We start from the raw sequence: 72,089 nt of genomic DNA, 5'->3' as shown, positions 1-72,089 counted from the left end.
AAGTAAAACACTTGATTTCATAAGTTCTCAGCTTTATGTAGACTTTTCTTCCACTCGATACACGCATATCACGTTAGTGAGAACAGCACTCTTGTGGACTATCTGGAGCCGCTGTCTGTTTCTGATACTTCCACATTTGCCATTACTAATGAGAATATCATAGCAGCAATGTTAGCCTTTAATAGACTGTGTGAATCAACCACATAGCTGTTCTTGTCTTGGTTTAAGCAGTGTGTGTGTGTGTGTGTGTGTGTGTGTGTGTGTGTGTGTGTGTGTGTGTGTTTGCACGTGTGATGGAGCACAGTCGTCTGAGGGAAGTTATTGGTTATTGAAGCTTCTCCATGTGGCCCTCAGGAACAAACACAGTGAAAACACAGCTGTGGATGTCCAGTCCTCTGACAGGCCAGAACTCTACCGTGGAGGCCAGAGCATCCGTCTGCCTGAGGGGTCCAAACCCCATGCTACATTCCCGCCACATGCCGTTCGCTTTATTTACTCTCTGGTCACATGTTACCCGCTTGGTCGCAGCGGCTCTGGCAGAAGCAGTTAACTTCACCAAGCCTCCCCTCTCTCTTTCTGCAGATGTTAAAGAGGTTTATTTGTATTTAGAAGGCCTTTGTTTTCTTCAGTTGCATCAGTAAGCTGTTTCCCCACCGGTGGGGTCACATGCCTTTGTGTCAGGCTGTTTCTAGCAGTTGGACAGCTGAATCTTCTGGGGCCAGAGTGCTCATGTGCTCCAGCCGATCCTCCAGAGGGGTCTTACTGCCTGTGATGCTCTTATTCAAGATCTGATGGTGAACTTGGAGTTACACATAAATAATTTCTCCACCTGGGGAATGTTGTTTTTAATGTCTGCACTTTGAATGGAGTCAAAGAAGTGAAACATATTTGCTTTTGTCCTTGCGTCCAGAAGTGATTCTTTGGATAGTTTTTGTGCTTTATTGTAAATTTAACTTAATTTCCGAATATCAACAGGAACCTTCAAAGACACTTTTTGGTCCTTGGATCTCCTTTTGGAAACAGTCACCCTTTGGTGAACAGTAGCCTACTGCTTCATTTCCTTATTTATTTTTAATATACCTGTGGAGGCCACTTAGATTATCATCCTCCATTCAAAGGGGATATATGATGAAAAACGTGCTTATACATTTGGGTTTCTGTAGTGACTACTAACCAACTGTGAAATAAGACAACCCAGACTTCGGGGCTGTGTAGATCAGAAGATGTGCGATTCAACAAGCCCTTTTTGTAGTGAAGATCAACTCTGTCATCAATAAGATCAGTTTCTCTCCTTTACAGCCCTTTGTAACTCTAAAATAAAGGAATCTCTGTCTGTCTGTCAGAGTGGTCTTTACATATCTCGAGAATTATTAGTTTGGGGGTAGTTTGTGCTACAAAATATTGTAAAACATTCATTATTCTCAAATACATTTTTGGACTTTGTATATTCAAATTATTGCACATTTATTTTACATTAATAAAAAATATTTTTTTGTTCTTTGTCTTTAAAAAGTTATAGCCTGCATGTGATTAAGTAAATAACCATGGAAAGCAATATGTGAGTACATAAGCTTATAAGCTTTTTATTTTAAAAAGTAAAAAGTTGCAGTGGGAGGACGTGTTTGCTGATGATTGACCGGTGCAGGACATCATCAGCAAACAGGTCAGCGTTGCATGGGAAGGTGACCAGCATCGGTCTAAACATCGGGACTGGTGCTGCCTTTAACTCTAAAGGTGACTTATTTACATGTTGTGTCTTGTTGGCTGGCTAACTAACTAGTCCTTACTATACTGAAAAAAGGGGGTTTCTCCATAGAGTGAGCCCCAAGGGGGATCTGGCCATACGGCATACGTGGCACATGTGGCGTCTTTTTTTTTTTTGTCTGACCGGCCCATAAAACAGGTAGGCTAGATTGAACTGGAATTGGAGATTACAGCTGTTTCTCCTGAACAAGGAATTTCCGGTCGGCATGGATTGTACACTCATGCTGAGTAAATCTCCGCCATTTGTACACACCACCTGCTGCAATGACTATTGGGATGGTTTAATGGGGTCCTTGAATTAGTCCAAGCACAGTCTGTCACAATTCTGGTGGAGCGCAAAGAAGAGGCGCAATGCCAAAGAACACATTGTCCTCCTTATACACATCCATCAGACATGCAGATGGCTCTTCTTGTCGGGAAGAAGCACATGATCGGTGACTGCCTCTCCCCTTTCTTTTTGTCATGCTCTTCAAAGTCTGTGGCCATTGGATAAAGGCTTCTGCCTGTAATTGGATGCTGCAGTGAGCCTTATCCCTTTTCAGTAATTTGGAACTTTCGCAGTGGTCTACGTGGAGCAGGGTTGCTGCTTTGTTTTCAGACTTCCCTATAAATCAAGAGAGAAGGTCTTTATTTGTCAGAAAAAATAAATCAGTAGAGGTAGTAACTATTCTTGGTTAAGGCCTGCGCTGGTCAAATGCTGGGCTGTGCTTTGTTGCTTAACCCTCTTGCAACGTCAGGATGAAGCTTGAGTTTACTGTGCTTTGCATTGCTTCTGTTGTCTTGCACTGATTAAACAGGAGGAATATTACCACCTTGTTCATTTTTAATAAATCAGCTTTTTTAAGATTTAAAATATGTGCTCTGAATGCATGCATGTGTTTTAAAGTGGGCAAGCGTAATCTGTCACACCAGAAGGCAATCTCCCATGAATAAGTCTAACTCTATTGTCTTCTTTTAATCCATTGTGGTAGTACTCTCTCTCTCTGCCTTCTTTGTTCTGTCTCAAAAACAGCAGAGATGTCTTATGCCACGTCTTTTTGGGCCCTCAAAAAAATCTGCATGCTGAAGGTAAAAGCGATGCCGTTGCTGAGTGCAAGCATTCCCAAGCGCTTCATATTTCAGGGTGCGATGGCTTCGTCCCCAGAAAAAAACAAAGCGATGTATGGAATTGGCTTAATACTCTAATGCATGTGCAGTAATATAAATACAGCAAAGCCTTCATCTAATGACAATCACGTTTGTACATCATCAAAGACAGAGACGACAGTGTAGGTTAACCGACTACAAAAAGGGAGTCATGGTTAACAGAGAGTGTACACACACACACACACACACTCAAGTCTCCCAAACCCCCCTTCCCCCGTCCCTCTGTGGGGCATCATGTCACTTCCTCCTGGGAGCTGAAAGTCATAGCATCTTCTTAAGTTTTTCCACCTGCTCATCTGCCTCTGGTGTGAGGCCCGCAAGAGCAAACTGACAGGAGTCAAAGCCTCCATGTTGATTCAGCTTCCTCGCATCCAAAGCATTCCCTGAGGAACAGATCCTGTGTGTGGGACAGGGGGCGGGTAGGGGGTGGTTGTGGCCTGCAGCAATCCATATGACGTTTAAATTCATGAAGAAGTGATTCAAGTATTAACGTTTGTAAATTCAAAGTCGCTAGACTGGTAAAGCCTTGTCATCTTGAGTTAAACAGAAAGCTGGATAGAGAAAGGGTTAAGAAAGCATTCACTCAAAAGAAGACATTCATACTCACTTTGGTGTTCACTGTTCACTCACCTATCTATCGCCCCAAGAACAGCTACAAACAAAAAACCTTTTGTGTTTTTGTGTTGGTGTAGTTTTTGTGTTGTACTTCCTGTCCCTTACAAGCAGAACCAGGTTCACCCATTTCCGCCCACCAAGACTTTATTATAACCTACTGCCCTTGCTTTCTTTATGACTTTTATAATGAAATGACAGCTTGTACTTTTTATTATTCTGGAATAACACCTGCTACTATTACTGTTGGAGGTGATGCTTCCATGCAAGGTGCCACCTGCTCATCGGGACAATCCAACCATTCAAACAAACGTTCAAACACCGATGGGACAGCATTCAGGAGCAATTTTGAGGTTAAGTGTCTTGGCCAAGGACACATCGACGTGGACTGGAGGAGCCGGGGATCGAAACGCTGATCCTGTGAATGAAGGACAACCCGCTCTGAGCCACAGACTCCCACAGAGCCATATATCTCCAACTAGCTTTTCTCCGGCACCGCCCGAGCAGCTGTGAGGCTCGGTAACTGTCCAAAGAAAGTATAGTGCTAAGCAACAGCCCACTCAGCGACACGTGAAGTTAGTGACAGCAGAGACCTAGTCACATGCATTATATTACCACGCTTCAGCTCCGTATTGTGAATAACTTTTGAATTCTTACTAACGGAGTGTATGCCATTAGGCAAAGGTTGCTACACTAAATGTCTATCTGATAGTGCTGTAGCTAAATTTAAAGAAGTGATTCCATCTGTATTTAACTCAATACCATGTCTCAATATATCAGAGGACTCCTGTGCTAACTTTGGTCCGTCCCAGGTTGATCATCTTGTTGATAGTGCTACAGGCTCACTGAGAATGACACTAGACTCTATGGTCCCTTTAAAAAGAATAATAAATAAGAATAACTGAATAATAAAACAAAGGAAGTTCGCTCCATGGTATTACCCTCAAACCAGTAAATTAAAGCAAACATGATGAAAACCTGAAAGAATATGGCGTTCCACCAATTTGGAAGAAATCTCAGTTAGTCTGGCGAGTCAGTCTTAAAACATATAAGAAGGCCCTCTGTGATGTTTCCTTATCTGATGCTAGGGTCTACAGTCAGATGTTGTGTGCTGTAAAGATTGTAAAGCCCTATGAGGCAAATGTTTTGATTCGTAATATTGGGCTATTCAGATCAAATGTAGTTGAATTGCATTCGACAGCTAATACATGTGATATATGCTGATACATTTGGAAACGATGACGTAGTCACCCGCGTTCGCTACTTGATTGGTTCTTAGCAGTCATGACGTGTCCTTCCCTGATTCGTCACACCCCTATCCCGTGACCGTTTCCCGGAAATCATAAACAGCAACATTGATGACGATCGTCTACCAGGTTAATTTAACATGGACAACTGATTACAGGTGTTGTTAACCTTGTTGTCTTTACTAGCAGCTGTTGTCTAGTTAAAGTCTGCATTTTTGCGGATGAAGCAGCTTTTATTGGAGCGATTAGCAAGCGACGTGACCAGCGGTCACGGTTAGCAGCTTTAGCTTTCCTGTCCTTAATAATGCTTATTTTGTTCTGCACAACTATTGTGAAGTCCACACATGAACTATAAAGGAACAAAAGCAATAAATGCTCTCCAGTACGACAGAGACTTCAGACACCAGCAGAGCTACAAGTGAGAACAAACAACAATGAAACCGAGGAAACGAGTGAGAGACGTCTGTTGACCACATTAATGGACCCATAATCTAGTAAACTATGTGTAAGTGTTAATCTTAAAGTAAATTTGATGTGAGAGAGAGATGGACCAGCAGTGTTGTAACTAAGTCTGAAAAATAAAACTTGTAAAACTTTTCACTGTTTGAGTTTATAGAGGAAGATCTTAAGTATCAAACACAACCTTACTCTCTCGTATTTTTTTAACTAAGCAACCAATCTACTTCCTGTTTACACCGGCACCCACCGGCATGCCCAGTGTACTTGAAGAGTCATGTGATATTTGTTTTCACGCGTTTTAGTCTGGACGCATTTCGAAAACGATGCTGAAAAGCTGTGTGGACGGAGATCATTTTTGTTTCACAACCACACAGAAGCAAATTGATATAAAGATAGAAAAAAGCTGTGTGTGCAATACATGCAAGATGTGGCACTGTTTCAGACTTTACAAAACGATGGGATTGGACAGGCTTCAATAGTATATGTCATGCAGCTGAGTCAAATGGCCTACCTCAAAATGTACATTTCTTTTCACCACAGTGATTTATCCTGATTCATAATCCTGATTTCCCATGTGTAGCTAACTATACAATTTTTTTCGCTTTGAGCCTCAATGTACCAGCCTCCTCTGGTTTAGCATTCACACTAATTCTGGGCTTGAAATGTATCCTTGACCTGGTAATCCTAAATATACTTGTGACGACCCTCCTCCTCCCATACACTAGGTGTCCCTGTTGTGTTAGGTTATCTGTTGCAGGTGCTGATTGGAGGGTCGTCAGCTGGATGAGCCTCACCTGAGCCGGTGCGGCTGTGCCTTTAACACCATCTTCATTTGACAGCCTCGTTCTCTGGGAGAGGAGATCCTTTCAGCCACCAGCATTACACTGTTTTTTGGGATGATATTGTGTTGATCACTATACACTGTCACACGCATCCATACATGCACTTCAGAACTGACAACTGATACCTACCTGTTGCTTTTGTTTAATTTGTTAATGGGAAAATAAAATGCTTTTCTTATTAGAAATAAGTTTGAAAACTCCGGGGTTACCTCCTAGAGTGGAGCGTAAACGCATAAGTTTGGAAACGATGACGTAGGCTACATACCAAGTCTCTTAATTGTCATTTCCTCGCTCCTCGCTTGAACCGGAAGTATTGACGGCCGTCCCAAAGCTCTTATTTAGCTCGGAGGAGTGAGGATCTAGGAGAGAGGAGGGATCTCTGAGGAGCCATGAGAACAGGCTTCCAGAAAGTGATTTAACGGCAGACACGTTCATCAGTTATGTGATTGGACGCTGCAGCCGATCAGACTTTTTTTCAACATGTAAACATTGAAGACGGTTCGCAGATTAAACTCAAGCTTTATATTTGATATGTTTTCTGATTCACCATCTGGTTTAAATATCTGTTCATTGTAGAATGAAGAACAAAAGGACCACAAACAACTTTCTTCATTCATTAGAAAGATTTGTCTTTTCATGATCTGACATTTCCCTCAATAACTTTTATTATGGAAACCATTTTCAATTTTATTAACAGTCACAATTTCAAAACGTACAGACGCAAATAAATCATAAATATGACAAACGCATTCTGCCGTAGAAATCGATCCTGTGCTTATAAACAGGAAACAGTTTATTAAAGCGGTAACATACTACAGAGAGAAAACACCTGAACAGTGATGATTACTGTGTGTCTTTATTAGTTATTAGCATTATTAGTTACTATTATTAAGTACAGTGATGATTACTGTGTGTCCTTCCCTGATTCGTCACGCCCCTATCACATGACCCTTTCCTGGAAGATCACAAACAGCCTTGATGATCGATCAACTACCAGGTTAATTCAACATGGACAACTCATTACAGGCGTTTCTGGGATTGTTGTCTATACTAGCAGCTGGTGTCCAGTTAAATTATACTTTTTTTTTTTTATTCTACTACTGCCAACAAATGAAAACAAAGCTGCCATATTTACGCCTAGATGACGTTATTTTGAGTGTTGATGGAGCTGCTACAATGTTAGCATAGAATAGCACCGATCGATTCGTGTTCCATTGAGAAAACAAGTATTTTAAAAGGTATTTGCTTGTCGTCGCATGAATTCTAACCTTTTATAAATCAGCATCATTACGTAGTTATTTCGGCATTCTTTTTGTCCATTTATTGCAGTGAAATCAGCAAAATCTGTTTATTTTGGGTTGGTACAGCTGTAGTAAACAGCCGGCATGTGGCTTGCTAGACACAGTGAATACACCTCGATGAAATCCACGGAGCTCCTCGGGATGATGTCATGAACCCAGAGAAGACGATGTTTAGTTTCCTGGGATATCTGATACTTCCACAACTAGTAATAAGCAGAAATAGAGGTTATTTCTTCCATGGCTGATGGCGGAAATAAATGGCGTTGATAACGGCTTCCAGGGCGATAAGCCACGCCCCCTCTCCGGCGTGTCTAGCGCAAATCACGCGAATGACCACAAATGGTCACCCGCAAATAATTCGCGCCACGTCAATCGCGTCATTGCGTTTGGTGTGAACACAGCATGACAGGACCAACAAAAAATTTGCCTGGCGGGGATATATTTCACCATAATTTCTCATGAAAAGTTATTTAATGTGTAAAAAGCATCTTTTGGATTTGTGTTTCAAGTAATTTAAATTTTACCCATAAATCACTAACTGTATTTTGTGAGGTGTCCACACTCCATATAACTCTCCCATTGTGTCACCCTCTACTTGTTTCTTACATCAGATAGTAAATGCAAACGCCTGGCATGGTAACATGGGAAACAACGGTGAGGAAATGGTGCGTTCTAGCTCTACTAGACTTAAGCAGACCTCCATCTGAGAATCAGATAGGACTTATCAGTCAGAAATTACTTAAGTGGCTCCTTCTAAAGTGTTTTCTTCTACATGAATGCTTGTCTGCAAAACAGGCACTGTAGACCTTCAAAGATAATTGGTAGATTGACAAATTAAAAATGCTATCAGTATAAGGCTTTGTATACAGCATGAAACTCCTAAATGTCTGCTAGAACCCCAGAGTGGTTCTAACGTTCATGACTTTTTGACTTTGGAGTTTGATAAACTTTTTAAGTTTAAATTGAATTTTTTTAGACTTTTAGCCACATCTAACAGTCTTCATCAGTGGAGAGAAAAGTATGGGACGATTACATTTATGGTAAATGGTGAATACTGAGAGCACTTTTTTAGTTTTTCTATGTTTTGGTCCAACATGTATTTTTAAAAGCCCAAATCTTCTGAGGAGTATGATTATGCTCAACAAATCTCATGACAATTGAGCTGCAACAATTAGTCAATTAATCAATGGACAGAAAATCAATCTTCCAACTAGTTATAGTAATTTTGTTAAGCAATAGTGCCAAAGATTTTCATAATTTTGATTTGATGCTTTTCTTTGTCGTACATGACAGAAACCAGAATGTGTTCGGGTTTTTGACTGTTCAGACAAACCAAGACATTTTCCCAACTTGGGCTTTGGGATATTACAGCAGGGTTTACGTTTATTTCATACACATGTAGTGTGTAAGCGCGGCCTCCATTGTGTTTTACTCCCCGTTAAATAATCGTGGCCTCGCTGCCATTGTGGAGTATTTCATGTGACTTTATGTGACTTTATGTGACTATGTCCGCCTTGTTGCTCCTCCCTCTCTTTTTCCTCTCTACTCCGCCATTGTTAAAGTCTTTTTAAGTAACACTATACATTTTACTCAAGCAAGACTAATGGAATGAAGAATCATCTGAATTTATTTACCTGAAATCTCTTGAATTTGCATTCGTTCTGTCATCAGTATAGTTAGATAAATATGGTCCATTTGTGTGTCTTATAAGGGTCAGCTGAGAGCAATATGATTGGGACCTTCAAGAGCTGAAGATGTCACCGGTGCATGCTGCATTCTCGGATTGGAGGTTTAACGGTATAACGTTGAACAATCTGGCCTCTGACAAGATATTTTATAGGAATACTGAAAGGATCTGCTGTATCTTTCCCAAAATCCTTGGCTCCACAAGGATTTTGATTGTGATTGGATAGTCAATAAATTTGTTTAAAATCAAAGCCCAAAGATTATACAGCATCTATTCTGTGCACTTGTACGATTGTATTAGATTTGTTTAATCCTAAAGAGAATCTGTCAGGAATAGCTCCACGTTATGATTCTGACTAGATTCTAGTCAATTTTCTGACTTGTGTTGTTGACAAAATCTTCTTATCTTCTCTTCATACCATTTATACACTTAAGCCTGACAGGGAAAACAAACAGCAGTCGAGTCAGCCAATCCTCTTTGGCAAGACAAGGCAAAGCAACTATATTTCAATCAGGAGGGACACACTGAATATGATGACTGGAGGTGAGTCGGGTGAAGGAAGAAGCTACAATTTTGCCAAAAATGACAGCTGACAGCAACAAAGGAGGAGATTTTAAGTTTAACAACAGCAATATAATTGGCTGATGGAGATTATGGCTAGATCTGGTAGATGTGACTCAAATTGTGAACGCCCGTAATCTGCTGATTAATAAGAACGTTTTATGCAATGGCATTGAGCAGATTGCCTGCATACATTGCCACACAGTTTATCCAAATTATTTCAAGCACCTTATTTGGAAAGTGAGTACCCCTGAAATGTTAATAATTAGAGGTGTAAATCACAAGTTTCATCATGACGCAGTATTATATTTATCCTGGATACCGATACGACACAAGGTCTGCCACAATACAATTTGTATTCAATTCAAGCCAGTCAGCCAACCTCGCGGCGTCTGGTCCTGAACTCCAGTTGCTAGAGTTCGATTCTGACTTCCATTTGCTTAAATCTGATCTGGTCTTTCAATTGCCTTAAACCGGTCCTGTACTCCTCAAACCCGGTCCACCATCCTGCTAAATGCTAGAGATTAATCTTCTGGTACCAGCCAATTATCCTCATATCAAGTCTCAATGCTGGCCTCCAGAGTGGTTTTACCTTCAACACAGGCCTCCAGATGCCGCCCCCCCCCCCCAGGTTTTGCCTGTGACGCCGGCCAGGCCGCCTGTCTGGTTGTTCTCCAGGATGCCCTATGGAGAGGTTCTGCCCATCTGCCCTGCCATCCGTCCAAGGTTCTATGATCCAAACCCTGTCCAGCCCCTCATTCTTCAGTTCCCTGGCCACTTTATCCCAGAAATGTGAGTCCTCCTTTGAACTGACATCCTTGACAGATCCATAACAATAATAATATTGATTTGGTATTATTATTATTAATATTGTTATTGTTTTTCAGAGGTTTTTGAAACACTGCAGTAAAACTGCAGAACCTCGGATCGCAATATCAAGAATTTAGTAATTTTGTCCATTCTTATGGCTTGAAGACGTATACTTCCTCTGAATTAAAAAGATACAAATCTTCTGACATTTGGCCTATAGATTAAAGAGTTAAACTCTCCCACCCACCATCCTCTTTCTTGTAGAAAACATGTTGAATTTGGAGTTAGTTGGAATATGACTTAACATTTTCAAACACATTGGTTTCCATACCAACATCATTTTGGACAACAAAGGTTTATTCTGGAGCTGTTCGGAGCTTTCAAATGTATGATCATGAATCGTAGAATTGCCATGGAATTGATCTATTTTCCTCTGAAGAGTCATGTCATGGATCATTTTCACCACATACATGCAAAAACACGGCACAGAAATAGTGTCGGTGTCAAAGGTCTGATTCTCATTGGAGATCTATACTAAAAATATGTCTGCTCATTATACTAAGATGTGCTTTGAATAACATTACTTTAGCAATCTGTGGTCATCAGCCACCTGGGAACTCAGAGGTATTAAGTACCGCTTGGCAGCAGTGGATGTATCTCACTGCTCTGTGTTGCTCTCCTGGCTGGAGAACAAGGCTTTTTAGCCTGAAAAGTGTTCCAACTCAGCTCCCTCACTCATTACACTGTCCTCCATGGCTGAGCAGCTGAAAATACCGGGAGGTCGAAGGGAACTGGGAGTTGAAATTCCGATGAGTGGGGAGTTTCAGCGCCTGGCCAAGAAATCAATGACTCATTGCTATTGATTAACAACCCTATCAACCTCGGCAGATATATGATACACATTTAGCGCTGAGGGACAATAAAAACTTTACTAAATGTATCTTTAAAAGAATTAGTAGAAATCATAACAATACCGACAACTAACTGTGGGAAACGAATACAGCCATACCCAACTATATCGATGTGACAATTTAAGTTCACTTAGCAGAGTAGGCACATTATATGAGCTTTCCGTTAAAATAACACCTCCATATTTTGTACTACACAGCCTTAAATACGTCACCATGACATCATGCTACACTTGTAATTTTACTGTTGCTCTTCATTCCAAGATCATCATCTCATGTTTTTGCAGCTTGACTTAATTTGATAGATGATATGCCAGTGGAGCAGGCTGGTTCACTTTACATGGAAGTAAACACCTCTTTTACCCTTTACCATCACAGTGGTTTCAAATGAGCATGACATAAGGTAATGACAGAGCAAGCAGTCGATCATTTATTGTGGCGCACTATAAGATGACAAAACGTGGAGGATGGCCATTGAGACAGGACCCCTCTGAAACACAACCACAGAGATTTGAGGCCATGGAGGGAAGCCGGCAGCTCATGACCCAGCTGTGGGATGGACCAATTGAGAGCAGAACGGGAACTTATGACTGCTGCAGCTCAGCAGGAGGAGCAGACTCGAAGCTAGCGGGCTGGATGAGAGCAGGCTGAAGAGAGACTGACAGGAGGGGCTCTGAAACAGCCTGGCATGGTGTTAACAATGCCTAGAGAAATCCTGGGTTTCTTCTCATTAAGCCTGGGAATAGGGCACAAACTTCAAAGACCTCCCAGGGCCAGGTGGGTAGGAGGTGACTGTGGAGGGGGCGACTGTCAAAGGAAGAGCGGGTCATCATTCAATCAGAAGATCGACGGTTCCATCCCCGGCTCCTCCCAGTCCATGTCGATGTTTCGTTAGGCAAGAACCTGAACCTCAAATTGCTCCAGTAGGTTTTGCCTTTGAGGTATGAATTGATGTGAATGGGTGAATGATGACATGTAGTGTTAAAGCACTTTAACTGGTTGGAGGACTAGTGAGATGCTATACAAGTACAGTTAATTTACTATTTATCAGAGACGTGTTTAGGGCGGGAGTTAGCTCAGGACAGGTGGGCTGCAGACTTGGGAACCCAAGGCTAATGGACTGGTGTGGAGGCTCGTAGCTATCAGTCTGGGGGTTAGCAACTGAGAAACAGGCTGGTGGCTAGGCTAGGTAGGAGAACTGAGAGGTTTGCAGGACAGGTTGAGCCTGTCACGGACGACATCCATGCGGGGAACAAAGTGACACACCCACAACGTCTCGTTGAAGTACTGATGCTGTATTGTCTTCTCCAGGAGCAGAGCACTGACGTGAGTTGGCAGTAATGAGATTAGCCAAAGTTCGATCAAATTCATAGACCGTTTGTGAAAAAAGTCCATATATGGTCAGGTCGACCTATTGAGGTTTCACAGTTCAAAGAGCACTGAAAGGCAGAACAACAGGCAGGTAGGTTGAGTAGAGCAAAAGGCTCTTTATTATGTAACAAAGCTGTTACCAAAAACAGGCAAGCAACAAAACTGAAGGAGGGAAAGCATACCGACTAAATACACGTTAATTAAATATATAAACACAGGTGAGATAGAAATCAGGCAAGAAAAAGTAAAAAGTTGGAAAGTAAACCAAACATGACACACAGAGAGAGTGAATTTTCAAAATAAAACAGTAAACAAATTACAACCAAATCCCAGGGGGTTAACACAAACTTGTTGGGAGTTTTGGACTGATTAGATCAGATCAGATGAGTAGCCTACCAGGAATGCTTATAGTAATGCGATAAGATAATCTGGCACATGACTGTTGAAATCATGGAAATGGGAAGCAGGTGAGAGCTAGTGGGAGAAGCAGATCAGGCAGTGGAACTGGTGAACTTGTGCCTTGTCCTCCATCTCATCATCAACAGATGTTATAACTGTGCCATTACAGCTGCACTGCACTCACTTTTTACAGCTGCAGCACGTCTGACACCACATGGGGTTGTGCATTAAGGATGCACTGCAACATTTGATAGTGTCTCGTGACCTGCAGGGAAAATGCCTGCTTAAGACCTCTGCTCTGACTTGCTTCCATCTCTTTACCATAAATATCCACTAACTGACATTTGTTCTGCACTAACCTTGCTTAATGACACCAATGACAGATTTGGGCTGGAAATGGCTAATGGTCTGAGACGTAAGATGTCCCAAGGCTCTTCTAAAGACGCTGCTAACAAAGACAACGAGCTGGCCGCCACGATCAACTGCTTTTATCAAGAAGCAGTTCTCAAAGTTTGTGAACCAATTGGACAAGATAAACAAGGAAGTCTCAGCTGACTCAAAAGCTACAGACCATAAGGACCTCACAATGCGGATGTCATAAGCTTGAGGAAACCACACCGGAAAAGTGAAATGGCATGGAAACTACACTGGCTCAGCATAAGGATGCCGTGACAATATACACATCATAAACTTGCCAGAGAAATTTGAGAAAAATGACTATCTCAGCATCTCTGCTGAAAGTGGTTCCCCACCCTTGCTGAGGAGAAACTCAAGTAAATGCTAAATGGTACTTTGCATGGTATCCTCCCCATCAGGACTAACTCAGTCATAAACCGCAGGCACAGTCTAAGGGAGCAATTTGGGGTTAAGTGTCTTGATCAAGGACACATCAACCTGGACTGGAGGAGCCGGGGATTGAATCTGTTTGAAGGACGACCCACTCTATCTCTGAGCCACAGTCGCCCCAAGGTGATGAGAGCACATCCAATCGGTCCAGAACGCAAACGCATTCTAAAGGAATCCAGAATCACTCCTGAAATTTGTTTTGCTTCAGATTATCGCAATTTTACCGATAAATGACGACATGAATATGCCCAGGTTATGGAAACATTGAGGAAAGAGGGCTTCAGTGCCTTTCTGTTTTATCCTGCAAAACTCAAGCAGAGGTTCACATGTTCCAGACCCACACTAGAGAGGAACTCTCGACAAGGTCCTTAATTCAGATCGGCCTACATGGATCTTAAGACCAGCATGAAGGAATTCATACAATATAAAGTAAGGCTTTCTCTACATGATAGATCAGTCCTTATTTTCTTTTATTGATCCAGTTTGATAGCTAGTTGAGAAGTGGTTGTTTCTATATAGCCCATTAGTAAAGTCTGTTACAGTTATCCAAGTAGTATGTTATGGAATTTCTCATTTCTGATTTAGACCTCATTGATCTTTATTGCGTTATCAACCCAACCTCCATACAATACAATTTTCACTCAAACGGACCAAATTCATTATGTTAACATTCTCTCCTATCCGTTATCAGATCACAGCATCTAAATTCTTCTAAATGAACTCTGACCCATGCACACACAAAAGCCACAAGATGATGCTTTTATACAATCTTACTCAGAAACAATGAGTTTTGCACTTACCTCAGAGAAGCCTTCACTGTGCATATTTCTGAAAATGCTCTGACCAATTTAATGGGATGCCATTGAAGGTTGTATAAGAAAGACAGCAATTTCCTGTTGTTAAACATTTCAAATAACTTGGAGTTGAAATGCTCTCTTCGTTAAATACAATCATTTGAAAGCATCAGTATGTTGGAAACCCATTAAGAAAACCTTGCCTCTCTGCGCTGATTAGAGGACCAGGTTATTCTATTCCAGTTTAATATTCCTTTTAAACAATCTAAACTCTATCCCGCCCCAATAATATTGATTTTTATCGATATGGCGCCATTACAGAAAAGGAGACCAACACAACACTTAAACAGAATCTTAACAGCCCAATTCTGAATAACTGTTTACAACTGTACTCAATGTAATTTTATTTTTATTTACTTTTTACAACAATCTCATCTCACTCCCGGGGAAAAGTTTCTTATTGAAAATGTGTCCATTAGCAATATACACGGATGGAGTTTTATGCAGGTTTTGGTTTTGCAAGGAAGTCACTTTTTTGGAAAATAGTGTTATCCTTTTTGACAAGACCCCTAAACCCATAATGTTTGTACAGGGGAATTAAGTAAAATCTACGAATTAATATAACTTTATTGTATAATTACACATTACCTGGCATATTCTAAGACATCTATCTAGGGGGTGGATGTTGCTATTATCCAGCAAAAGGTGATTTAAAAAAAATAGAGCAAGAATAAAGCTTACTGTGGAAAGAAACTATTTTCCTACGGATGTTGAGGGACCCCAGCCTCCTTGGGAAATAGAGCCGGCTCTGCACTTTCCTGTGGAGGGTGTCAGTGTTTCCAGTCTATTGTTCAACTGCAGCCTCAGGTACTTGAAGGTCCTGACCAACTACACATCAATCCCCTCAATGGAGATGGAGACTGGTGGCCTGGAAGGGTGATAGCACCCTGATGCTTACCATTTATGTTGCTCCAGGTGGGGAAAATGTTGACGGCAACAGTGCACTGAAAGGATTTTAAATGGAGTGAGTGAACTCCAGAGAGAATAATTCATTGCTTTTAAGCCACTGGCTGTGTCAAAACAATTTAGCTTCAAAGGGCAGAGCTGGGGAGACCAGCACCAAAGGAGTCATTTACTGTTTCATGCACTAAAGAGCTGTCTTCTCGCTGAGTAGACCTATATGAACTATGAATCTATGCTCTACTGGACTCACCAGAAGCTCCTTCCCTCCTTTCCTATTTCCTTGGCCTGTAAACGTAATTAACACAAGAACCAACAGTGGGTTGGGGTTGTGGGTCAGAGTGTCAATGAGGAAAATGGCTACCACACTTTTGGGTCTCATTTCCCTTGCATTGAGCTGAACCAAAAGGGAGGGTGGGAAACTACAGGGCCCACTGAAGCGATGGAGGGTGGGGGGTGGTCCAAGCAGATCGTGGCCTCGCGCATTGCATGAAAGTCAGCCTTTGGGCAGCCGTGACACAGAGGGAGCAGGTCGTCCTCAGTGATCGGTGGTTTGATCCCCAGCTCCTCCAGTCTGCATGTCAAAGTGTCCTTGGGCAAAATTCTGCACCCCCAATTGCTCCTGAAGGCTGCGCCAATGCGCATTAGTTTAGATCTCGATTAGCAGGTGCCACCTTGCATGGCAGCCTCTGCCATCAGTGTATCAATGTGTGTTTGCATGGGTGAATGTTGACATGTAGTGTACAGCACTTTGAGTGGTTGGAAGAGGCTTTATAAATGGAAGTCCATTTACCGTTTTTCGAGCATAATCAGTCATCCCACACAGTACAGGAAACTGCCCACTGTTAAGTTATTTACATATACCAAAAAATGGCTCTGGAGTAGGTAGTAAGTGCAAATCAATGAGCAGAAAGGGAGAGATTTGGGTGAATGCTGCGGCCCCTGATGTAGCCCAGGCTGACAGTACATACCCATATGATGGATTAGTGCAGCTGGCAAATTACATCTCTCTAATTATGCCTCGCAAAGCTTGTTACAATGTATCGCTCTTGCCTTAATCTCAGCTAAATGCTTTCTGGAGAAAAGTCAAAGGAAGCAACAAGTTAGATATTGATAATTCATTTTTATTTTCAGTTAAAGTAGGATGAGATATACTTAAAGATGATTCTGGTGTATCGGAACCTAATTTTGTAGATCAGGCCATCATAACATTGTTTTATGGCAAGTCAAAAGAAAACGAAGCCAAACAGTAATTATGACCCAAACTTCCTGTTGTAAATCCATCACAGTTTAGGGACCCACTTCCTGCTTAAACTTCGACCCACTGCACTGGTAACAGTTAAGTATGCCTCAAACAAAATCCTTTGTACAAAAATGTCATCCAAGCACCTCCACAGTATTTACACCTGATGGCCATGCTCAGAGGTGGGGCAAAAACGCTGCCATCACAGGGAGGGGCGATCACAATGAGTTGTTCATATGGGGATAACGGCACACACTTTCAGACAGTCTCTGCTTGATGGCATTCATGGTGTTGAACACTAGCACAAGTAGAAAAGAGTTGCACAGTCAGCAAACTGACTCAGTGTTGTCAGCAATATCTAATTAAAGTTCTCTAACATAAGCAACACAAGCTACTGGTCATACCAGATCAATTAAGGCTGGAAGATAAATTGAAATTGAATTGAGGCAGAGTTCACTGTCCATATGAAGAGGGATGTATCATTCATTCTTTAAAAGTTACATTTTCAGTCAACAGAAAAGTCAGAAATATCTCAGTCAACACTCTCCTTTTTAACAATCTACAAAAAATCCACCGCCTCCAAAAACAATCACTCATGTTTTTTCTGTGTAAATCCACAACATCCAGCGGGCTCTCTGGTTTCCAAGGCCTCCTCCCTACTAAATGGTAATCACAGGCAGGGTCAGTCGAGGTCAGGCCTGTCAGTGTGGCTCCCAGGAGAAGCTCTGAAGGCCAAAAATCCAAACTATTTTTGAATTCTACGGGGGGCTGAGGCTGAGACCAATTTGAGAAGGACTGTAGCACAGGAAACTAATCAGTTAAATGCATCTAGATGGAGTTTGTGCTTTCTCAGAGTTTGGCTGAAGTGCTTTACATCACAAGGTTTGTCTAATTTTAAAGAACAGCATACTTCTCTGTTTGATGTGAAGCAGTGAACACAAACAGGGATGTGTGTTCGGGTGTTTGAACTTTTGGTCCCCAAACAAAGGTCATGGGTTGGAGAGTGTTTTTATTAGGCAACAAGAAAATGCTTATATTAATCCCTTCGAACTTCAATCCTTGAGCTTCTTACCGTAGAAAACTTTTTGTGGGTCAAAGCTCCCTCCCCCACCCTGGCTAAATTCCTTGCACTTTATGTTAGTTGTTGCTCAATTGAGTACAGTGACGGTAAACAATTTAGGTCTTATCGTAGAAAAGATTAAATGCGTGGTGTTTGGTTTCAAAACATGTTAAAAAAACCTGTCCTCTTTCCACGTAGCTTCGGGCCAAGCAGTTATTGAACAAGTGAACCAAAAGAAAGCTATTAGGTGAGATAGTTGATGGTAAAATGTGATGGAACAGGCAAGTAGATCAGACAAAAACGGGGAGAAGCATTACAATTTTCTCCAAATGCATATGAACCATGGGCTCCGGAAGTAGAGGGGCCACTTCACGGTCCTGTCCCTCTTTCTTTTAAAGTTGCGAAGCACTGTATCCTCGCTAAAGCATCTGCCAATCACTCCTCCCACATGCTCACTCATTATTTCCTTGCTGTCTTTGTTTGGGGCTGTCAATCATGAATATCAGCTGTTTTGATATGATTGTCTTTTTACTTTCAGTACGTTCATGCTGCTGTTACATCAGATCCATCATCTTCTATAAGCCTCATCAGCCACCACCACCACCAGTGTTTTTGTACTCCACGGGAGGATTTATCTTGCTGCTGCTCAGGGCAGACGCCCCTCGATTACAAATCTCCCTGTAGAGTCCAAGCGCCAAAGACTGTGAAGACTTTATCATCTCATATCATCTGTTACTAATACACAATTATCTTTTCTTTATCTGACTTGTCTCTCCTGATTGAACTTTATGCATCAATAGTAGCATGAATGTCAGGACTGAGCTCTGCAGCGCTCTCCAAGGGGCTGCTCCTGCTGCTGGGAGTAGCTAGAAGCTGTCACGGGTGCTCACTTTCTCCCCCACCCACAGGGCTGACTAAAGACGTAACTCTTCCAAACGATGTTCTTTATTGTTGAATAGCAGCAAAACAAGTAACCCTTCTTAAAGACAAACTCTCTCTCACACACACACACATACTTCTGGGGACATTGCATTGACTTGCATTCATTTCCTGGAGACTTACCCTAACTATAACCACTACCAGCCTGATCCTAACCCTTACCCTAAACTTCAACTTAAAAGTATTCACCCTATAATGTAATGATGGATCTTGATGGATTGTGTCCCCATAAGGAAGGTGAGTTCCCACAATGTGACTGTGAAAACAGATTATTGTCCCCACAAGATGGGTAAAACATGCTAACACACACACACACACACACACACACACACACACACACACACATATATACACACACACACACACACACACACACACACACACACACACACACACACACACACACACATACACACACACACAGACTATGCACACACATAATAGTAGCCTAGGTTGTTCCTTGGTTCATTCAGTCACTACACACATCATTGGTTGAGCATCAATAACAGGATGATAACTGTAAAAATAAAGTAGAACTGCAGGGAGCTAATTACTAAAGTAACAAAAAAGTAAAATTACTTGTGTAAAAAAAATTACAGCATTACATTTGTAAGAAACACCGTGTAAAGGAGCCCTCAAGTACATTAGTGTAAGGGATGTGTTTGTGTCCGGTGAGCTGGAGCACGGACCAATCAGCGTGCTGTGAGGAGCTACTGGCAGCTAGGGGGCGTGGCTTAAGTGTATGCAATGACACAGAGAGGTGACCGGTCAAAACAACAGTGGTGACTCCCTAAGAGGTTAGCGTAGATGCTGCAACAGCAACAGTTCTATCCGAACTGGAGAGTATTTCATCATTGAAAGACGAGCAAAGAAAACAGCTTTTCTCCATTTGCTCTTCTCCCGACTTTGATTGACAGATTGTCCATTATTGTTTTTAAGTGCCTGCCCTTTTCCAAACAGTTCCCAATGATGGCTTCTCAGATGGTTCTGTGTAAGGTTTTTTTTAAAAACCTTTTGACAACAAACGACACAAATCACAAACAACAATGAGTAATAATTACATGTAATTAGCACTGACAATGAGTTTGTCACCCGGCAGTCAAGCCTGAAACGAACCTCTCCCACCTGCCGGAGAAAGTTGGACCGTTTGGGGTGCCGTCGTGTCTCTTAGTTTGTTGGCTGGATCTGGTGTATCCCCACCATGAGATCCGCTGCTCAGCCAGCTAACTTTGCAGCACAACGGCTAATCCAGTACATGCCTTAGCTTCTTTGTCACAATACATTAGAAGCAACAACTGGTGTGTCAGCTCAGCCAAACACCGTGGGGACTCATCACCTCATGGGGTTGTTATAAAGAAGACTGCAAAAGACAGTAAATAATGTTGTCAGATGCGCTAATAGTGAACTAATAATGAAATCATAGTTTGAATGATTAAAGCATGGAAACTTTTGCTTTGCACATCATGTCCAGTGGCAGAAAAGAAGAAATGATGACTATACAGATCTATCATTTTCTTGTTAAGTCATTAAAGTAACCACTAAGATCACTTTTGTCTCAGTCTAGCTATCCTTCTTGAGCCAGTATCATTTCGCCACAGAGGAGGGCTGCTTAAGATTAAAGGCTCAACATACAACTTGAGGCATTAAAGTGTGGAGCAAGAGGCAGTCGCGCAGCGCATGGGACACTATGTGCCCCAAACTGTAAAATCTGTGAAAAGCTCAACGATCACCAGATCACAGCCGGACAGTTAACAAACCATGTAGTTCATTGTGCATTTGTTTCAATGTGAAACATTCAGACATTTCAGCTGTAAGACTGCTGAACACTGTGGATGTCTGAGGGCGAAGGTGAGAGCTGCCTCTCATTCAAACATGGATGTGTAGCCGGGGGCCTGTCAACTAGAGGACTTGATGGGTCACACTGGTCGGGGCCCGTGCAGACGGACGTGTGTCCTGGGAGCGCTCAGCTCCAAGTGTTGAGCTCCACATTTGAGGCCGACCAATCCCTATTTCTTCACCTCCACAATGAGCTCGGCCCCCATTTATCAAAACCAAGTCTTGGCCCGGGCTAGTGACACACTGGGACTGCGGTTGTCATCTAGACCATACATTATGTCAGTTAAAGCTGTTTTTTATTAGCTGGATGATAGATAGTTCTTTAATTGTTTTGTTATTTTTTTTCTCCTTATGTGAGAAATCACAGGCTTGAACGTGGGAATGCGTCCACTCTGCTGTTGCTATGTTTGGATAGAAAAATGGGAAAATCTTACAGAACATGTGTGATAGGATTTCTAATGTGGTGATATGCAGAAAGCTGATAGTTCCGTGTATCCAGTTCCTGAGACACGGCTTTAGTTAAACATGTAACAGATGGCTATATTATAAATCAAAAACTTGATCAGTGTGTGGAGTTCAATCTCTCAGGACAGTGGTGGGGAGGTTATGGTGCTGTGTGCTCTGGCACGAAGAAGGTTTATTTAGAGTTCCACCTCAGATTTTAGGAAACAAGACCTTTGTGTATCACCAGCATATTACAAAACACTTCAGTCTGATGTGGCACTGCATAATCTTTTTTCTTGGGTCTATTTAGAATAGATTAATGTCTACCTTTCACCTGACGTCATCCCACTATCTGTGTGTTGCCAGAGTTGAATTTTTAGTCCGCTGGTTGGGTAGACTTAATCACATGATTTTTGATATCTATAAGTAAAAATCCAATTGAAACGAAATTTTTCATGTATACCCAAAGCTTAGCAAACTGACTCCAGATCAGCACGTACACACATGGACATGGGACGCGTCACACACACACACACACACACACACACACACACACACACATGCACAACATGCCTAATGCTCTCCACCAGCCAGTGCCTTCATTTTAAATAAAGTATTTCTATAACCACAGTAGATGCATTAAGAAAAACACAAAAATGTGTGAATCGAAAGTCCATGAAAATAAAACATCCAAAAAAACAGGGACCAGTCCGACGAGACTACCGGAGCTAGCTGTGGCCCGGTAGCGGCAGCTGAAACCCGGGATAGCTGCGGATTGGAAGTGGCAACTAGAACCGGGGGTTTGTGGTCGGCCGGGTCGCCAACAGGACACGAGGCACCGGAATGTTCAAAAAGTCCCTATCCCAAGGACCACAGCAGCCAGGGCCTGGCTGATGCCTCCCCATGTGCCAGTCTTATGGCCGCTTCCTGAACCTCCTTATTGGAAGCTCTCCTCCACTCTCCAACAATACAAAGGAGCGTATAATTCAGTTCATACAATTCCTCTTTAAAATCTCCTTCTGCCGGCTCCATTTTCAGGTTGGTTCGTACTGTTACAGAGGGTAGGATAAATGTGGATTTAATGGCAACAAAAAAGTATTCAACACAAAATGTTGTGCAAACACTATTATTAAATGACTGATTAAATGGTAAATGGATCTTTTTAGTCCTACGATCACTCAAAGCTCTTTAACACAACATGTCATCATTCACATCCATTCACATACTGATGGCAGGGGCTACCATGCAAGGTGCCACCTGTCCATCAGGACTCTAACTAACAATCATACAATCACACATCGACATGTGTCCATGTCAGTATATGGGTCATCAGTGAGTAAGGACACATCGACATTGACTTGCAGGGGATCGAACCGTTGATCCTCTGATTGAAGGACCCACTCTACCACTCTGCCACATTTGATGAATGAATGCCAAACCGCCATTATCTGTTATGCACACCTGATATTTTAACTGTGATGGATAAACCAGTTTGTTTGTTAATTTAGTATTTTATTTTGACTTTTTAAGAACACAATTGATGTCTTTTTTTTCACATTCTTGTTACCTAAACCATACTGTTGTATAAAATAACAAATCAAACATAGTTGCAAATGTCAGGTTATACATTTTCAATATAAGAGCCCTGATTCCATGAGACAAACTCACCATACAGGCTGACTGAGGTATTCTTAAAGTTCATTCAGGTTTATTAATTACATTACATGAATAGTCATTTTTTTAGCATTAATAAAACTTGGTCTCACTGTGGTAGTTATCTCTGTCATTTCCTCCTCTGTTTTGTTTTGGATTTGTCTTATAGCTGACCAGTTTATATTTATGACACTTGCCATTAACCTTTTTACATTTCTGGCATTGTGTACATTTGTGTTTTATAACTTATTGATAATCTTCATTGATTATATTTTGCTTGATAAGCACTCTTTCCCACTTTGTACTGCAGCTCCTGCAGTACAATTAATGTATCCCTCAGGATAAATTAAGTTCCATCTTAACTTAACTTATTATGTTATAACTATATATATAACTAATTATTATCACGGATAGAATTGATGGACACAACTATAAGAACCAACTTGTAATTAAGTGGAATTGTCCTGTAATGCCTTCAGAAATACCCCCCACACAATACATGCATGCACTACACAAACAGTCACTAATCATGACACACAATATAATAATATGGATGTTGTTGGTTTGTTTCCTCCTTTTTCGAGTCAAACCATATATTGTATCTGAAATGGGTATACAGCATGATATTGTCATCTAACAGGGTTTGATGAAACTGTTGGACTGCTCCTTTGACAGTGAAGCCATACATGTGCTCATATTCTCCTCATAGTTTGAAGAAGGGTATAGCAGTTTTTATTTTTCTACGTAGGCAGCTCTGAAGCAGCTACTGGTGCGATGGGAAGCTGCAGAGCTGAAGCAGAGCAGCTGGGCTGGGCCCAGGATTATTTGTCTGTTACAAGCTCCGCTTTAGCTCCAATGTTTTCCAGATGTTACAGATGTCGTTACCACATTATTGCTGCTGGTAGAGCCCCAACTGTGAAACCAACCACAACAGTCCCAGCCTCAGCACCAGTGGTGGAAATGGAATAGTTTGACTCGGTGTTGTTTCTTTTGGCTCCATGCCACCGGGGCCTCTAAAGGCTTTAACTGATTTATTTAGGAAATCTGAGACTCCAGCAAAGAGATGATGAGGATTTTCAGTAGCATGTACAAATTGTAGAGACTCGTGTACTATATGTACTTATACTGTATCTATTACTGTAGTGCAACATTAATGTCCATATAGTAATCATACATCTAATGTTTATTATGAAGCCGATTGCTGTTGTGTTGAAGCAGGCTAAACTGCAAAGTTGTTCTGTGTACATACTGGTTTAACCCTTTTTTAAGCTCACTGAAAAAAAGTGTCAGAATAGACAACAATAACGAGTACAGATTACTAATAACAACACAATACACATAACACAAAATGCATCACCGGTTCAGAAGTAACCCTCAAATGACAAAGAAATCCTACATGCTGTTCTTATTTAACACAAATTGAGCTATAAATATCATGTAAGCTTGTTATGGAGTTTCACCTGACAACAGTCGATTCAAACTACTCACAGACTCCACTGGCTAAAGGTCAAAGGTCATGGACCAGACGTCAGTGGACAACCAGAGTCAGATCCCAAGGTCAAGAACGAACATCTATCCATCTATTGTCTGTAACAGCGGATCCTTAACAAGGAGGCTGGAGCCAATCCCAGCTGACATTGTGCAAGAGGCGGGTACATCCTGGTCACTCGTCAGTCAGTCTCAGGGTGAAACATATAGACAGGCGACCACTCAGCTCACATTCCTAACAGGCAATTTTGTCACCAATTAACCCCCATTTCTTGGGACTGTGGGAGGAAGCTGGAGAACCCGGAGAGAACTCAAGCTCACACGGGAGGAGAACATGCAAACTCCACACAGAAGGTCCAGCAGGTGAGAACCTACAACCCTCTTGCTGTGAGGCCACAGTGCTGACCACTACACCACTGTGCCACCCAAGAATGAACATGCATGCTTTGTCAAAATGGTAATCTAATTTTACTGCTATCAATTATTAAACCAACTTGTATGAGGGGAAGGCCTGATAAGGGAATATGTTTTCTATCATTAGAAAGATTTCCATTCATAAAACTATTAGTCACTATGAATAGAATAAAAGAAATAGATTATCATGACTTTCACAACTACTGTTTGCCCTTAACTTTACTCTACTCTCTCCACATGATTTAACATTATAGCACCAGGGGAAAGGGACAGGAAGTCAGCAGTAACACTTCATGCACTACATATCTGTGCCAGCAACATGTGTGTAGTTCCACTGAAATGGTGGTGCGATACATCAAGCTAAGGGTTGGGTTAGCTAACGCAAGTAGCTAGCTACTGCTCAAAAAGAAAGGGAAACTTGAATCTGAAAAAAAATTAGTATATATATATATATATATATATATATATATATATATATATATATATATGGTAAATGGACTGTATTTCCGACCACTCAAAGTGCTTTAACACTACATGTCATCATTCACCCATTCATACACTGATGACAGGGGCTACCATGCAAGGTACCACCTGCCCATCAGAACTATCGTAACATTCATACAACATTCATATGTATAAATATAAATATATTCACAGTGTGTATATATATATATATATATATATATATATATATATATATACTTCTGTTTATTAAACAATGACATAAACTGTGTGAAGTTAAATGAGAGCGGCACAAGGGAGAATTTCCAGTTGAAAGATGAAGCTATCAAAGCTGAGTGCTTACTGCAGCCGCCTGGGTTCAAATCCGCTGGCGGCGGCTGTTAAGGCTAATAAAGGTCAGCAGGTCAGCACAGACTAAATGTTGCGTTGAGATATCTCGTTCTGCCTCAAATTATTGGACAGACAGACAGAAGGATGGATCAGTGGACCAACACTGCCACCTCTGGGCCCTGCAGGGATCATTTCAGCTTTCTCCTTACATCATACAACTGTTCAGTGCTACTACTTTATAGAAAGGATTAGGATTAAACTGGTAAGGATGTGTGTACAGACTCAATATCACGATAAGAGCCAGTGATCATGAACGGCCCTTTACATTCTTTACTTCAGGGCCCATAATGGGCACAAGGGTAAAGGCTCTAGGGTCGGGGGAGAGATGTGAAATCTTGAAATGAGTCTGGGGTCACACGTTGATCAATGAATAGGTGCGATATGAATGAACAATATTATTATTATAACTTAAAACTCACTGTTGACTGCAAAATATTGCATTTTCCTCCTTCAACATACACTCCCTGGACATTTTTTTGGTACACTTACACAATATAATGCAACCCAATAGAAGCGATCTGCCACAAGCTCTACATTTAGGACGGTTATAATGCTAAAGGTGTAATATTGAGGTCATAGTTAGTGGTGGTGTTGTACTCGCCTTCATTGTACTGTGTTTCTTACATCCTTTCCCCTTTACGTTTGTCAATCGGATGAGCAAAAAATTTACTAACATCTCTCAATGTAATGCAGTCAGTCCAACGATACCAGAACTCACAACCTCAGTAATAATCAGATAAATGAAACCTCTCTATTGTCCTTGTAAATGGCGTAATACATGGCTGAGCTGTTGTATTTATATGGCATTAGATTTGACAGGCTTTGAGCCCTTTATGCACACTGTCCTTAAGTCTGCATTTCTGCAGACTTTGCCTGAGGGAATTCCCCACAATTCATAGCGCTGGGACGTTAAACAGAGGTTACCAGAGGAAGCCCAGAGGTGAAAAAAAGGTAAATTAAAAGGATGTCATTTAATAGGTCTGCAGCCTGCCATATTAAATTTACACAGACGCATTAACATTAAGGATTTAAAATTGGTGAGGGCGGCTGAGCTTGAGCAGATATATAGATAAGCTACAATCTGACTGGCATGCCCTGGTTTAAAAGCTAACATATGGAAGTATTTTGCTTCTTCTTCTTCTTCTTCTTCTTCCGCCCAATTCAGAGCGGGCGAAGTGAATCACGAAGTAGATTGCAACTTTTTTGCAAAGGATTTGCTCCCCTACTCAGTCATTGTGAATCAGAGCTTTTGCACAATGTTGCACACTTTGGAACCGAGATACAACATTCATCTCAACGTTTTTAGGGACATTTCGATACTCTCACTCTACAACCAAACCAAAGCTGAAGTCATGGACTCACTGAGGAAAGAGGGGAGGATGGTAGTAGTACGCTACAGAATATTGTGTGATTGTTACCACGCACTTCTTCACTATACATATAGTTTAGCCTCGTTTCAGAAAGCTTTGTTTTTGTACGAGAGCTGAATGCTCATTGCCTACAACGGGAACTTGTCAGAATACCCATATTTGATTGGCTGAGCTGCATCACGTGATGTGATTTACGCCACTGAACAAGTGCCATAAAGGCTGGAAAAGCTGCGCCAGTTACAATAAAAGCGCTCCGTCAAAATGTAATAATTCTCAATTATCTATCGGTTTTAGGTCCTGGGTCCGGATACAACGGCGTCTGGGTCCGGATCCGGACCGCGGTCCGCCTATTAGTGACCCCTGGTTTATACTGTTTATACTGTCTATGTTGTTATAATACTCATACTGTTATTTTGCTTTTCATTAGTTATCTGTTATCGATACTGTTATTTATCCACATTGCACTGCGCCTTACTGCTTCTTTTTGCACTTCTGGTCAGACGCTAAAACTGCATTTCGTTGTACTAGTGCTTGTACTTGTAATAAAGTTGAATCTGAATCATAAGAACAGTTTCTTCTCATCTGCAGTTGGGTTCATCAGTAAAGCACGGGACCCCTACTGACTCAGACACTTACATTCCAAGGAGAATGACGTACAGCTACACACCCTTGCACATCTTTTCTCTGTTAATATACACTTGACACTTTAATCATATACTCGTTTTAACATAATCTTATTTGTTTGTTTGTTTGCCATATTTCATTGTAGATTTTCATATTTTTCCATTGTTAAATGATGTCTCATACTATTGCAATGTGTTTATTGTTATGTACCATTCACCTAGCCACATACCGTGTATGTGTAACGTACTTGGCAATAAACAGTTCTGATTCTGACATTTGAGCCAGGAATAGGGATTCTCACGCTGCTCCCCTGAGCACAAACTCAAACTTAGAGGAAAGTGTTCACAGTTCAACCTGACCTGAAAGTGAAGGGTCATCCTGTTAGAACCCTTCCTTCTATTTTCAAAATAAAAGCAGGGACAGTTACTTGGAGCAGTATTTGGTGTCGGTATTATTTTGAAATTACAAATGCATTGACACTAAAATAGCATACATTCATTCAGGGACATGGTTACGAAAAAGCCAACAGGAAGTTGTTGTTGTAGGTCTGAGGACATTTGCATAACATTAACTACATATAAACCCCAACCACTTTCACAACTCTTGGACCGTTTGTCATTGTCTCTGGTAGGAGGCATCATTGCACTCAGCAGCAGAGAGTTCCTGTTCCATGGGTGACTGCCCCCCTTCACAACCACTTCAACCGTTTCTAGCAGAGTCCCTGTGTCATTGTGCCTGGATGCAACGACCAGCGTCCCGCCAGCAGCCCCGACACACGGAGGGGTACGAGGGTCCATTAATCTATGCTCGCAGCAAATGACACATGAGCACCTTGCTGGTGAGAATAGATGTTTGAAGATTAAGCAGGTCTAACTTGCAGCTGATGTGGAGTGCTCTGGTTTAATGATGGGTCACCGAGCGGAGATCCCCGCCAGCCCGTGCTCTGGTGAATGAAAGGTTAGCAGGAGCGAGACTCTGAGAAGAGAGAGCCCATCAATCATCTGGAGGAGTTCAGTGTGAAGTAGCAGGAGAGTTACGTGGGGCCCGGGGAGCGCTTGTCTTCAGCCTACCGCTTGGCCAGAGGGATTTGTTTGCTTTAACGAGTCCAAACAGTCAGGAGAAGAAAGTCTGGGCCTGCTCCTCGGGGCTGTCCTTCCCTTTCCCTCCTCTGTCTGTCAAACATGCACACATGTTCCCTCACATATATTCATCCTGGACGGGGGTGTATTCTCATTAATATAAACACACTCTTTGGCTATTGTTTATGCTATCACTTCAGCTAACTGTCCTTTTTTTCCCTCAGAGTCAGACCTGTGAATCAAGCATGTTGCATGTTTCCTCTGTTGCGAGGCCTCAAGCAGAATCGACCAATTAAAGGGTTATGTTGTGGTTTAGGTTACAGGGTTAAGGTCTAGGTTAGAGCCATCAAAGGGTTACAGCCTGAAAGGAGGTCATTTGAAAGGCAAAAAAGTATTTCAGCATGTACTGAAGTTCACAGATGTTACCGAAACTGTTTATATTTCACTTTTAAAGCTGTGAAATTATATTTGTGGTTAGATCAACCCTCTAATGAAGATATAAGAGAAATGATTATTCAGATCCAGGTCCACCATACAAACCACCGTCCTGCATCGCTGCAGTAATCATTTCACTGGTCAGCTTTGTTTTCTTTTTCAAATAGCTTTGACTAACCACAGTTTGTTACCAACCTGTCTGAACTTCTTCCTACCAAACAACTTTATTTACATTAAGGGGTTTTAACTCATTATGGGTATTTAAAGAATTGTTGTTTCATTTTTTCATGAACATTTTTGCCTTGTTACCATCCTTAAGCAAAACAGCATCAGTGAATGAGCAGTGTTATGATGTTTCTGTGATGGAGCTCAGTCTTGGGGCCTCCAAAGTCTCTCACACAGAGCAGAACCACAGAGCCTAGAGAGATCATGGCCTTGGTATTCGACCCTGTCAGCTCGAACACCACCCGAGGGACTGGATCCACCTGCTTGATTGGACCGGGACCCTTTAGAAGTTACCCGTTGTTAATATCACAGCGAATTGTGTCGACATTTGTGCCCCTCCCCTCCCTCCCCCGCTCGCTCTCCCAGCTCTTAGAGAAAGTTGTCTGCAGAACATCACTGACTGCAGTTGTCAGAGTCTGCTCGGACCCTCATACATCATGGAGGCTGTGTGAGAAATGAGTTCCTTTGCTTCCTCTGAAAGCTCCACAGTTCTGTGGACTATGACTGTTGACATCCTCCTCTCTTCTCATTCACACACACACACACACACACACACACACACACACACACACACACACACACACACACACACACACACAGCTTGTTCTCCAGGACAAAGTGACTAATACAGAATTGTTTCTGCAGCAAACAAAATGACAAAGCAGTGTATTGGAAAAGGCTTAAAAGACAAGAAATGAAACCAACTTTCTGTTGCATTTACAACTTTCTCAGTTCATAAAACCAACAGTGGAACTAAAGAGAAACGTGTGACTCATTCAGTCAGTGAGAATGGTTTTAACGTTGCAAAACTGATGTTGTAGCTCCCTCTACTGTAATGACAGGGAATGTCTTTGATTTCTTTGAGAACTTTGGGTGAACTTACAGACAAAACTGCATCCTCTCAAAACAGAATGTAAAATAGATTACTATGTGCATCCATACCTCCATGTATGGTGCCTCCACACTGTGGACACTTATCAATCAATCATTCTAAATGAGAAACATCATAATCCAGCTTGTTTTTCAGTCTTGTGGTGAAATTCACAGACCTGCTGACATGGAACAGATTTGGAGCAGGATTTAAAACATGGATACAGGATGAACTGTTTGCTTCTCTGTTCCATGTAAATTGTCAGTCTGCCCTTTGGAGGTGGTTTGAAGACTAATTAACTTGTTAGTGAGCCAAGCACTTTAACCTTTAGTTTGATGTTATTGGTCCTCATGAGTTGTTGGACTGTTTGGCTTCCACTGAAGAGTCTAAAACATCAGGTGTGTGTGGAGCGATGAGGAGACATTGTGCTTCCAGACATTAATGAAACTAACAGAAATATATCTCTATCATGTTTTCAACGTGTTTTTTGTTTGTTTGAGGTTTCACTACTGCTTTTGGGATTACGTCATGTCGTCTGCTTTTTTCTTCCTGCAACAGTTTAATGACGGCCAACTAGAGAAGTGGCCCCGCCAGCTGTTCATCTCCATGAACTAACCCCTTATGTAGGGTATGGAAACACTCATTAACTTGCAATTGCATTTTCTGGGAAATGATTTAAAAAGAGCAATATATGACATTCAGACCACTATTACAAAAGCAACCAACAGAGGAGTAATGTCTACCTGAGCAGAGAATGAAGTCTCTCTCCCTCTGTGTGTTGATAGCCGGGCTTCTCCTTGCTTTGTTCACATATTCGGCCCGGCTGCGCATGCTGCTAGTGCATGTTCGTGACTGTGAGCGTGACCCACTGGTTAGCTCACCGCCACCGCTCTGCACATACGGTGGTTACAGCTGATAACACCATTCTGACCGACTAAGTTGCTGTTGTTAGGGAAATATTAAGGAAAGCTGACACCTGGAAATGTTAGATACACTTATTAGATATATATATATATATATATATATATATATATATATATATATTTATTCATCAAAATCTTTAAAGGCAGAATGAATGACATGCAAGGCATTAAGGTATTGCTTTAGATCATAAGACAAATATCTGCCATGTAAGTATGAAATAAAGCTTCATTAAATAAAACAACAAAATGAAACCATTCAGCCTTGAGCTGAAGCTCCGTTTAAAATGTTATGAACCAGAACCAGGCACAAATTTGAAAATGATTATAAATCCTCAAAGCTCAGTAAATGATGATGCTCTAGTAGCTTGCAGTGATGAAAAGTCCAGAGTTTGGAGAGTTTTCTTTGTAACAGTACTCAAGAGGTCTCATGGCAGTTTCACTAGCCTGCTCACACTCTGTAAAGCAATAAGACATCTGGGAAAAGATCTTAGCACCAAGTTCCTAAATTCCTTTTCAATCACCTTGAGTGCTTTAGGCACACAAATAGACCAGGGTGAAAGACATTTCCCCATTGTAACTTTATTGCTAGAAATAAAAAAAGGTTGTTGCTTGAATAATACAAATATCCCTCCGGGTTTAATCTGGTGATTATTAGAATACAGTGACTAATGCAAAGAGCCCATACAGCAGGGCACATGGGTAAGCCACCAGCAGCTGTTGGCCCTCCATAGCCAGAGTGGAGATGAAGATCTTGGAGGCAGAGAGACTACACCAACAAATTCCTAACACGGCCAGAACTGTACCCAGGACGCCTCTGTGAAAACAAAAAAAGAGGGATTTGAAGCATGAAAGTCAACCTGACCTCAGCTCTGCATGAGACCTGCATGTTAGTGACATCTGACCGTCTCTTTGTCGGTCCGAATTAAAACACACCACCAACATGCTCATTCTCTTAATGGTGAGGATGCTGGCGCTGGTGACAAAGTTGGTGGCTGATGGTTAAATGGTGGTATCGGTGTCAGCAGCTGAGAGCATTGCAGTAAAGTGGGAGCAGCTGTAACAGGTGGCTGTGATTACGGAGGTAAAAGTCCCATTCATTTCCCCCACAGACCACTAACTACGTTTACATGCACACTATCTAATATGACAGCATTTCAAATTTTATAGGGGTCATGTAGACAACAAATTCCGTTTGGATATTCCAAATGAAACCTGATTCTAAATGGAGCATTTTCAGATTAAGACAATGTGATATCCGATATTATTCGGGTTTTAGGAGCATTCTTTGGGCATAGATACAACACATTTGAAATATGTCTTCAAATGTGTCTTTATTATATTGTCTTCTATTATATTGTCTTCTTTCACAAGAACACGAGTACTGGAGCCAATATCCAACCTATTGCGCGCACGTATGTTAATAGAAGTTAGAGATTTGATCTCAGAGCTGTACATTTCACAGCACCTTAGAGATAGTGTACATGCCTTGCTCAAGAGCACTTCAGCAGTTTTGCTGGGCAACACAGTACCCTTAGAGCTAGATTTCCTGTTCCCACCAACAACTTTGACGACCACCCTCCATGCCCAACAACTTTTGAGTTTTAACATCCAACAAGTCACAAATAGAAACAGTATATTAATTAACACACAACCACTGAATGGACTTACTGCAACGAGCAGAAGACAGCGAATGTAGAGAGGGCTACCATGGGCAGGAGGCAGTAGCCCAGGACACTGGCCACACAGCCATAAGACACTGCCAGAGAACTCATCAGACTCAGCAGAATGTACATCCCAATACAGGCTGTAGCGCTGATCCCATACACATAACCAAAGTGGGCTTTGCCTGCCTGAATATATGAGAATAAAGAAATAAGCAGTATTCCTAGTAATGGCATTATACTTGGTAGAGATAGGCATTACTATGCAAGTAGCTCACCATCATTAAAGTGACCCCCAGAGCAACGCAGAAGAGGATGGGACCGGTCAGATCAGTCTCATTCATTATGCTGCCATCTGCAGGCTTAAAAGGGTTCAACACGGTCAGTGTCTTCTGCCAGATGTGATCAAAATTGATGCCGAGCTCTAAACAGGAACAGAAATGTTGTTTTCAATAATTAGTTGACTCCCCAGCTGATTCCTGGATTCACCACATCTTATCTCTCTATGAACGGACAATTGTTTGCTCGATTTCAACTAATACAACATAGGTAGTTATAATGACCCAAAGAAAACATAGATTGGTTCAAATGCAGATTCTTTTTTACCCTCAAGAAGCGTAGGTTCCTCTTCAGAATACTCTGTTCCTCCAACAGTCCCAGAAAGCATTGCAGGTTGGTAGAACTCTCCAGTGTACTGCTGCTCCATGAGGGGATCCAGACCACCCGGCACAAAAGCCTGAGCTCCACTGAAAACAATTGCAAGAACAAATATTGATATGACCCCTCCCTAAAAGAGTCTAAAAGTAGGAATATTACAATAATCCTGCATGTGCTTTCAAGGTTCCATCAATCAGCAATGTTCAAGTCAAGAAAGGATTTATTTGGTGTAAAAACTCTAATGTTTTGCAGTAAAAGCTTTCCAAAAACCTGCCACACCTACTTTTACTTAGGTCAGGTTTTTTTTTCAGTGTCAGAAATCTTTAATATTATATAGGCTGCTCATGGGAAAACCAGTGGAGCAGTGATCTTATCTCTTGACGCATAGAAGGATCTGGACCAGGTTAAATGGCCCGAAATGTTTTAGTCCCTGCATAGGTTTAGGTTCCTAATTCAGTCCAGAAAGGCTGCCCTCTTTCACCAGCCCTCTTCGGCATCTCGCTGGAGCTCCTTGCCCTACGAATAAAAAGTCACCCAAACATTGTAGGTCAAACACTCATAAGATTATATGCTGGCGACACGTTATCATACTTACAGAACTAAGAAACACCCCTTTTGGCAAGTTATTCGCATACACAATCAAGCGAACCAAAAGTGTTTTCATGCCAACCCCGACGTCTACATGCCAGGCTTCTTGGAATGTGTTCCGTTCAAAATAGTTAATGATCACCTCACCTATCTTGGCTTAACCGTGAAGAACTTTTAACTGGTTATGAAACAGTCTCAATTTAATACTGATGCCTCTTTATGACCTTCGTGAGTAAACAAGATCAGCGAGAAGATTGGTTATTTCTATATAGTTATTCTTAATGCTTCTCATCAATGCCACCTGTTAGGATTCCGCACAAAATCAGGTGAAATCATGCAGCAGAAACTCCTTCAGCTCAGACTCCAGCGAGGCCTCCAGCCCACTGCGGATCGACCCACAAAAAAAAGAAGTTAATATAAAGACGATAAAGAGAGTGTTTTGCTGTCGGGGCACTAAATATTATCTGTACTGGCATGATGCCTTGTACAGTTATCTGTGGCTCCAGGGGTCACTGAGGATGTGAATGGTCATAATCAATCATTAACACAGTTAAATTGGTCAGGAGGATTTCTACAAATGTGGTGAGGGAACGTTTTCCGCATCAGCAACGGCACTACATTTTCGACTCCCACACAACACTACTGGAGGCCTAGCCTGTATCGTTGGGCCCGCTGGAGAGAAGCAAGGCCGGGAGAACCAGGACCAGGACCAGAACCACTGTTGTTGCTTTGTACATGCTGTGGAAGTCCCAGATATTTAGGGGAACGCCACCGTGTCAGGGTTCATAACATCATCCGGCGGCGCTCTGTGAATTTCATCGAGCTGTATTCACTCTGTCTAGCAAGCCACACGTCGGCTGGTTTACTACAGCTGTATGAACCCAAAATAAACTGATTTTGCTGTGATTTAATGGCAATAAACAAATAAAAATGATGCCAAAATAACTACATAAGGATGCTGTTTTGTAAATCAGGGTTTCTTACAAAAAACAGTGTGTAACCTTGAGGTCTACAAACATGTCGAATCTTGCAGTCTTATTTGTTGCCACATTAGCGTGTGTCTTGATATGTTGAAAAAATGCTTGATATGCGAAAGAGGGCTATCCTGAAAAGTCTGAATACTTACGTGTCATAATAAGCAGGGTTTGTGGAATCGTAGGCATCGTAGTGGTCCACGGTCTGACCCTGGTCATCTATGTAATATCCTGTCGGGTAGAAGTCCTGCTCAAAGTGCTGAAGGTCCCCCATGCTAATCAGTCAAGACAAAATAACACACAATACAACTGTTCACCACAAGCCAAAAAATGACCACTCAATTATGTTAGAGAGAACAGAGATGCTTCATTAGTGCCTTGGCGATCATCTTCAGGTGAATCCGCTCTCTGACTCTATAATAATACTTGAGCCAGTGTCAAGTAGTGACATGAGTAGCTTTGAAAATGGTGTATCAACCAGTACAATACAGGAGAAAGTAACATGGTAAAGGGACTTGTATAGCGCTTTTCTGGTCTTCAGCTTTTACGGTACATGTCATCATTCACCCATTGATGGAGTGTCTTGCTCAAGGAGACATCGACATGGACTAGCGGAGTTGGGAATTGAACCGCCGATCCTGTGATTGAAGGACGACCCTGCTCTACCACTGAGCCACAGTCGCCCCAATAAAGACGCCATGTTGAGTTTGATCAAAATCACATTATCAGGAATACGAGCTGCATATTCCATACTCCTTTATGCAAATATAAGTCACATTTTCTAAGACATAAAAGTGACAGGGATCCCCTGCTATACATTAAAGAAAAGACCTAACAAGTTGCATGATGTGTCCAGGTCGAGTGGTGCTGTGCCACATACCACTTCTCGGTTATAATGGCTTATACATGGTTGTCACTCAACAGCTATTTTTCTATTATATTTTATTGGTTACATGAATAACCCAAGTCATGCTCTTTCTCCTCATAGGCTACTGGAGCATTCCTTTAGAAAGGTAAACAATAACACAACATAGATGTACAGTTTTACTGTCCGGTTCCTAAAAATGAATAGTAGTGTATAACTATCGAGAACAAGATAGGCTTCTTCCTAATTAGTTTTTTGACTGATGAGCACCACCAGTTTTTCTTGTCTTCTTTGTCAAACATCTGTCCAACATTTTGTTTTACTTTCTGAATAATTCTTGTTAGTCTTGTTAGCATCGGCGTACTCATCAGAAGTCAAAAATGTCTGCTGCGTCCAACATCTATTTAACCTAAGTTGCAATCCTCATATTCTCCTCTAGTCATGTGTCCCCCAGTTTGAGAACCACTGATTAGCAATACGACCGTCAAAATATGTTCTTTGAACTATCACCACTATGCTGTCTAAACTATCTAAACATAGTTGAGTGTTCCTAATGAACAGCTTGTCTTTTCTCAATGAACTCACCTGTTTGTGTCTACAGTACAGTGCTTCCTCCCAGCCACTTCACAGAGTAGTGTGGTGTTGTCAGGGCAGAGATCGTGTGAAGCCCAGTCTGTTCAGATGTTCTATTAATAGTTGTCTATATTTGGATTTGGTCTCAGGATTATGACAAGTGCTCAGCTGCTCTCTATTCTGTTATTACCAACGAAAAGCTAAAACTAAACTAAACCTAGAATGTCACTGTCTTTCCTTGGTGTTTTAAAACAAGCATTGTCAAAAAAAAGGGCACATGTTGTATACAGTGTAAACAAATATTGTGTTCAAATATATATAGATTTTTATGGGGGGGGGGGGGGGGTTCTTGTAGAATAATTAAATTTGTTGTGTACTTCTCTTTGCACCAATACAAAATACTAAGATTTTAATTTGTTCATTGCTGATAAGAGTTGTTTTTGAGTTGATGATTGAGTTCCACCAATGAGTCATGATACTACAATCATCCCACAGCCCAGCTGTTGGCCTGCCTCGTGCTGTAGGTTTCAATGCTGCGTTTAGACGTTCCAAAGTAGTCCCACCTAACAGCTGGAGAGGTGCTTTTTCTACAGCTAAGCGTCCACCATCCTGGCAGCTTGAGGGCAACAATACCTTCTAGTCATGCGTTTAATCCTGCGCCAATGCGCAGTGTGGCAGAAGTGTTGCGCAGTACTGACTTTCCTCAACACTTCCCCACTAGCCCGGAAACAAAACAAGTGTGTCATGTGATTTTCAGCTCGTGCCCGTCTTTGCCACTTGTCTAGTGTGTAACAAAGCTAGCTATTAGGTATAAAGTCTTTTCAAAAGGAGTCGAAGAAGGTATGTGAACCCGTTTCATGTTTTCATTTATGTTCTTGTTTTATCGATTACGTTATAAGTTCAAATTAATTTAGCATGCAGAGGTTAACTTAAGCAGTAGTTTAGTTGTATCTATTGAAGTGACTTGACAGCAACACATCACCAGTTATCTGGTTAGCTAACATGTTAGCATACTTTAATCCACTTCAAAGGACCCTCATAATAATATGCTAACGCTGTTTTCTTCCAACAGACCGGCCTGGATAAGGCGACTAAACACCGGCTAACATGGCTGATGTGAGTAGAGCCCGTCTGTCTGTCACTCCTCTTCCAGTTAGTTCGTTGAAGAGTCCCTGCTGTCCCTCGCACAGAGAAAGATAAAAACAAAGCTGCATTGTAACAGCGTTATTTAACGTTCAATCAAAACGTTGCATGTATGTGTGCGGTGTAAACAGCATTTTGGCAACGTACAGCTCGAGGTCAAAAGCGACACATACGAATGTATTGTTGCGTAAACTTAAAGAGAGTTTGTGCTACATGGCGTAAGCTTGTTGGCTTTACGTGTGCTGCGTTCAGGTCCTCCACACTGTATCGGGACATTCACGACCGTCTGCTATGTTGGACGATTAATACCATCAGAATTCTAAACGAATGCTCCATCGTATTGTTTCAACAGACACACTAACCTGTGCGTGTAGTTATTCAATTTCGGTCCCTCTAGGAACAAAACGTAGAGTTACCAGTCATGTCTAATCTGGATGAATGTGTGCTATGATGTCGTTAATATCGTTATGATGATTAAGATGAATGTTTTTAATAATAAACATAAGCGATGTGAGATAGCCTACAGTGTTGTATCACAAGCTAATCACAGTCATCTGTAGGCGGTGTTTGAGCTCAGTGTCTTTCACTCACAGGCTGTATGAATGCATGGACATCAGATTAATGAATGAATTAATGAAGAACGTGACAATAAACCAGTTAATTGAATGCCACTCATGTAGAACCTTGTCTGACTTTGTTATCTTTGCAGGATTTGAAGAGGTATCTGTACAAACAGCTGCAAAGGTGTGTATGATGTCTGCTAATGGTAGAGTAGCATCAGAATATATTGTGTGAATTATTTGATGAAATGGACTGTGTGTTCTCCTTCAGTGTTGAAGGTCTTCATGCCATCATAGTAACCGACAGGGACGGTGTCCCAGTTATCAAAGGTAAGAAACCCTTTCTGAAGCCTTCGGTCCTCCTCTACCCTTTTCTCTCCTTCATGCATTTTCCACTAATTTAATTTTATTTGTTTTGTAAAGCCAAACATCACAAATTGTCCTCACAGGGCTTTACAATCTGTACATATACAACATCCTCTGTCCCAGGACCCTCACATCGGAACAGGAAAAACTCCCCCAAAAAGCCATTTAATGGGGAGAAAAAAAGGAAGAAACCTCAGGGAGAGCAACAGAGGAGGGATCCTCTATCAGGATGGACAGAAGTGTGATAGATGTCATGTGTACAGAATGAACAACATAACAGAGTTACAACACATTCAATGCAGGTGACAGAAATTATTCATATAATGAGAGTAGCAGTGGGTGTCAGCAGAGCCACGGCAGGAAACCTGTGAGGAGAGAAAGACTCCGGTGAAGAAGAAAAGTCAGTAATGTCCATTAATGGGACATGAATTCATACAGAAGGAGAGAAAGAAGAGGAGAGAGGAGCTCAGTGTATCCTAGGAAGTCCTCCAGCAGGCTAGGCCTATAGCAGCATATCATGGGGCTGGTCCAAGACAAACCTGAGCCAGCCCTAACTATAAACCTGAACCAGCCCTAACTATGAACCTGAGCCAGCCCAAACTATAAACCTGAGCCAGCCCTAACTATAAACCTGAACCAGCCCTAACTATGAACCTGAGCCAGCCCTAACTATGAACCTGAGCCAGCCCTAACTATAAACCTGAGCCAGCCCCAACTATAAACCTGAGCCAGCCCCAACTATAAACCTGAGCCAGCCCTAACTATAAACCTGAGCCAGCCCCAACTATAAACCTGAGCCAGCCCTAACTATAAACCTGAGCCAGCCCCAACTATAAACCTGAGCCAGCCCTAACTATGAACCTGAGCCAGCCCTAACTATAAACCTGAACCAGCCCTAACTATAAACCTGAACCAGCCCTAACTATGAACCTGAGCCAGCCCTAACTATGAACCTGAACCAGCCCTAACTATAAACCTGAGCCAGCCCTAACTATAAACCTGAACCAGCCCTAACTATAAACCTGAGCCAGCCTTAACTATGAACCTGAGCCAGCCCTAACTATAAACCTGAGCCAGCCCTAACTATAAACCTGAACCAGCCCTAACTATAAACCTGAGCCAGCCCTAACTATAAACCTGAGCCAGCCCTAACTATAAACCTGAGCCAGCCCTAACTATAAACCTGAGCCAGCCCCAACTATAAACCTGAGCCAGCCCCAACTATAAACCTGAGCCAGCCCTAACTATAAACCTGAGCCAGCCCCAACTATAAACCTGAGCCAGCCCCAACTATAAACCTGAGCCAGCCCCAACTATAAACCTGAGCCAGCCCTAACTATAAACCTGAGCCAGCCCTAATTATAAGCGTTATCAAAGAGAAAAGTCTTAAGTCTACTCTTAAATGTGGTGAGTGTGTCTGCCCCCCGGATGAAACGGGAAGCTGGTTCCACAGAAGCAGCAACAATAACTGGTCAGGACGTTAAGGTGACAGGTAGTACTGGCGGTTATGGGGATTCTCACATCTGCAGCATATTAAAGGAAAAGTGTGTAACATTTGCAGGGATCTGTGGGCAGAAATGGATTATAATGTTAATCACCTGAATATAAGCAAGGCCGGAAGTAACGAAACACAGGAAACCTCTCTCTCTCTCTCTGTGTCCCTGCAGTTGCCAATGACCACGCCCCAGTCCAAGCTCTGAGACCCGGCTTCCTGTCCACGTTTGCTCTGGCCACAGATCAGGGCAGCAAGCTGGGCCTCTCCAAGAACAAGAGCATCATCTGCTACTACAACACCTACCAGGTAATGTCTCAGGAGACGACCATGATTCATCTATAGAGCTCACACAAAGTGCTTCACAGTTCAGGATCAAATGAAAATGGTCAGTAACTCAGGGAAATAACTGTAATTACACAGAATGAAGAAATGTATCACTCATAGTTAAAAACTGAGTTTATAAATGTGCCCTTGATTTACATTTTACAGAACGTTGCAAAAATAACATGAAAGGTGTTTCATAGACAACACAAAGCTGCCTCATCAAAGGGTTTAGTCTTGCACTTTGAACATGATTTAAAAAGAAGTGGCCCTAAAATCGCTCCTTGGTGAACCCCAAAGGTTATTTTGGATATTTTGAGAAGTTATCATCAATTGCAACAAGGAGCTCTCTGCCAGAAACATGAGAGGAGTACCAGTTAAACACAGCTCCCTGCAGTCCAGTGTAATCCCTCACTGTAGTTAAGATCATTCAGTGATCAGCTGTATCAAAAGCAGTGCTCAGATCAGGTAGTTTATGAGCATCCAAATGTATTTAGTGCTTGAGTTTTAAGGTGAACCTCTCATAATGTAACATGTGTGTCTGTGTTGAACAGATTGTCCAGTTCAATCGGTTACCACTGGTCATCAGTTTCATTGCCAGCAGTAACGCCAACACAGGTAAACTCTGTTTCATTGATTATTGAACAATGTTCCCTTCAGTTCACCGTAACAACAGCAGTACTAGAGATAATGAAGCACACATAGCTTTAAGACTGAGCAGGGATGGGTTCCTATACTATAGCTGCTTCCATTTTGGATCCAGTTGTAAGTTGGTCAAATATCCGGACTGGATAAGCTCTGTGGCGAACGAACGGCCATAGAAAATAAGTGTCAACCCCTGTATAATGTTCCTATAATATTTATTTTAGAGACATAATATTTACCAGTATGAGGTTAGCAAATTTAACATTGTTGTGTCTTTTTTCTAACATGAATATAATATTTTTTTAAACATAACTAAAGTATATATTTCTGTCATCAGTATGAATATTATTTTGTTACTTTATCTTCAGTGACAAATAATATTTCCATAAATACTAAAATGTCAACTGTTGTGGAGATTTCAATCAAATCTTAATCTTTTTTTTCAGTCCAGTTTACTTTAAATGTTAAAACATTTTAAATTTTAAAAACACTTTATTTTAACTTTATTTCTTTTTTTCAATGTATCCTTTAAGAACACATGTTTCCGTATCATACTTAGCCTAACCCTAACCCCCGAACGCTACAGTTGTATCATCTATATATATTTGTAAATCCGTACGAAGATAAAGAATGACTTCATTCCTCAAGCCGCTCTACAGATATTGAGCATCGTCGTTAAATATCTCTACTTGTGAAATGTCGGGTGTGATCTCGTGGCGGTCAAAAGGTCTAAAGCCCCACGCTGTTAATTACAGCCCACGTTACTCACACCATGCTGAGGAGTCAGCTGCTCACTGAGCCTCCCCCAGGAGGACTACATAACAGCGTGGTGGAGCTAGAGCAAAGATCACGGAGTCAGAGGAGTCAATAACATCAAGTTTTACCTGACTGCACTCTGTGTCCTCAGGTCTGATCATGAGTCTGGAGAAGGAGCTGGCTCCACTAATAGAGGAGCTGAGGCAGGTGGTGGAGGTGACATAAGCTCCGACAGACAGGACGACAATGGATCGCATCCTCCTGCTCACTGAATCGCTCTCTCTCGTGGGGCATTCAGGGCCAGCGTGAAAACCTGTCTGGTGTTTTTTGTTTTTTACAGTTCAAAGTAATGACTTCTTCATCTGTTTACAACATGATTGGACTTTCCTGTTCACGTTTTGTTCTGTCGACTTTGCTTTTCGCTATTTTCTGTAGATATTAGGTGCTTCTCATCAAGTTTATATGTCAAATCAAATGTCAAGACGTCTGAATAAATGTCACTTTTAGCACCTATGTGGTTTCCTTTGCCCATTGTTCATAACACAGTCTTCCATTCAGTTCATGATAGTCCAACCATCCTTTGTTAGAGAGTTCGCCTGAAGGCCTTTTCCATATAAAGCTTAATATTCAAATGCACTTACCAAATCAACTACACCTTTTTTCTTTTCTTTTGACATCTAACAAATACCAGTCTATATCAGGCCACACCAGTGTCCATGGAGCCCCTCAGTAAACTACTGAGGGGCTTATCCTTAGGTCAAACACTTCAACTTCTCTAGCAATGTCATTGTCTACCCGACCAAAGTGATCTCTCTGACGCCTCCCATTCTCCCGGACCACCTGCAACACTCATTTTTCGTCAATCATTGTGTCCTTGTAAATGAGCCCAGTAGTTTGCCATTAGTTGCCTTCTCCTTAAATCCAGCGGCATTTCTTCCATTTCTACCTGCAGGGCAGGTGTTGGCGATGTTTTAAATGGTCCACTACATACTCTTAATGCCTGTGCCTGAACCACATCCAATTAACCAATAAGAGATTTGGCTAACACAGATCTTATCAAGGCCACATACATGGTTTTTAATGCTGACCAACTGGCTCCCCACTCCCTACCAGTCACACATCTCATCACATTTATTACTTTTTTGCATTTTTCCTCTATTCTCCTGATATGGTGTGCCCATGTTAACCGTGAATCAAAAAGAAGTCCCAGAAATGTAAATGTTCCAACCCTTTCTAAGTCTTTCCCATACACCCTTAGCCTCATCCCATCCTTGATTCTTTTCCTGGTGAAAAAGACCGTTTGTGTTTTTTCAACTGACAACCTAAACCCCCAATCACACCCCCACTCCACAACCTCATCAATTGCTTCTTGTACTTTTCTGACTACATCTTCCATGTTCCTTCCTTTCTTCCACAATGCCCCATCATCAGCAAACAGAGACCTACCTATATCTACTGGTACCTTTGTGAAGATGTCATTCATCTTAATGATGAAGAGTACTGGGCTTATCACACTACCTTGAGGCATATGTATTGACTATGTATTGATTTGACATGTCTGACCCAATCCGTACTTGAATTTTTCTTCCAAACAAAATCCTTTACCCAGTTATAAACTCTCCCACCAATTCCCATTTTGTGCATCTTAATTAGCAAACCTTCCTTCCACATCATGTCATAGACTTTTTTCTATGTCAAACAACACTGCAATGCCTTTCTTATTTCAGTCTCTAGCCTTATCACAGAGTCCATGGTGGTCCTTCCCTTCCTAAATCCACTCTGAAAACTTGCCGGCATTCCTCTCTTCTCAAGCTCATATGAAAATCTTTCTGTTATCATCCTCTCCATGATCTTACATATTTTAGATGTTGGTGCTATTGGTCTGTAGCTGGTGGGTTTAGATGGATCTTTGCCAGCTTTTCTAATCGGAATCACTACTGCCTCTTTCCATGCGCTCAGTAACTTTCCTTCCTCCCAAACTCTGTTATAAAGGCACAGCAGCTTCAAGAGTGCTCCTTTTCCCAAATGCCTTAGCATGACGTAGCATACCTGATCATCCCCGGGTGATGTGGGTCTTGATCCATTTATTGCTCTCACCATCTCTGCCAAAGTAAAAGGATCATCAATTTCATCATGTGTGTCCTCCCTCCTGTCTAACACATCTGGATGCTGATTCATTCTTCTTTCCCTTCTCCTTCTTTCTTCTTCCAACAACTTATCTGAACCATGACTCTTCACAAATGCCTTGGCCATGATCTCTGCCTTTTCCCTGTTGGAGACCACTAAGCAAAATCCTTAATTACATAATATTGTAAATTCATGAAGTACACAATAAGCAAAATCTTACTGAAAAAGGAAATTTTGTTAATTCACTCATGATTTAAACAAAATCCTTTATTACATTTTTTTTTACTAAATTACAAAATTAAGTCAATTTACGAAGTACAAACATTAGCAAAACCTTTAATTATAAAAAACAAACTAAATCCATAATGACAATGTTCCTATGACATAAGCAAAATCCTTAACTATGAAAAATTGTAAATACCTTGATTGCAACATTAATGAAGTACAACAATAAGCAAAATTCTAATGAAATAAGTAGTATCCTAAATTACAAAACTAAGCAAAATGCATATGATTTAAGTAAAACCCTCTACAAGCAAACAAGCAAAATCCTTAATTATAGCATTCTTATGAAATATCAAAAATCCTTGATTATAAAAGAAAAGCAAAATCCTTAATTACAAAATTAACTATAATGATTATACAACAATGAGCAAAATAGTAAAAAATTCTGAATCACAAATAAATGGGGTTTTAGGGCCTGATCCCAGCGGGATGTTGTTCCTATTTGTATTATTATGACTATCTTTTAGCTAAATGTTGTCTTGCTGCCAAAATGTGTCTCATTACAATAAAAGAGCCATGTGAACCACAAGGGAGTGCTAAAGTGAAGTCATAACGTTCATTATATGTTTTAAAGGACAAACACCAACAGATTCTCAATATTGAGTATTGTCATACAGAATGTAGAAGATATATGTTAATGTTTCATGTTTATTCTAAGACATCACAGTAACATTGTTCGTGATAATCTTTGGTTTCTAAGACGCCGGCTGCTTGGACTCTGGTAAACCTGCTCTCAAGTCTAGTTTTCAAATGAAACATTTTATCTGTGAGGTGTTTTTAAAGATTCACGTCTTCTTCAGCTGCAGGAACACCCAGGTTATAATGATCCAGCTCAGTGTTGTTCTGTCTGCACGGCATCCGCCCCCTGTTGGCCTGGAGAGACATGACAGCACAATCCTGTCTTCAGTTCACTAAACACAGACCGAGAGCTTCATTTCAGTCGATGGTCTAAACAATGGATGTGTCAGTACCTTACAGTAGAAGTAAAGGGCAACGTTCACCAACAGCAGAGCCAGCGGCAGGACAATCGCTTTGATGATAAGAGGTGTTGGATCTGATCAAACACATGGACAGTCATCACATCACACGACATCATGAGTCCAACAGCTCCCTGTGACCCTGAAATCTACAATCACTGACATGTATTACTCATGTTTACTTCATATGTTCACTGTTTGAACCACAGACGTTATATAAGAAGTGGATGTAATCGTCAAACTCATTGGTTTGTGGACTGTGGCCGTCGCCATCTTGGTTTTTACAACCAGTGAACAGGAAGTGACCATATTTGGACTGAGGAGGAGTGACGTAGAGATGCTGTATACTCTCTGGTATCTGTCAATCACCGTGTAGCCCCACCCCTAAAGCATACCCTGCTTTATGGTCTATTTGACTCTAAATGGACCATCATTTACTAAATGAACATCATGTTGTATTGAAGAAGACTTGAAACTAGAGATTGAGACCATAAACTCATGTTTACAATGTTTACTGAGGTAATAAATAAAGAGATAAGTAGTCATTTTTTCATAGACTTCTATACAATCATAGGAGTCGCCCCCTGATGGACATTAGAGAGAATGCAGCTTTAACACATTAACTTGACTTCTCTTTTCAGTAGCAGATGTTGCTGCCTGGGAACAATCGTGGTCGTGGATAAAAGAGACCAACATGATGGTAGAAACAAGAAGCAAAACGTGACTTCAGTTAAAAACTGTTTCCATGAACTCAAGGGTCTAAAGACAGACGGTGTCACTTTTCATACAGAGTTTAAAGTCTTCAGTGGTAAATGTTCAGTTTTAGAGCCAGTCAGAATGAAGGTTTGTGTTTTTGTTACATTGTTACATTTGATCTGGTTACATGTTACAGTGATGTCATCACCTACGTCCTGTTTTCATCACCAGAGCTCCTGGGCAGAGCTGGACCATGCTACGCTGTGATTGGCCAGTCAGCGCTAGAGGGGCGGGACTTACTGAAGAGTCAATCTAAAGCATAATCGCTAACATTAACAACTGTCTCAACGTTTGGTTTCCAGGATAACCCTGGTTCTCTGAGTGAGGTATCGGAGCGCACTGCACTTCTTGCTTCTGATTGGTGGAGAAACTACACTTGAAAATGGCAAGTTGGGGGCTAAGGGGTGTTATGACTGATGTGGTGGCAGTGGAGCTTTTGTGATTTGTCACGTCAGAAGGTGCTTAATTTCTCAGAGAACCAGGGTTATCCTGATAACCAAACCTGCTCTGTCCTACAGTATATTGTTAGCTGTTGCCAGTTATTGACTGTGTTTAGGTTTGGTTACTATATGACATGTGTAACACAATGACAGGAGTCACACTATCATTCCAGAAACAACAACATGCATTGCATCAGCTGATCATCTTCAGTCAGTTTGGACCAATCATCTTCCCCAAACCTGCATGTAAACAGTCAGCTTACCTAGGACAGTGAGGGAGATCTGACGGCTCTCAGAGGAGAAGGTATGATTAAAAACATAGAGGTGATAAACACAGCTGTAGCTTCCTTGATGGGCGGGCTCTGCAGCAGGAAACAGGAAGTGGGCAGAGTGATTGACAGCTGGCTGGATGTAGTTGTGTGCTGAGTTGGAGGAGGTGAAGGTGAGCTGGAAGGAGCCTCCTGGGTACTGTGGCTGGATGGAGCAGCAGATGGTGAAGGTGGAGCGCCTGAGCGCCTGAGCCCGCTGCTGCTGGGCCTCGGAGACCCCATACATGTAGGAGGACACAGTGATGATTGGCTGAAGCAGCAGGTCTGTAAACACAGAGAGATGATGAAAGTTCACATTTACCTTCCATTGAACAAGATGAACCTGATTAAGGACGTGATGTCACAGGTCTGACAGACAAACAGGCAGACAGGTGTGTCCTGCCTGGTGGAGCTCAGCAGTCTATGGTGGGTTTAAAGCTTCCAGAAACAAGCCTCTCTACAGTTCAGGATGTCGTTGTCCTGGATAACTTTACAGTTCAGTCCAATGGAAACCCACTGACTGTCACTGTGACAGAGGAAGGAACATACTGGAAACATTGCTGTCAGAGATGATGTCATACAGTGCTGTGAAAAAGTATTTGCCCCTTTCCTGGTTTCTTATTGTTTTGCATATTTGTCACACTTAAATGTTTCAGATCATCTACCAGAAGATCCTGAAGGAGAATGTCCGGCCATCAGTTCGTGACCTCAAACTCAAGCGCACTTTGGTTATGCAGCAGGACAATGATCCGAAACACACCAGCAAGTCCACCTCTGAATGGCTCAAAAAAAGCAAAATTAATGTTTTGGAGTGGCCTAGTCAAAGTCTGGACTTAAATCTGATTGAGATGCTGTGGCGTGAGCTTAAACAAGCTGTTTATGCTCAAAAACCATCCAATGTGGCTGAATTAAAACAATTCTGCAAATAACAGTGGGCCAAAATTCTTCCATAGCGACATGAAAGACTCATTGTCAGTTATCACAAACGCTTGATTGCAATTGTTGCTGCCAAGGGTGGGAAAACCAGTTATTGGGTTTAGGGGGCAATTACTTTTTCACACAGGGCCAAGTCGGTTTGGATAGCTTTTCTCCCTTAATAAATTAAATCATCATCTAAAAACTGCATTTTGTATTTACTCGGGTTATCTTTGTCTAATATCAAAATTAGTTTGATGATCTGACACATTTAAGTGTGACAAATATGCAAAACAATAAGAAACCAGGAAGGGGGCAAATACTTTTTCACAGCACTGTAGATGATGTCACTGATGGGCTTACCTGAGCAGATGAGATCCAGGATGGAGGAAGAAGAATCTGATGTTAAACACTCTCTCAGAGCAGATCCAGACTGAACACAGTCAGAGTCAATCCACCACACGGATCTCTTTGAAGAGTCCTCTCTCCGTCTGATAGAAACAGCAGAGCCACAGTCCAGCGCTCTACAGGCAACAGCTGCTCCCTCCAGGGTACAGTCAAAGCCATCTACTGGTCTCCAGTCTCCCAGTTTCACCTCCAGTGTTCCTACACAGCGACTGTCTCCTCCCACTAACCTGATAGGTTCTGAACAGAAACAAGAGAGTCATCAGTAAGAAGAACAAAGTGAGTTTCATTAGAACAGAAATGAACCAGATCAAAGCTGCAGCTCCTCTTCTACCTGAGCAGGTGAGTCCAACAGCTTTGCCAGGTGAGCAGGTGTTTCTATCTGAGCCTGAGCTTCTACAGCCCAGAAGAGCAGACTCATTGCCTCCACACTGGAACTGTTTGGTCCACATTGGAGCCTCCACTTCTCCATAGAGCACCCGCTGGAGGACTGAAGGAGCCCCACAGCTACGCTCCCTACAGACCACCTCGGCATCCTGCTGGTCAAAGTCATCTTCACACACTGAGGACCACCACTGGTTAGACTGGTTAGACTTCACCTCCAGTCTGCCTGAGCACAGACTAGTCCCATTCACCAGCCTGACAGAGTCTGGAGAGATGATAGAAGATGAAAGAGAGAGAGATAAAAGACACCGGACACTAAATAACATTTTGTCTTATTTTTCTTAGAAGATCTGTGACCCAGAATATAAATCTGTTTATGAAATTATCCCTAAAATCTAAAAGAGATGGGGGCTGGACTCTCTCCTTAAGGCAGTGGTTCCCAAACTGGGGGGCGCAGTGGAAGTACAGAGGGGGCGCGGCTTCATCCCCAACCCACACACACACCGGTAAAACAATATAAAATAAAATTATAACAAATACAATTGCAAACAAGTTGTAAAGATATAGGCACCATATCATATGGTTGCACTTAAGAAATAAAAAGAAATCAAGCAGAACTGACATGACATGCACTGTGTTCCAACCACGCCCCCCAGAGAGGCTTATGTTACAGACCGACTAATGGCAAAACCAGAGAGAGAGAGCAAGACAAACGAGAGAGAAAAAGAAAAAGAAAAAGATAAGAGATAGGAAGGAAGCTAGTATGTACCAAGAAGCTAATATGGACAGATTTGTGACTGGTGTAAAGTACAAATCAGATGGCAAGTCTGTTAGAGCCGTAAAATAAATTTGGAAAACTCATGCCCAGCAGAGTCACTTTGTAAAAGCTGCATCTGTATGTCACAAAAAGCTTTTATTGAAAGCAATCAGAACTAAATAATCCACATCAATCATTGCTGGATATGTTATTTTCTTGTTTGAGAGAACCTGCTGTTAAAGGTGGGGAAATATACAGTACGTTGTTTGCACTTAAAATAAATTAAGTTCATTGTATTTACAAATGAATATGTCAGAAATATGTCTTGCACACTAATTCAGTTTGAAAAAACTGCTGTTAAATGGGGAAATGTAAGTTGTTGCACTGTTTCTAACTTACATTTTAACATTTGAAGTTAAATTTACTTGAAAATATATTCAAGGATGTAATGCAATTAATGTCTAAAAGCACTACCTGAAAGCAATCAAAGTAAAATCTTTTTGGAAGTTATTATTGCTATTTTTTTTCAGTAAAACAAACTGAACAATAAACTGTGAAGTGGAAAAGTGAAGTGATATGTATTTATTTTTGAAAGGAAAACAAATATTTTATAGAATGTATATATTATAATGCAATTAATTCAAAACAAAGAAGGTACGACCCATTTGGGGTTGGTGGGGTCGGGTGCGGTGGGGGGGCTTACAATGTTCCTATATCATCAAAGGGGGGCTTGACAGAAAAAGTTTGGGAGTCTCTCCGGACTGTCCAGGGTGAAGGACGGAGTGGAGATACTGACGAGCCCCCGGCTGAGCTGAGCTGCTCAAATTTGCGTCCAGTAGGTCATTGGTGCCTGTTATGGTGGAAACCAAAGAACCTGCTGGTGGAAACCAGTGAATAAGAAAGCTGTGAAGCTGAAGGAGGAGTCCTTTCAGGCTGGTTGGTGGTTGGCCCAGAGGACTCCTGAAGCAGCAGACATGGAGGTTTCATATATAAAGATATCTTGGTCTATTCAGCACCTGATTTACTGAGGCAGCAGCTCATCAGACAAGTCTGCTGCCATTCTAGCTGGTGCATGTGTGTGTCCACCTGGATACATTACTGTCCTAGATGATGCCACTGATGGGCTTACCTGAGCAGGTGAGATCCACGATGGAAGAGGAATATGATGATACACAATCCTTCAGAGCAGATCCAGACTGAACACAGTAAGAGTAGATCCTGCACACAGATCTCCTTGAGGACAACTTTCTCCGTCTGATAGAAACAGCAGAGCCACAGTCCAGCGCTCTACAGGCAAAAGCTGCTGTCTTCAGGTTCCAGCCATAGCCATGTACTGGTCTCCAGTCTCCTTGATGTTTCACCTCCAGTGTTCCTGCACAGCGAATGACTCCTCCCACCAACCTGACAGGTTCTGAACAGAAACAAGAGAGTCGTCAGTAAAGAAATTAATTTAATAATAAAATATCAAACTAAAACTTGACTGCTGATTCTGCTTCATTGGTTCTTTATTTCTCTTTTCTTTCTCTTTTTACCTGTTGATGTGTGATTTCCTTCAGCCTGGAGTCCTGGAGAAATAGACACATATTTGTTGTTTTAAGTAAATATAATAGAAATAGAAATGTATTTGCAATTTTCACCAAAAACGTATTTGGATGTTATTACATTCATATTCAGACAGTTGAACCTGCATTAAAAAACAAGACTGTGTTATAGACGTCTCCATCCGTTTCAGCCAATCACAGAAGAGTAGATTAAAGGGTAATATTTTTTTGTGCCAATACGACAAACAAGAAATGTATTCTTTTTTAAATTAAAATTATTATTAACAAGGGCTTCTTGGCAGAAGTCAAAGCATCCTGAGGATAGGGGCTAAAAACAGAGAAATGTCCAAAGTTAAGAAGACATAATAACAACATATTATATTGATTATTATCAGGCAGCACAGAAAAAGGGTTCAGCCAATCAGAGGCAGCGAGTCATGATCGTCTCTCAGTACTCAGTGATGAATACATTGTGTTTCCTGTGAGTGCTTCACAATAAAAGCCCCAATTGTCTTTTTGAGGTGTTTTAATGTGAAACAGCAGCAGCAGCAGGAAATGTTGAGTTAGCATTAGCAGTAACTTAATGCTGCGCTGATAGTCTGTAGGAGAGTGAACAGGAAACAGTGAGGCTGATATCAGATTACAAACAGCCTCACTGATCACATGCTGCATCGTTTCCTGTCTATTAGTCATGAGTCTAAATCTACGGAGGACTCTACCACCAACAATATAAAACACTGCACACAGAGATCATTACTGAATATACATTGACTGCATGAATATTAATTTACTACAAATAGAATCAATAACTTCTGATTTGACAAAGTTCAGGTCACATCATCACGTTTTATAAACAAATAGGAAACTTTTGAGGTGTTTTTATTTTAACGTGGAGGCTGGTACAGTTCATGCAGTCAATAATTGATGACTTTAATTAATTATTTTCCACGAGGAATAATTTATTTATTTTTAAACTTTTTTATTTGATCGCAACAACCTTGAAGGACGCGACAATACGACCTCACTCCATTGTCTTCACTGTTTATTGGAATTGCAATAAAATTGTTGTAGTATATGTGTGTGTGTGCGTGTGTGTGTGTTTGTGTGTGTGTGTGTGTGTGTGTGTGTGTGTGTGTGTGTGTGTGTGTGTGTGTGTGTACGTGTACGTGTGTGTGTGTGTGTGTGTGTGTGTGTGTGTGTGTGTGTGTGTGTGGCCAGGTGGAGCTCAGCAGTCTGTGGTGGGTTTGAAGCTTCCAGAAACAAGCCCACCTCTCTACACTTCAGGATGTCGTTGTCCTGGGTAACTTTACAGTTCAGTCCAATAGAAACCCACTGACTGTCACTGTGAACGAGGAAGGAACATACTGGAAACATTGCTGTCAGAGATGATGTCACTGATGGATTTACCTGAGCAGGTGAGATCCAGGATGGAGGAAGAGGAATATGATGTTAAACAATCTCTCAGAGCAGATCCAGACTGAACACAGTTAGAGTCAATCCACCACTCAGATCTCTTTGAGGACTCCTCTCTCCGTCTGAGAGAAACAGCAGAGCCACAGTCCAGCGCTCTACAGACAACAGCTGCTACCTTCAGGGTCCAGTCAAAGCTATGTACTGGTCTCCAGTCTGCTTGATGTTTCACCTCCAGTGTTCCTGCACAGCGACTGTCTCCTCCCACCAACCTGACAGGTTCTGAACAGAAACAAGAGAGTCATCAGTAAGAAGAACAAAGTGAGTTTCATTAGAACAGAAATGAACCAGATCAAAGCTGCAGCTCCTCTTCTACCTGAGCAGGTGAGTCCAACAGCTTTGCCAGGTGAGCAGGTGTTTCTATCTGAGCCTGAGCTTCTACAGTCCAGGAGAGCAGACTCATGGCCTCCACACTGGAACTCTTTGGTCCACATTGGAGCCTCCACTTCTCCATAGAGCGCCCCCTGGAGGACTGAAGGAGCCTCACAGTCAAGCTCCCTACAGACAATCTCTGCATCCTGCTGGTCAAAGTCATCTTCACACACTGAGGACCACCACTGGTTGGACTGGTTAGACTTCACCTCCAGTCTGCCTGAGCACAGACTAGTCCCATTCACCAGCCTGACAGAGTCTGGAGAGATGATAGTAGATGAAGAGAGAGAGAGAGAGAGAGAGAGAGAGAGAGAGAGAGAGAGAGAGAGAGAGAGAGAGAGAGAGAGAGAGAGAGAGAGAGAGAGAGAGAGAGAGATCAAAGACACCGGACACTAAATAACAAAATGTCATGGAACAATAATTCAGAGACACAATTAAACAATACAATAAGTCAATAATATTTATAATAATTCATATCATTTAACATAATACTGGTTCAATACATACAGGTCATTGATTGAGGAGTTTTCATAAGTACATATGACATAAGTAGAATGGGTCACAATGGTAAAAAACAAACATAACTGGGTCAGACACTAGGTCTAGACCAGTGGAGCCCTAACATTCCATCCATTTTAGACCCAAAATTTGTAGGCTACTATGAACAACACTTCAACAACAACTTCAACAACCATCAATAGCAAACCACTTTAAAGCTTTGGCTTGGTGGTGCATGCTGGTTAATGGGAAGGAGGCAAACTCCTGTTCTGAAAACGGAAGTCAATGCTTCATGTGTTCAAAGCTGCATTCTCTGTACTTGTCCATCAGAGGGCGACTCCTCTGGTTGTATATAAGTCTATGAGAAAATGACTCTACTTCTCACTTGATTTATTACCTCAGTAAACATTGTAAACATGAGTTTATGGACTCAATTTCCAGTTTCAAGTCTTCTTCAATGCAGCATGATGGTCTCTACCACAGCATCGTCGTCTTACAACTTTAACCCTTTAGTGTGTTTTCAGTTTTAGTTGTAATAATTTGGTTGCCTAACAATGGTTGTACTAAGCTTCACCCTCTCAAGTCACTTCTGGTTGCAAAAAAACAAGATGGTAACGGCAACAATCTTGAATTTGAGGTTTTAAAATGGTAGTCCACAAACCAATGGATGAAGTCACAGTGACTACATCCACTTCTTATAAACGGTCCATGACTTTGTCCTGTTGTTGCTCGGCATGTTGGAAGTCGTGGTCACTGCTCATTGTCAGTGACAATCTGGAGAAGTTTACAACTGCCCATGTTCTTAGCTAACCTAGCTAGCTACCAGCTAGCTAAGTTAGCTCAAAACACAAATATCAAAAGCCAAAAGATCAAAAACGTAACATTTTTAGTCAGACTGGGAGGAGGATTCTTTTTTAGTTCACTAAAATCTGAACACCGTCTGTCTTATCTGCAATGTGACCATGGTCTTATCAAAGTAGGGCACTTTGGAGCTGTATTAGGAAATGGTGCACAGAAGCTAAGAGACGGATTAGTGCTACTGGGTTCATCATGTTGTGCTAACACAGAGGCATTTTCCTCTACTTCCTTTATTACCATGTAGAATTCACCAGCAAGTGTTGTGGTGGAAAATGTTAAACATGAAAGTAGGGAGGGATGTTGCCTTGAAGATTGTGAGTTCTGTTGGGACCAGGACTCTACAGAGAATGGTATTCTGGACTCACTTGGAGGAGAAGGGCTTTGAACACAGAGACCTACTGCTGCACACTGATGTAAGATGGCTGAGCAGAGGAACATTGTTGTTGAGATTCAGTGAGACTTTCTGAATCTTTCATTACATGCAGAAAATGCACAGCTAGAGGACTACCAGTGGCTTTTGGATTCAGTGTTTCTGACAGATCTCCCTTTACTGTTCAACGAAGCTGATTTAGAGCTGCAGGATTATGATGAACATGTCATCAACAGGATCAGTTAAGGAAACACGTTTAAAAGATACAACTGCTGTCAAGTGGGCTTTAACGCCGTTAACTTTCCTCACATGCAGACAGAAGTGAAACATCAGGGCAAAGACATTGTGCAGCTTGACATCTATGAGGCGCAACATCAGAATATCAGAAGTGCTTTACTGAAAGTAAAGTAGTATCAGTGTTCCACCTGGACAGCTTTGCTGCTGAGAAAGAGATTCTCTCACTGCAGATTTACATTGAGATCAAATCAAGTGAAACACCTGACATGAATGAAGAGTTATGGGACTTACTGATGGAACACAAGTATCCACACCTCAGAAGATGTGCCTTGAACTTGATGAAGAAACATGTCTCCACTTCAGCAACACCAGGTACTGAGCCAGTAGAGTTAAACATGCAAAAAAGTAATGTTTCAAAGCAGACAATGGGGAATCTAATGGTACACCGAATAAAGCGACAGGTGAAGGCTCATGAAGGGATAAAGCTACCTCAGAGAGTGTTTTATAGACAGATACCCAGGATATAGTTAGGGAGGGACTGGACCAAAACATATGAAGTAGATTGGCACATAGATGATGTCCCTGATTGGCATACCTGAGCAGGTGAGATCCAGGATGGAGGAAGAGGAATATGATGTTAAACACTCTCTCAGAGCAGATCCAGATTGAACGCAGCGAGAGTTGATCCTCCACACAGATCTCTTTGAGGACTCCTCTCTCCGTCTGATAGAAACAGCAGAGCCACAGTCCAGCTCTCTACAGACAACAGCTGCTACCTTCAGAGTCCAGTCAGAGCCATCTACTGGTCTCCAGTCTCCTCGATGTTTCACCTCCAGTGTTCCTGCACAGCGACTGTCTCCTCCCACCATCCTGACAGGTTCTGAACAGAAACAAGAGAGTCGTCAGTAAGAAGAACAAAGTGAGTTTCATTAGAACAGAAATGAACCAGATCAAAGCTGCAGCTCCCCTTCTACCTGAGCAGGTGAGTCCAACAGCTTTGCCAGGTGAGCAGGTGTTTCTATCTGAGCCTGAGCTTCTACAGTCCAGGAGAGCAGACTCATGGCCTCCACACTGGAACTCTTTGGTCCACATTGGAGCCTCCACTTCTCCATAGAGCACCCCCTGGAGGACTGAAGGAGCCCCACAGCTAAGCTCCCTACAGACCACCTCGGCATCCTCCTGGTCAAAGTCATCTTCACACACTGAGGACCACCACTGGTTGGACAGGTTAGACTTCACCTCCAGTCTGCCTGAGCACAGACTAGTCCCATTCACCAGCTTGACAGAGTCTGGAGAGATGATAGAAGATGAAAGAGAGAGAGAGAGAGAGAGAGAGAGAGAGAGAGAGAGAGAGAGAGAGAGAGAGAGAGAGAGAGATAAAAGACACCAGACACTAAATAACAAGATGTCATGAAACAATAATTCAGAGACACAATTAAATAATACAATAAGTCAAACATATTTATAATAATTCATATAATTTAACATAATACTGGTTCAATACATACAGGTCATTGACTGAGGAGTTTTCATAAATACATATGACATAAGTAGAATGGGTCACAATGGTAAAAAACTAACATAACTGGGTCAGACACTAGGTCTAGACCAGTGGAGCTCAACCAGTTCATCTGACTGGTTTCCAGCTGATTGTGAGAAACTTAGGCCCAAAACTGGAATCATGAAATGATATATTCTGGTTCTGTTGAACTCGCTCTGCTCTATAACGGTGTAACCACACAGGTGTCCTATCCTGCCAGATACAATTCAACACGAGGGTGACAACACATCATATTACACACATTAAGAATTTATCCTAACACAAAAACACTTTTACATGTAGGCTACTATAAACAACACTTTAACAACTTCAACAACCATCAATAGCAAACCACTTTAAAGCTTTGGCTTGGTGGTGCATGCTGGTTAATGGGAAGGAGGCAAACTCCTGTTCTGAAAACGGAAGTCAATGCTTCATGTGTTCAAGCTGCATTCTCTCTACTGTCCATCAGAGGGTGACTCCTCTGGTTGTATATAAGTCTATGAGAAAATGACTCTACTTCTCACTTGATTTATTACCTCAGTAAACATTGTAAACATGAGTTTCCCAGGTACTGAGCCAGTAGAGTTAAACATGCAAAAAAGTAATGTTTCAAAGCAGACAATAGGGAATCTAATGGTACACCGAATAAGGAAGCAACAGGTGAAGGCTCATGAAGGGATAGAGCTACCTCAGAGAGTGTTTTATAGACAGATTCCCAGGATGTAGTTAGGGAGGGACTGGACCAAAACATATGAAGTAGATTGGCACATAGATGATGTCACTGATGGGCTTACCTGAGCAAGTGAGATCCAGGATGTAGAAAGAGGAATGTGATGATAAACAATCTTTCAGAGCAGATCCAGACTGAACACAGTGAGAGCTGATCCACCACACAGATCTTTCTGAGGACTCCAATCTCCGTCTGATAGAAACAGCAGAGCCACAGTCCAGCTCTCTACAGGCAACATCTGCTTCCTTCAGGTTCCAGTCAAAGCTATATACTGGTCTCCAGTCTGCTTGATGTTTCATCTTCAGAGTTCCTGCACAGCGACTGTCTCCTCCCACCAACATGACAGGTTCTGAACAGAATCAAGAGAAACGTCAGTAAAGAAATTAATTGAATAATAAAATATCAAACTAAAACTTGACTGCTGATTCTGCTTCATTGGTTCTTTACCTGTTGACGTGTGATTTCCTTCAGCCAGGAGTCCTGGAGAAATAGACACATATTTGTTGTTTCAAGTAAATATAATAGAAATAGAAATGTATTTGCAATTTTCACCAAAAAACTCCATTTATATTCAGACAGTTGAACCTGCATTAAAAAGCAAGACTGTGTTTTAGATATCTCCATCTGTTTCAGCCAATCACAGAAGAGTAGATTAAAGGGTCATATTTTTTGGTGACAATATGAAAAAACAAGAAATGGATTCATTTTTTAAATTTAAATTATTAATAACAACAGGATGCTTTACTGGCAGAAAGCAAAGCATCTTTAAGTAAAAAAAGAGAAATGTCCAAAGTTAAGAAGACAGCAGCCCACATAAAAGCATTTCCAACACACCCACCATTACATACAATCACAACAAGCATTGTGTTGCTGGAGTATACTTCAACTTGAGAACCTTTCAGACAGAAGCAGTCATTAACTGAGAACTGCTGTTGAAGTTTCTCTGAGTACAGTTGTTTAGCATCTCTCACCTCATGGCTGAACCTGTGCTTAGACTCTTTAAACCTGTCCTTGTAGGCTGACTTCATGCAGTCAATAATTAATGACTTTAATTCATTATTTTTCACGAGGAATAATTTATTTATTTTGAAACTTTTTCAACAACCTTGAAGGACGCGACAATACGACCTCACTCCATTGTCTTCAGTGTTTAGTGGAATTGAAATACAATTGTTGTATTGTGTGTGTATGTGTGTGTGTGTACGTATGTGTTCGTGTTCGTGTCTGTGTGTGTGTACGTATGTGTATGTGTGTATGTATACGTATATGTGTGTGTGTGTGTGTGTGTGTGTGTCTGTGTATGTGTGTGTATGTATGTGTGTGTGTGTGTGTGTATGTGTGTATTTGTGTGTGTTCTCTGATTTAAAGATACAACAGTAATATTGTAATAAAACACATCATCTCTAAATCAGAGTCCTACCTGAGCTCCACAGCAGCAGCAGAAGCATCAACAGGTGATCCATGGTGTCCAGGTAGACCGTCTCTCTGCCAGTCTGTCTCTCTCCCGTCTGTGTGTCTGTGTGCTGTCCTCAGTGTATATCTGTGTACGGGAAGAGGTGGAGCTTTACTGATGGCTTATCTGTCTTTAGTTTTGCAGAGAAGAGTCTCTGTCACATGATCAGCACTGGTGTCTTGGTTCTCACTTTGGTCTGACACAAATCTGTTTAGTTATTGTCCTGTACAGCATGTGGGGTCATGGAAATAGTATAGAACCATAGATCTATAGAAAGATAAATAGAAATTTAGGAAAGAGTTAGATTCTCTTTATAGTTGTTTTAAATCTTCTGTTTGTTTGAGTCTTATTATAGTAGTTTCATATTTTCTTGTAGTCATTTTACATGTTTGTGGTTTTCTTTAACTTTCATGGTTGTTTGAGTCTCTCTGTAGTCATTTTGTTCTAACGAGTCCTTTATAAAGCTGCAGGATGTTTTCAGCTCTGAACCCACTGACTGTCAATCAACAGATCAATATCTCTGTGAGCACATCCAGCACCTTCCTGTGTGTTGCTATGGTGATCCATACATCATGTGTCATCATGTGTCATCAGTTTGTTTCGGGTTTGCACTATGGGCTCTGTGTTCAATGTTTACTGTCCCTGTTGTGTTTAATACATATATTTTGTTCACTAATGTCTACATATCTCATTAATAAGTGAAACATCATAGTGAACAGTAAATACATATTTTATTGAAGCAATTAAGTGACTGCAATTTAAATGTTCATAATTAGGAAAACTGCAATAGGTTAATAGCCATAAATAAGTCAAGTACTTGATAATCTATCTGCCACTACAATCTAGTGATAATCAGTAAAAGGCAAAGTTGGATACATTATCATTGATGAGTGGCTTTGCCCCAACTGAGACTCAAACCTGTGTCCAGGAGCTGAAAACAGCGCTATGAAAGTGGATTTTGAGCACCTTGGACAATGTTAATAATGCTGCAATTTCATTGGCTGTCAGCGAATGTCACCTACATGCGACTGGCCTTCGCGATGGTGAGGGTTATTTTGATCTTTGAACTATTTATAGCCTAGTTTATTTGTTTCTCCTTTTGTCATGTCTCTTTTTAATTTGGGAAGGTGGTCACCTGAATGGTTTTAACAATGAAGTGGGCCTACGAGTTAACAGACCTATGTCATCAGAGCAAGCCATTTCCTTTTCTTGCAGGTTATCTAGATTCTAGGCACTCGCCACACCATTTACAGAAACATAAATGCAGGTTCTAACTCGGAGTCTTCACCATGTGGGAAAACGACGTGAGACATCACGCAACCACCAATGTCCCGACTGAGGAAAAGAGGACAGAAGTCGTGTGTTTCGAAAAATAAAGACTTGACATACCTTTGATAATCAGTGTGGATTTTTCATTGGTCTTTACTTGCAGCCTGCTAATCCTGCTCACAAGTCCTCAGAAGTGTGTTACAGTATCACACACTCTTCTACAGGGCTGTCACAAAGTCATACATGTTGTTGATGTGTATAAGACATGACTAGAGTTTATAAGCTGTTATCATACGTTAGAGCACTCTATGTTTCTTTATAACTGGCTCAAGTGATAGTCATAATGTGCAGGGTAACCCAGCACTCACATTGTTATAGTCATAATGCGCATGGACCTATAATGCTGCACATATAATACATTATGTCCTCCACTTATACTACTTTGTAAACCTTGTTATGTATGATTATAAACAAGTTATATAAAGCTTTACATGATGTCATATAAACATGACCTTTATAAGTGTTACTGATTTCTTTGCTACCACAAACGAATAATGCAGTTTAGTTTGAGCTTTTAATACATAAATGATAGAAACATTAAATATCAGGTAAACCTTCCAGATGACGCTACCGAATCAATTAGATTATAATATTTTAGTCACGGATAATTAAGGTTGGTCATTTCATGTCAAACAATATTAATTCCTTTATTTAGGGTTAGGGTGTCTCATGGACAGTACTGCATTGTCCTGATATTATGGTGTCCTAATAACTCTTTGTGACGGCGAGATGCAACAATTTAGTAGAAATGATGTAGTGTAATAATAATAATAATAACAGAGCACATGATTCAGTTCCAACTAACAGTCAAAATATATTTATAATTAGTGTTCAGGTAAACTATTATGTGCGATATCAAACATGTTAATACTGAACACATGGCTCTACAAAAATTGAAAAATGTTTTGGGGAGAAAAGTCATTTGTAAAAAAGTATCCTTTATGAAAAATACACTGCAATGATTGCAAAATGTAGTTTATTCTTACTCTATAATTCCACATACACCGCCCTGCTGCCATACATATCAATTAACATCAATGTGTAAATAAGACAACAATAAGACAACTAATGCACTATTTACTCCTGTTTAAATAGGAACCAATGGTGTTGGAGCTGAGAGCCACAGACAAGTTAGGGAAGTCAGAAAGGCACATTGTTTGGTTTTGGTCTTACACAATCATGCTGGCAATATCCTGTAAACAGATGTTCATGTTAAACATACAGGAACACACATCCTCTAGGTAAGAAAAGCAGAAAGTAAGACCCTCGTGAGAAATGAAGCATCTTTCATAAAGCAGAGTGGAATCACACTTCAGTAGTTAGTCAGTGTCCCAGAGTTATCCACGCTCCTCTTTACTCTCCACGTGCTCTTCTGTATTCGTCATCCAGCCGATGTGACGTCTTCTTTTAACTTGAGGATTCTTTCCATCAGCAGTCATCGGCCTTTGAGTGTCTGTGACTGGAAATAAAGAGTCTCACGTTTACACTTAACGAATCAACCGATGCTTTAAATCAGGTCATTTGATCGTTTTAAGCCAAGTCAACATAAACATTGCTGCTGCCACCTACAGCACACTTGAGAGTTCAAGTTGTCTTCTTCTACGACTTTGAGATTGAATACATGTCCCACTGAGCTTGACATTAGTTTATGAATACATTTCCCAGCATGCATATTTGGGTTGACTCTCCAGAAACCTTTCGTCTAGTCTCATGTGCCATTAAGATGTCTTTTAATGAAAAAATGAAGCGTAGATAACACATGTTCTCCTCACTACGTATGCAGCTGACTGAGACTTCACCGGCGTGGTCGGGTCCATACCGTCTACATGGAAGGTTTTCACGTTGCTCACCTTGTAGGCCACATCAGTGCAGAGCTGACAGAAGTCAAGTCATCCATGCTTCATTTTCTTTCACTCATATTTAGGTGTAGGCTCCACTAAGCTGATTACTCATGAAAACTGCAGCAGTGAGTCTCTCCAACACAACAGGAATAGTATCCACAGGCTCATGATCACTAATGAGAGTTCTGTCTGACTCTGGATGGATCAGCGTTTTGCTCTGAACAGCAGGTACAGTATCACCAGCAACAGGTCACACAGATCCAACGCTTTTTTTAACCAGCAGTAGGATCAGCGGGGGAAGAAACTAACTAACTAACTGACAGAATAAAGGAAGTGAGCTCATATTGCTCACTTTCTGTTTGCTCAAGGTAAAGTCTCCCCTCAGACACAGGCTCATTGCACAGAACGTTTTGGCTACTCTCAAATGGAATGGAGGGCGATATACAACGGAACGTTTTTCAAATATAAATCATTTGTCTATTTTATTAAATTATATTATATTTTTTTATATTTTATATTTTATTTTATTGAGTAAAACATGCAGTCTGAAGAAACTCACCAGTTTCCACCTCAGGATCTTGATCCACTCGTCTGCCTCCACACCCGTCTTTGCACAGAGATAGAACGTCCTCTCAGGAAACACCAGGCTGTGGACACAAGGAGAGCAGAGATGTGCATCACTCTATAGGGTCTAAAAAAACAGTCATAATATAGCATGTCGAAAAAAGGAAAAAACAGTCATAGTATAGCATGTAAAAAAAAATGAAAAACAGTCATAGTATAGCATGTAAAAAACAGTCATAGTATAGCATGTCGATAAAAGTGAAAAAACAGTCATAGTATAGCATGTCGATAAAAGTGAAAAAACAGTCATAGTATAGCATGTCGAAAAAAGTCAAAAAACAGTCATAGTATAGCATGTCGAAAAAAGTGAAAAACAGTCATAGTATAGCATGTCGAAAAAAAGGAAAAACAGTCATAGTATAGCATGTCGAAAAAAGGAAAAAAACAGTCATAGTATAGCATGTCGATAAAAGTGAAAAAACAGTCATAGTATAGCATGTCGAAAAAAGTCAAAAAACAGTCATAGTATAGCATGTCGAAAAAAGTGAAAAACAGTCATAGTATAGCATGTCGAAAAAAAGGAAAAACAGTCATAGTATAGCATGTCGAAAAAAGGAAAAAAACAGTCATAGTATAGCATGTCGATAAAAGTGAAAAAACAGTCATAGTATAGCATGTCGAAAAAAGTCAAAAAACAGTCATAGTATAGCATGTCGAAAAAAGTCAAAAAACAGTCATAGTATAGCATATTGAAACATGGAAAAAACTGTCTTAGTTTAGCATGTCGAAAAAAGGAAAAAACAGTCATAGTATAGCATGTCGAAAAAAGTGAAAAACAGTCATGTCAAAAACTCATTCAGCAGATGACTTTCAGTATCTATCTACACACTGTAGACGCAGCTACTAGAGCAATTTTGGGGTTAAGTGTCTTGCTCAAGGACACATTGACATGAGACTAAAAGAGCAGGAGATTGAACCACCAACCCTCAAATTGAAAGGCAGCCCTGTTCTCCACTTAGCCACGGTCACCCCAGGTAGGTTGGAAGTAGTGAAAAACAGTCTTAGTATAGCATGTCGAAAAAAGTCAAAAAACAGTCTTAGTATAGCATGTCGAAAAAAGTCAAAAAACAGTCTTAGTATAGCATGTTGAAAAAAGTCAAAAAACAGTCTTAGTATAGCATGTCGAAAAAAGTCAAAAAACAGTCTTAGTATAGCATGTTGAAAAAAGTCAAAAAACAGTCATAAGTTTCTACACATCAAAGTCTTGTGTGCAGCTAACTCCGTTAACTCTCTAACACTGTTCCCGCATTGCTGGACTCTATGGGTAGTGTTCTCCTCCAATCACAAACAGGCCCACTTGCTTATGCATAGTCGGCCAATCACTAGACGACTGGAAGGAAAGCTGTTTACTCTCACACACCGGGACCAGTCAAGAAGTCCAGTATCCAGCCAACTAGATTAAAATCCAGTTTAAACAGATGAATGAGCTTTTCCTGGCATCCTCCACACCTCTGCCAGACCTGTATGCAAACTACAGGGGGGTCAAGGAACTGCTCTACCAGGATAAGACCTACTTTTTATTGAGCTTTCCTTCAAAAGAATCCCCCGTTTATACCTGATTGTTTGGGAGTGAAGGGGACAGGCGTAGTATACCAAGTGATACAAAATCTCTGACCTGGGTTCACTTTGTCAGGCCCTGCATCGCATTTGATGTTGTGTGTTTTTTAGGATTGATTTTTAGAATGTTAAATGATGGTTAGATATTGGGTATGTCTATGAAGCTGAATGAATAAACATCTGTTTTTCTCTTTTTATTATTACTTTTTGGGCTGTTTTCTTCCCTTTTTTTCAGTTGTGTTTCAGGCACAAATTATGAACCATGAGCCTCAGCGACCATTATATGGAGAGAAAAAAAGAAAATCAGAGCTATACAATCAGGGATCTCGCGTAACATATTCAGAACCCTTTGCTGCTTTCTTGATGAATTAACCTCTATATCATAAGAGTGCATTCACCTATAACAGTCCAAACAGGAAGCTAGTTAGATTGATATCTACTGTAGTAGTGCAGCATTAAAGGGGGTCGGTCAGTGGGTGTAACCTCTGTAAAGTCACTGCTGCCTTTCACTTCATGTGCACTTCTTCTTCCCTCCCCTTGTTTTCTTCTGCTATTTCACTACTCACACTTCCTTTTACAAACAACACAAAGGTCCAGTTTGGAAAGTACAACTCGCTGTGGACACCAACATTTTCTTTATAATGTTGGCGTCATCTGATACATACGGATATTTAGGCCCGAGCAAAGGACATATTGTTCTTCTAATGTTCATTATTATTATTATTATTATTATTATTAGGCCCCGAGCACCGACGAGGTTGCAGCTGAGGACCTATTGTTCTTCTAATGTTCTTTATTATTATTATTGTTATATTATTATAATTATTATTATTGTTTTATTATTATTATTATTATTAAGCCCTGAGCACCGACGAGGTTGTAGCTGAGGACCTATTGTTCTTCTAATGTTCTTTATTATTATTATTATTGTTATATTATTATTATTGTTATATTATTATTATTATTATTATTATTATTATTATTAAGCCCTGAGCACCGACGAGGTTTTCAAACCTTCATCTATCTTTTTTGGAGACAAACTCCTCAGCCATGATTCCAGACAGAGCTGTGATCAAGCAGGCAGTGTTGGATTACTAAGGTTGGATTATTGTGGAGCGAAATTTATCTCAAAATGGTCACAAATGTAAATGACATGATGTACAAATGAAAAATTGTACAAAATGTGTACATTTGTGCAATTTTGAGTATTCACAAATGTCTTTCTATATTATATATAGGCTATTAAGCATATATATACGTTTCTCAACCAATCTCAAAATCAAGGATTTGAATATAACATTTTACATTATAATGCTTTTTATCCAAAAAAAACCCAGCAGCTCCTCTTTTTACTTTAGTATTTCTTTACAGGCCACTTTGAAATCATACATGATTTCACTAAAAGCCAGATGTCCTAGTTTGCCACTAGCACTTAAACGCAGCATGCATGTGTGGAGCTGGAGACCCTGAAAATCGTCTCAATACTCCACACAAATGTAACCCGGTGCATGCAAATCAGGGAATCCATGCACACACATGTAACAATCCGTACATTACTACAAAAGAATGTCACAAATACACTGAGACATTTCTATAACATGACATATATTCATGACAACAACACGTGTTTGTTAACCAAGGAGGTCATAAAAGTATGACTCCTACATGTGTGGTTGGGTTTTAATTTCCACATTCTTTTATGGTGCATCCCCTCAGTGCTGATCACTGACTGACATCACTTACCAGAAGCAGTTGACTCTGTCCTGAGAGTAGTCAAACTGGACTGCAGAGCAGGCTCTCAGATCCAGGGTTCGAATGGGCTCTTCACACTGCAACAGAGACACTCTGCAGCTTACACGTCCGCACTACGAGCAGCTTCAAACTATTGCTCCATCCACATACTGTAATCAAACACCCATAGCAAAGCTGTGAAATAGCACATCTAACACACCTCGTCCTTGAGCTGAAGAGAGCCTCACCATTTTGTCTTTGAAGTATTTGAGATCGTATCTGTTCAGCGTGAACCACCTTTGTCTCCAGCTCTGTAAAAGAGGATGCATTTGAAGTATCGCCTCAGTAAGTGGTCTGTGTTCAGACTCTGAAGGAGTCCGGCTCCACTACATCTCCAGGTTTCTGATAAAAGCTGGTTTGTGTTCATGACATGTCTTACCTTCACAATCGCTCCTTGTTTCACCAGATAGCCTTCCTTTGTGCCCAGCTGAAAAGACAAGCTTTGTGTTAGTAGAAAAAAACGATTCGACTGTGAGCAAAGTATTGACTTTCAAGGATAATTCTGTTTTATTGCAACTTGGATCTGGGGAAAGAAATCACCTAATTTAGTTTTTGAGCTTTTAAGCACATCTCACGGCGCTTCATCGGTGAACAGAGTTGTTTGGCTCATTAGTCATGGGGTTGGTTCAGTTCAGTTCAGGTGCACACCATAATACTCTGTCCATTGGACAATCTCTGAGTAGATGTTTGGTCAAAACAATAAATATAAATATCTATTTTGTAATAATCCAGAATTACCTTTCAAAGCAGCCTTAAAGAGAGTTGAATGGACCCCCCCCCCCCCTTTAAGGTTACTTTGGTCACATGACATCACAGAGGCAAATCTGACACACTTTGGGACCAGATGTGAGCGTGCAGGAAGTGGCATACCGATGGTGCATTCGGTACCAGATCATTTTCCGTGCGGCCCGTCTGTATGGCTGTGTGAACTCGCACCGACTCGTAGATGGACGGCTCCTCCACGCGCCACGGGTACGGACACTTCAGCACAATCAGGGTTCCTGGTTCAGAGGCAGAGGGCGGGTCACAGGCCTGACCACCTCACAGTAACACACAGAAGAACTGCAACATCCAACAACACAACAGATGTGCCTGGGGCTATTCTCTTGTTGCTGGATTGGAGTGGATCATTTATAACAATGGAAAACACTGGAAAATCAACAGCTTTAAATGAACGTAGGGTTAGGCATAACACCTTGGTGTGCTAGTAGTGCATAACTTTAATTCCTCTCGCTTGGACCGCTATAACTCTCTGTACTTCGGTCTAGTCAATCCCTCTCCTCCAGCTCATTCTGTATGCTGCCACTAGGCTTCAATAATGTCGTGGTAATCCTTTGTGAGATCTTTGGGACTCCATGTCTGAGTTTTTACGTTACTATAATTCTTTTAGCTTTCCTACTCATAAACACTTTGTAACTCGACTTTTGACAATTTCAAACTACTGCCTGTTTCTATTTGATCCCTCCACCCATTTGTGCACAAACCTGTGCTGGAACAAGGGATTTCTAGTATAGCTTCAAAGAGGCTCAAATAATGAAAGCAATTCACCAGAACGATAGCCAATAGATCAAATGTGCTGTTTCACTGTATGAGCTGGTCATATGCAGTAAGCCTGTTAGCTAGAAGAGCTGAAGGTCTACATACCTGCATCACTGCCCAGCAGAGGCTGGTTAGCAAAGTGGTTGACGAAGTCGTGAAGGGTCGCAAACTTGTTGAAGCCAAACATGTAACCGTTGTCTTTGCGTGTCACATGGAAATGCTTCACAGAATCCTTCGCCCTGCGCGTCAAATGACAAACAAACATGTAACAATGCACCGTTAAAGTCATTCAAGCACACAAATACAGTCTTGTCAGTATTATATAGGTATTTGTTAGATTGTTTCCCATCTTGGTAATGGCCTCCGGTTGAAGACATGCTTGGTTTTAACAGCGCGCACATGAAGTGTGGCTGCGAGAGTGGCGTGTTCATCAAGCATACTTCCTGTGTCGCCTGTGTATTAAAAAGTATCCCCACTAGCGGGAAGATCACGGCCAATCCATCCCTGGCTGACATCAGATTATGTACCTTGACAGCTTCAGATTATGCTCGATTAGCTTCTCTCAAAGAACTCTCTGCTACTGTTGTCGTGATCTGTTCAGAGTTTACTATTTACTGCCTCCACTGTCGATGTGCTTAATTACATCCTGTTAATGAGTACTGTTCATTTCTGATGATGCACACGACAAATGGAATGTAGGATAGGCCGGGTAGTCGATGCAAGGTTACCAGGTTAGAAGGTTACCAGGTTAGAAGGTTACCAGGTTAGAAGGTTGCCAGAAGGTTAATAGGTGACAAGGTTCATTTATTGTCATTGTACAACATGTTTCGCAAAGGAAATGCAGTTGGTTGCCCGGTTCTGCTACATAATGAACATACAAGCAAAAAAGAAGTGTGGCGGTCTGATATCTGATACTTGTGTTTCATTTAGAAGGTACGTTTTAGACGGACTGACCTGACGGACAGGGCGAAGCAGCCTGGTCCCTCGTTACTGTTCCTCAGGAGATAACTTCCATCAGTCCCATTGGACAAGAGAAGGGCCTCTGCGGCATGACGGGACAGGTCATAGTGGTACCACCTTCAACAAAACCAACAAGATTAAGTCCCCTGCCATCAGTGTATGAATGGGTGCGAATGGGTGAATGATGACATGTAGTGTTAAAGAGCTTTGAGTGGAAGACTAGAAAAGAACTAGTGCAGTCCATTCACCATTCATCTGATCCTAAGGATAGGGATCAGCTCAGATCGACATTCTGAAACCGATGGTGTATCACCCGATGCACTCATTAAGGCCCAGTCGAACAGGGGAATTCATGCTGTTGACCATTAGCAAGCTGACAGTTTTACATGTGAGGGAACGAGAGCCGGAGATTCCACCATGGAGGAAGCGATCTGTAGTTCACGACTGCACCACCCTCCTGGAGTATAAATTGATTTATTTTATCTATGGATTTATTTTGTCTTACTGAAACCTGGCTGTGTCAGCCTGAATGAATCAACTTCTCCAAGTCATATTAACACTCACATTCTTAGAGGCACCTAGGAGATGGAGTAGCAGCCATCTTTGACACAAGCCTATTATAGAAACTAGATTATAACTCATTTGAAAGCCTGGTTCTTATTTTTTCACACCCGACCTGGAAAACAATTCAGCCAGTTATATTTGTTATAGTGTACCGGGCCCCAGCTCCGTATTGTGTTTTTATCAAGTTTAGTCCCTGATAGTCTTAGTATGCGTTTATCTCTTTATTAGATTTGAATGGCTTCTGTCAGAGTGTACAGAAACCCACTCACTGTTTGAACCACACCTTCGACCTTGTTCTGACTCATTCGCATTAAAATAAAACATTTAATAGTCTTTCCACAGAAATCAGGAACAGGTTTCTACACTTTCTACATCTATCTGATAGTGCTGTAGCTAAATTTACAGAAGCGATTCCGTCTATATTTAACTCAATACCATGTCTCAATATATCAGAGGACTCCTGTGCTAACTTTAGTCCGTCCCAGGTTGATCATCTTGTCGATAGTGCTACAGGCTCACTAATTGGTCACACCATCATATCTTAAGGAGCTTATAGTACCATATTACCCCACTAGAGTCTTTGTGCTTTCTCTCCTCACAGGTTTCCATGGATCGTGGTTCTATCTGGACCCTGGTCCAGCCTCCTGCCATGGCCCTGCTGACACCCACTGCTACTATCATTACTATTAGTCACATTTCTATTACTATTACCGATACCATTACTGCTTTTGTTATCATTATTATTCTGCTGTATCCACTCCTGCTGTTATTATTAGTGGTCATAATGTTTCCATCATTATTCTGCTCACTACTCTCATTAAATGAATAATTTCTTTCATTCTGTACACATGACAAGGTCTCTTCCTCTTTTCTCCCCGTTAAAGGGTTTTTTGGGGGGAGTTTTTCCTGTTCCGATGTGAGGGTCAAAGGTCAGAGGATGTCATTTGTAATTTTGGGTTACACAAAATAAATTGAATTGAATAATAAAGTATTCCACTAAAGAGGTATGGTTTGCAGATGAATATGAGACAAGAGTTGATGAAATTGTTTTTCCTTTTGCATAAACACTTTGAACTGTTGGTTTTCAGATGAAATGGGGATGACTGTTGCTGGTAAACAAGCCGCAGACTGTAAGACAGCTGCAGAGGAAACTAATAAAGGGATGTGAAAGTGCAGTATTTGCATAGAGAGCTGCTGAGGGTGTATTAAAAAAAAGCAGCTGTGGGAGTGTGTAAACATAGCATGGAGAATTATGGTCAAAGAGGGGGCCCAATATTAGGCACACCTAAACCAAAAGTTGAACATTATAAGCTTAATAAAAGTAGTAGAATGCCTTGTTAAACTATTGTATTGGATAACATTGGATTGTACAGGTGTACCTGGTATGTCACAGAGAGTTTATAACATTTGTGTCATTTTGTACTTCACAAGTCATGTTATAGAACCAGGTTTAGGTTCTCTCTGACAAAGACCAGCAGTTTATTGCTGCTCTGCTCAGAGCTTCATGTAACTACCAGGTCATTTTCTCTAGTTCATTACATGGAGTCCATACAAACTGTAACCAGTCAAACTGTGTGAATATCGCATAATATGCAAAACTTCTCTACAAAGCAGCCAAGTCGTGGTATGAACAGTTGCGAAGTGATGTGAATTTATGACACAGTCGACTGTCTTGGTCAAATGAATTCCCAGGTATTACAAGTTTGTCATTACTCTCAACATATTTTTTTGTGAGTAGGTCAGAATACTTTGAATGACGTCATTGTGATACGGATTCTGGTTCAGTCAAGTGGGGCTCCTGACTCCTATCGTTTTCTGTCAGAGAAGATGATGTTAGGAGCCATATTTTTTAGTTCTGTTTACAAATCATACTTTCTAAATTTGCTAATAGATGTGTGTAATCTAAATGCATTCCTATGACTTATGAATGAGTGTTAAATTCGTATTCTGAATAATATTTTTTTTCTTTCGGAGCTATTGTTATTAATCTGATCAGATGGAGGATCAGCTGTGGAGCATCGGCACAGTCTATTATTATTAGTTTGTTAAGTTTGTTGAAAGTGTAAACAAATCGACCAAATGACGGCAATGGAATCAGCGTCTGCAGAGTCCATCATGTTTGGCCTGTTTAACCCCGTAACGTGGCGCAGTGTATAAGAACAACAAAGAACAGCGTCCCACGCGCTCTAACATCTGCAGTAAGTCCCATGCGCTCTTACCCCAAAGCCTCCAACTCGTCTCCAGTCGCGTCGCTGTAGAAACTCATGTCAGGACGTCGGGGTCGGTCCAACGAGGAGCAGCAGCAGTCACACAGAAGTGAGAGCTGTGAGCGCGAGGCAGACACGCCTAAAGAGGAAATGAGACTACCGTAATGCATCCACAATCACGAGCATTCATTGTCTATAGAGCAACTCCAGACTTCACTTGTTTTGAAGTGGGGTTGAGGTACACATCCATAGTCAGTGTACTACTGACCATCCATGGCTGCCCGTGTCCACAGCAGTACATTGCTCCCATGCTGGTACTCCTGTCTGGTCCAAACTGGGGGGGGGTACAGCTGTCTCCTGTACATAATACATCAGCTGGACCGGGACTGGATGGATCCCAAACAGGGCCCGTTTCCTAACCCTGAGAAGGGATGGGTGCCAAAAACAGCTGGAAATGAAAGGCAGAGCCTCCGTTTTTAATCCAGTGGAAGTAGAGATATGAATGCATGTAAGCTATATATGGACTGAGCACATTTATATTTAACACAATTAAGCTGCTTTCTGGAACAAGGCCCTGAGCTATCCCTTTAAGGCTTCATGATATCACCTGGTTCTCAAAGAGGCTGCAGGGTCACTTCACTTTGATCTCGTTGCTATGATGGAATTCTGACTCGCAGGACTGGTTTGATCAGGATTTCTATCACAGAATGCATTCAGTGGAAAACCAGCATTCCTCTGCTGGGCTCGGCAACAACATGAACAAATGATCATCAGCAGTTTGTTGCTTTTCTTGAATTAGTTGATGGTTAATCATTTGAAGACGGTTATTTTTGTTAAAGCATTTATTTCAAAATGAGTCATTACAGCAAAGTCCACAACAAACCTGTCAAACCTGTCATCTTAACAAGGCGGTCTGTCGTTTAGGATCTACAGAATCATATTCATAATCACATGTTTGTCATCTTAATAGTGTCCAGGATGTGTTGTGAATAGTAACATTAGTGCACCTTCAGGTGAAGCTCTATCTGCTAAAGGTAGCGCACATAAAGTGCTTTACAACCAGTCTCACACATCTGTGGTGCAATCCGTCACAGTGAACATCAAGTCCGACTTCAATCAGTTCAGATCAATCAGTGCTTCATTAAACCTCCACGTCAGCATAACGTAGCCTCATGCAAACCTGATCTCACTGTGACGGACCTGACCATTCATTTTCATACTACGCAGCAATGAAGAATAGCAAAAACACCTCCAACAATGAAGAATTTCAACGATATGCATTTCAAATGTTTCTGTATTAATGTCAAGTAAACATGATTTGTAGTTATAGAGGTAAAACACGGCCTTTAATAATTACTCACTGGATATTTGAGTGAATTTATACATTTAAACACCGGTATAGATGAGAATAAATCAGTCATGGGTTCAAATATAAATAATATTAAGACAGTGAGTTGACATTATTATAAATTGGGGGGGGGGGG

General features: G+C 41.2%; 4 protein-coding genes across 6 annotated transcripts in view; 1 reads left to right on the top strand and 3 right to left on the bottom strand.

Moving 5' to 3' along the window:
* Positions 1-31,722: 31,722 nt before the first annotated feature.
* LOC137877727 (protein YIPF7-like) lies at positions 31,723-36,574 on the bottom strand. Its single transcript, XM_068717791.1, has 6 exons — positions 36,494-36,574; positions 35,196-35,318; positions 33,431-33,570; positions 33,103-33,248; positions 32,832-33,013; positions 31,723-31,977 (listed from the first exon to the last, which is right to left on the bottom strand). The coding sequence occupies exons 2-6, from the start codon at positions 35,315-35,317 to the stop codon at positions 31,815-31,817; spliced, it is 753 nt and encodes a 250-aa protein (XP_068573892.1). The 5' UTR covers position 35,318; positions 36,494-36,574; the 3' UTR covers positions 31,723-31,814.
* A 636-nt stretch (positions 36,575-37,210) lies between these two features.
* On the top strand, positions 37,211-42,280 carry lamtor3 (late endosomal/lysosomal adaptor, MAPK and MTOR activator 3). The gene is made up of 7 exons (XM_068717723.1): positions 37,211-37,321; positions 37,554-37,597; positions 38,334-38,368; positions 38,456-38,514; positions 40,218-40,351; positions 40,921-40,984; positions 41,919-42,280. Exons 2-7 carry the CDS (start codon positions 37,589-37,591, stop codon positions 41,990-41,992), a joined length of 375 nt encoding a protein of 124 aa, XP_068573824.1. The 5' UTR covers positions 37,211-37,321; positions 37,554-37,588; the 3' UTR covers positions 41,993-42,280.
* Positions 42,281-60,440: 18,160 nt separating this feature from the next.
* Positions 60,441-70,917, bottom strand: dapp1 (dual adaptor of phosphotyrosine and 3-phosphoinositides). Of its 2 annotated transcripts, XM_068717772.1 has the most exons (10): positions 70,874-70,895; positions 70,618-70,744; positions 67,829-67,951; positions 66,980-67,113; positions 66,206-66,336; positions 65,715-65,762; positions 65,524-65,586; positions 65,288-65,373; positions 61,923-62,010; positions 60,441-60,981 (listed from the first exon to the last, which is right to left on the bottom strand). In XM_068717772.1, exons 1-10 carry the CDS (start codon positions 70,878-70,880, stop codon positions 60,958-60,960), a joined length of 831 nt encoding a protein of 276 aa, XP_068573873.1. In that variant the 5' UTR covers positions 70,881-70,895; the 3' UTR covers positions 60,441-60,957. The 2 variants fall into 2 exon arrangements, with proteins under 2 accessions (XP_068573873.1, XP_068573874.1); XM_068717773.1 differs by lacking the exons at positions 60,441-60,981; positions 61,923-62,010 and having other exon boundaries at positions 65,496-65,586; positions 70,874-70,917.
* Positions 70,918-71,430: 513 nt separating this feature from the next.
* atp10d (ATPase phospholipid transporting 10D) overlaps positions 71,431-72,089 on the bottom strand; it is a 29,303-nt gene continuing 28,644 nt past the window's right edge. For both annotated transcript variants that reach the window (XM_068717638.1, XM_068717639.1), the window contains one exon: positions 71,431-72,089. This exon is cut by the window's right edge and continues 1,082 nt beyond it. The gene's annotated coding sequence lies outside the window, so the exon portion shown is untranslated.

The sequence above is a fragment of the Cebidichthys violaceus genome, unplaced genomic scaffold (genome assembly GCF_023349555.1).
Source record: "Cebidichthys violaceus isolate CVI_PGR_0920_01 unplaced genomic scaffold, fCebVio1.0.p SCAF_22, whole genome shotgun sequence".
Classification (NCBI taxonomy): Eukaryota; Metazoa; Chordata; class Actinopteri; order Perciformes; family Stichaeidae; genus Cebidichthys; species Cebidichthys violaceus.
The sequence above is the reverse complement of the archived record's forward strand: the minus strand, read 5'-3'. Positions and strand labels throughout refer to the sequence as shown.

Excerpts from the sequence above, each read along its gene's own strand:
- LOC137877727 (XM_068717791.1), bottom strand. The coding sequence starts at position 35,317 with ATGGGGGACCTTCAGCACTTTGAGCAGGACTTCTACCCGACAGGATAT. Across the intron at positions 33,249-33,430 it reads GGAACCTACGCTTCTTGAGG|AGCTCGGCATCAATTTTGAT; the intron begins GTAAAAAAGAAT and ends GTTCCTGTTTAG. Across the intron at positions 31,978-32,831 it reads GCTGTCTTCTGCTCGTTGCA|AGGCGTCCTGGGTACAGTTC; the intron begins GTAAGTCCATTC and ends TTGTTTTCACAG.
- lamtor3 (XM_068717723.1), top strand. Across the intron at positions 38,369-38,455 it reads CTGTACAAACAGCTGCAAAG|TGTTGAAGGTCTTCATGCCA; the intron begins GTGTGTATGATG and ends GTTCTCCTTCAG. Across the intron at positions 40,352-40,920 it reads GCTACTACAACACCTACCAG|ATTGTCCAGTTCAATCGGTT; the intron begins GTAATGTCTCAG and ends TGTGTTGAACAG.
- dapp1 (XM_068717772.1), bottom strand. Across the intron at positions 67,952-70,617 it reads GACGAGTTGGAGGCTTTGGG|GTGGTACCACTATGACCTGT; the intron begins GTAAGAGCGCAT and ends GTTTTGTTGAAG. Across the intron at positions 62,011-65,287 it reads GACAGAGTCAACTGCTTCTG|CCTGGTGTTTCCTGAGAGGA; the intron begins GTAAGTGATGTC and ends TTGTGTCCACAG.